The 72,089-nt window shown below is 44.5% G+C and overlaps 2 protein-coding genes and 3 pseudogenes across 6 annotated transcripts; 4 read left to right on the forward strand and 1 right to left on the reverse strand.

Moving 5' to 3' along the window:
* The first annotated feature begins 3,025 nt into the window (after window positions 1-3,025).
* On the forward strand, window positions 3,026-4,296 carry LOC147982645 (cysteine-rich receptor-like protein kinase 29; annotated as a pseudogene).
* A 15,198-nt stretch (window positions 4,297-19,494) lies between these two features.
* On the forward strand, window positions 19,495-22,692 carry LOC125546423 (putative AC transposase). Its single transcript, XM_048710686.2, has 4 exons — window positions 19,495-19,864; window positions 20,133-22,236; window positions 22,321-22,386; window positions 22,469-22,692. Exon 2 carries the CDS (start codon window positions 20,140-20,142, stop codon window positions 21,055-21,057), a length of 918 nt encoding a protein of 305 aa, XP_048566643.2. The 5' UTR covers window positions 19,495-19,864; window positions 20,133-20,139; the 3' UTR covers window positions 21,058-22,236; window positions 22,321-22,386; window positions 22,469-22,692.
* Window positions 22,693-29,662: 6,970 nt separating this feature from the next.
* LOC125546422 (putative disease resistance protein RGA4) lies at window positions 29,663-39,687 on the forward strand. Of its 5 annotated transcripts, none has more exons than XM_048710682.2 (8): window positions 29,663-35,222; window positions 35,314-35,424; window positions 35,596-35,726; window positions 35,841-35,973; window positions 36,055-36,248; window positions 36,419-37,908; window positions 38,017-38,190; window positions 38,396-39,687. In XM_048710682.2, the coding sequence occupies exon 1, from the start codon at window positions 30,121-30,123 to the stop codon at window positions 35,164-35,166; it is 5,046 nt and encodes a 1,681-aa protein (XP_048566639.2). In that variant the 5' UTR covers window positions 29,663-30,120; the 3' UTR covers window positions 35,167-35,222; window positions 35,314-35,424; window positions 35,596-35,726; window positions 35,841-35,973; window positions 36,055-36,248; window positions 36,419-37,908; window positions 38,017-38,190; window positions 38,396-39,687. The 5 variants fall into 5 exon arrangements, with proteins under 5 accessions (XP_048566639.2, XP_048566641.2, XP_048566637.2 ...); XM_048710684.2 differs by having other exon boundaries at window positions 36,419-36,470; window positions 37,730-38,190; XM_048710680.2 differs by having other exon boundaries at window positions 36,419-38,190.
* Window positions 39,688-47,558: 7,871 nt separating this feature from the next.
* Window positions 47,559-54,976, reverse strand: LOC147982646 (uncharacterized; annotated as a pseudogene).
* Window positions 54,977-58,041: 3,065 nt separating this feature from the next.
* Window positions 58,042-58,180, forward strand: LOC125549700 (small nucleolar RNA Z247; annotated as a pseudogene).
* The last annotated feature ends 13,909 nt before the right edge of the window (window positions 58,181-72,089 follow it).

Consider the following 72,089-nt stretch of genomic DNA (forward strand, 5'->3'; position numbering starts at 1 on the left):
AGATCACCTTGGTCATTGGGCCTATAAACCATCATCCATTTGGCTAGCATGTACTTTGTCTTTTCACTAGCTCCTTGCCAAAAGAATCCAAATTTGAAATAGTTCAGCCTTTGCAAAACCCTTTAGGGAATTAGGAAAAAGAAAGCACACAGAGAACTATATTTGTGAGGTAAAGTCGATCCAGACCAGCCGTACTCCAACATAGAGTAACTTGCCTCGCCAACTGCTCAATCATTTCTCTAAGCGCTCCTCTACATGTTATCCGTCTGCATTAGTGAGACGCCGATAATGTACCGAAATTCTCAAATATTTAATCAAAATTAGCCTTGCACACAACCAAACAGTCCAGCGTAATCAGCACGCCGCCTCACTGGCTTCTCCAAACCTGAATTCCCAAATATTGAATCAGAAACATCAGTTTTGTTTTGATTGCTTAATGTTCTCAGTTGTGGCTTGACACTTCGTTTCCGATTGGCTACTGTTGACCACGCCCCAAAGAGGCCAAATGCGTTGTCAGTGTCACATGCGCGTCCACCATAATGCACAATACTCATCAGTGGGTAGTAGTCGTTTAGTGTAGCATCGCTAAGACGCCACAAACTAATCCTCCCCTAACTGGTTGTCGACGCAATGTCTAGGTATTCATTTACAAGGAAAATTTATTCAGATGCAACGTACATGGACCACTAGTTATAGAGACGTCAATTCCTGTATCTATGTGTTCATAATATCATCCTTTTTCAGCAGTTAGGACAATTCGAAATGACAAAATTATCTTAGGCAACATATCTTGGATAAATGGAGCTTTATTAAACATTTCAGGATATACTCTACGGCATGTCAGAGGAACAGAGTAATGCCAGCTACTACCTTCGTCTGGTTTCCTGAATTGTTTGTCGTAGAAATTGATAAAAATAGATGTTTTAAAATTAAAAATACGTCCAGATACATCCAAGGGCGGAGCCAGGATTTAGACATGAGAGGGGCGAGAAAGATAACAATCGTTTGAGAGACACAACACAAGAATATAGTCCTTAAAATAGAATTGATATAATTGTGTTGCAACATATGTCTGATAATATATTAAAAGCTACATTTCTACCAGTTGCATATCAACAGGATTGGGGTTGGAATTATCATATATCTACAACCGGTTGTTTCTCAGGTGGATTTGTATTTTCGGTAACTTTTTAGTTAGAAGCAATGGCCTTAAAAAACAAATATGTTAGGCTGGAGAAAAAATGAATATGTTTTTGTTGTATCATTTCTCTTCATCCTTCAGTGACTGAGACATAATGTTTGAAACGTTAAACGAGGAGTAAATTTAGAATCATAGATTGTAATTTTACCGCCACTGTCTTCAACGGAATTGTATTAATTCACAAAAGATTATTATTTACTAGTGACGTACCTAGATTCTTTGTAAAAATAAGTAGCAACAACACCACCCAAGTCAACCTGAATGGATGGGATCCGTTCGGGACTTGGTGTGAGAGAGAAAGAAACATTGGGGAAGAGATGGATTTGACAAGAGGGTACCCCCTTTCCCAGTACGACAATGTTCGGTTAAACCTCTCTTGAGAGGTTTGAAGGGAATTGAGGAGGGGGATTTAATCCTCCACAATTCACTTTAATCCCTATCAAACCTCTTGGAACCAAACAGGTCAGGCCCTGTTCGTTTAATCCCCTTGCCACAGGGATTGGAGGGGATTGGGGGTTTGAGGTGGATTTTGACTTGCAAGGGATTTAATCCCCTCCAATCCCTTTCAAACCTCTCCAAACCCTGTCTAACGGAACAAGACCTCAAATTAAAGGATTTTAGCCACCACCTACTTACATCGTAATTGATCTGTTGCCATACTTTATTTTGCACTTTGATTTTTTACCCTCTGTCTGGTGGGTCCCATGTAAAATGACTGGAATATCCCTGCCCTATAGATTGATGATCCTGCACGCAATCTCACCGGCAACAACGCCAGGAGACGGTGGTCGGTGGCGGCCCCAGCAGGCCGGCACCCGCCATCCCCGGCCAAGCCCCGCTCTGCCCCTCCCTCCCTTGATCTACTCCATGGCCACCGGCCGGCCCACAACCACGAGTCATGACCACGCACGTGCTGGGCGGACACCAGAACGCGCACCGGCAGACCTCCATTGCCTCGTCGCCGACAAGGTAATGATGGAGAGAGCCGTTGTTGCCGCCGTATGCACGTTGCTGCTCCTCTGCTTCTTCTCCATGGGCCGAAGCGCCGCTCCCCTCTCAACTCCAGCGAGCACAAGCAGCAGCACGCGGCGCTGGCTAGCATGCATGTACGCGCTGTACGTACACAAGCTAGCCAAGGTAAGCTAACAGGCTGCTTGATGGATTCTTTGGAAGACAAGCACGTACACAGCTTAATTGATTCCGGCGAGTTACACGACACGCCGGCAACACACGCGGAAACATATCGAATCCATGGACACATACACGCGGGAGCGGACAGACCAGAGGAGAGTGGCGCCCCACATCACCGGCGGCATCTGGTACTCCGGCAGCGCAGCCGCGGACAGACTGGAGCATAGCGCCGCAAGGAGGGAGGGGAGGCGACGGCGACAGGGCAGGAGGGGCGGCGGCGGTGAACGAGTTCATCCCCCCGTCCGATTCTCTGATTTCAATGGGTGAATCGGCTGGATGTACCGGTCAAACTAGTACGAAGGGTATTTTGGTCCACTGTTTTACGTATATATTATGTCAATCTTTTGCAACCATTGTTTTTGTGTGAACAAGCGGTAAAAGATCAAAGTGCAAAATAAAAGTGGCAGTAGATCATTTACAATGTAAGGAGTGGCAAATTATCAAAGTATAAAGTAAAGTGGTAAAATTAATATGTAGGGTTGTTTGATCCGTAGTTGTTTGGTACGCAACTCCTAGTTTGGATCCATGCTTAGTCTCTCATGGTTCATGATGTGATGAATTGCATTACGTTTACTACGTAAGTATGTCGAATTAAGCACACTCTGTACTCTACTTAGGATGGACGAGGCAATCATGGAACGCGACGTATTGGAGCCTATATTTGACGGAAGCATCAAACCAACAGATCTCAACTTATCATCACCGGAAATTTCTCACAAGAGCAATTAGTTGGTACGGGCGGATTTGGAAAAGTTTACAAGGTAAACTTCACTTTTTAGGGATTTATTTTGTGTAAACAACCCAAATATCTAGCGTGCTTGATCGAACTTTTTATTTGTTTGGATATAAGCACAAAATAAAACTACTACTACTGGAAAAAAAAAAGTTCCATTGGTAGATGCAGAATTTTTTCAATATTACCGCTGTGTCTATGTTGCCAAAACAAATTGTTGCATTGCATCTTCAGATAATTTCTAATGTCATCCAAGTTTAAACAGGGTGTCCTTCGAAATGGACAAGTTGCTGTGAAGAGGATAAAGAACAACCATACAATAGATGAGAATGTATTTCGTCGCGAGGTTAACAGCTTACTGAATGTCAGCCATAAGAATATAGTTCGGTTTCTTGGCTTCTGTTCTCACACAGAACATAAAGTATTCGAAAATGAAGGATCGAGAGATTACATTTACGCCGAGAATAGAGAAAGAATAATCTGTTTTGAGTACATCAACAACGGAAGTCTTGAAAAATATATTACAGGTACACTCTATATATGAAACTTTTCTCTCTCTTTTAAACTTCTACTCTTCAATAACAGGGCCACAGATTATAAGGGACTGACAAACAATTATACTATCATTTTTTATGTCTAACAGTGCACAAATAAATGTTGAAAGACCTCATGCTCTTCTTCCTTTTTGTTCTGCATATGAATTAAGAGGGCTTCAATGGGACACTCGCTATTTCATAATAAAGGGAATATGCGACGGTCTGCAGTATCTTCATGTGGAAAAACAAATTATTCATATGGATCTGAAGCCGGCAAACATACTAATAGATCATAATATGGTAGCCAAAATAACTGATTTTGGCTTATCAAGAATGGAGGAAAATGCACAAACCAAAAGTACAACCCGTGTTTCATCACCGTAAGCAATTTCCAAAACAACAAAGCTTCTTTTACCTTCGTTACAATTCATTTTCTATGTTCTATAATTAATACATTCTCATGCAGAGGATACACCGCTCCAGAATACATAGACAAAGGCAAAATGTCAGTCAAGCATGATGTGTATAGCTTGGGAATCATAATAATCGAACTGGTGACAGGACATAGGAGTACTCCCGATAGTAATAATGTAAGAGTTTTTCATATTGTAGGTGGCCTGTTTTTACAGATTTAGCAAAATTATTTCTGTTGCATACTGTTAGAAGGTTTGGTATGCCTATGGCTCGATGCAAAGATTAAACATACTCTTTCGATTAAGAAGGCTAATACAGTCGCATGTTTATGGATATTTAGCTTCATGACAATCCACAAAATTCCGCACGTGACACAACAAGCACCAGTTTTGTGCTGCTAATTTTTCTTCCTCATGCTTCCTGTAAAGTGGGTATTCCCAGAGCTTAGACAAGGTACCCCCAGTCTGAAACCTTGTAACTTTATTCATCTTGTGACATGTCTAATCTGTGCCCAATTACAGATCCAATGTCGACTAACTTGGTCAACAACCGAATATACTCTTTCAAGTGTTTAAAATCCATTAATTTAATCAAAGGGGAAATAAGCTAAGTAGTGATTAAGCACCCCATAAGTGTTTTAGCGGAATAGGAATTTGCATCTCTAATGCGCTTCTGCTTAATTTGCATTACACGCATCGGATGGATATTGAATTTTTCATGGTGCCACGGTTTAAAAGAGATCTAAAAACATGATGTGTACATACCTGTTGGCATAATGATGTCTTGATTCCAGAACCGTGCCGACATGGTTTGTCTACCCTATGCTTATACAAATCATGGGAACTGGATATTTTGTCACTATATCAGCTTCCCGCACCGGCCGCAGGTTCGCCCGATGCGGCTCCTGTCCGCCAGATCCAGCGGCCTGGTTTTCGGCGTCGCCGGAGCTGGAGGGCCCCTGCTCGCCGTTGACCTCAGCTGCCCCCTCCACCGGCAGCAGCTGACGGGTGGCCCCTTCTTCTAGTTTAACAGACAAGTTAACGGTGACAAGTTTTTTTGCCACATCAGCACTTACAGTGGGTCCCATCCGTCAGAAATGATGTCAACATGTGTTTAGTGACAGATCAATGTCTTTTGAAAACTGTCACCCCAATGGTGTTGGTTTTTTGAAAAAAAAAATCCGAATGGTGGTGGTTTTGTGAATTAGGGTCCCCAATTGTGATGGTTTTTTGCAATTTACTCAAAGAAGGCCTATAAGTTTTCTAAAAAAATCAAATAATGTAAAGTTTGACCAAGTTTTCAGAAGAAGAAAAAACCATCAACAACTATATCACACTAAAATATATGTCATGATGTATTGTACATATTAATGTTTTCTTTCTAAAATCAAAGTACTTTGTGTGGACATGCATTGTATCTGAATGTGTCAAAGACAGCGAACTTAGTGATTCCATGGCTGAACAAGAGGGCAAAGAGCTGCCGATTGTTATTGACAAGGTTAGTTAACTATTTTTCTTGAGGAGAAATTCATGATTATTTACTGGGTTTTATATAAAAACCGAGAAAGTCCACCTTTGCTTTTCCCATGTTTTTTTATTTTGAAATGAATAATCCATCATTCGTAAAAAAAATTGGTAAATTGTCCATCATTCGTCAAAAAAATTGGTGAAACATGATTAATTTTAGTTCAAATGAAAACTGAGAGCAAAAAAAGGAGAAGCAATATGGAAACAACTCTACATATCCATCCCTAATACGTCAACCACTCCCACCCCTAAGAGGATACTACTCTTGCAATCAACGCTTTGCAACCAGCTCCCAAAGGTATTTGCAACACAACACAGGTGGATAAAGGCACATCGTTTACTGACCATACAGAACACGCAAACTTTTACTAGAAAAACTAAATGTTCAATATTCTTGTCATGATGACAAAACCGACACTTTGTACTATTTTTTGCATAAAGATAACTAAGTTAGTGCTTTAATTTTATTACAAACATAGGTGCTTCTCGGATGTTACATCCTACCAGGTGCTGCGGATTTCATTGAATAAACGGCATATGGTTGCCAACATGCTATTTTCACTATAATTTCACTTTGAACTTGTAGAATTGCAACATTACGTAAATTCTTATAATTACTTCATGCATGTTTCTAATTAGCTATATAGAAAATCCTAAATTTCAAAAGGCAATGTTTTTCTTGTTGATACCATCATCAAACTAACAACACTTGTATCTTTCTTTAGCTCTAGTGATCTACTTCAAAGCCCATAAAAAAAACTAGCCTGCATGGCATCACAGTCTGTTTTCTAACTCAGACTAATGTGTTCTTTTTAATAGCTATTGCATGATTTAGAACTATATTTTGAGTACACATGGCCTAATATTGCAATAGTAACTTTTCAATATAGTACTGACATAGATTTAGTTTTGTGGATTTTGAGTACACATGGCCTAACATTGCGCGCACACACCATTGAAAAGAAAACATCATCAAGGTAGCACGTTGCCATCATTTTTTCTCAAGCAAACAACTTCGACTCCACCACAAACAACCATCGAGAAAGCCCACACGGAAAGGTCACGCGAAGTCATGAAGATCAAAGCCAAGCAATCGGCCACACGCAATGGAGGCAATGCAGCAATGAATGGTACTATTCATACGTTGTTGTGTTGATAGTATCATTCATTGTGAAGATAGTAAGATTTACGTTGTTGTGTTGTGACCCACTTGTGATTTCTGATTAAACTTTAATTTCATACTACTAACATGAAGGAAATATGCCCTAGAGGCAATAATAAAGTTATTATTTATTTCCTTATAATCATGATAAATGTTTATTATTCATGCTAGAATTGTATTAACCGGAAACATAATACACGTGTGAATACATAGACAAACAAAGTGTCACTAGTATGCCTCTACTTGACTAGCTCGTTAATCAAAGATGGTTATGTTTCCTAACCATGAACAATTAGTTGTTATTTGATTAACGAGATCACATCATTAAGAGAATGATCTGATTGACATGACCCATTCCATTAGCTTAGCACCCGATCGTTTAGTATGTTGCTATTGCTTTCTTCATGACTTATACATGTTCCTATGACTATGAGATTATGCAACTCCCGTTTGCCGGAGGAACACTTTGTGTGCTACCAAACGTCACAACGTAACTGGGTGATTATAAAGGAGCTCTACAGGTGTCTCCAAAGGTAAATGTTGGGTTGGCGTATTTCGAGATTAGGATTTGTCACTCCGATTGTCGGAGAGGTATCTCTGGGCCCTCTCGGTAATGCACATCACTTAAAGCCTTGCAAGCATTGCAACTAATAAGTTAGTTGCGGGATGATGTATTACAGAACGAGTAAAGAGACTTACCGGCAACGAGATTGAACTAGGTATTGGAATACCGACGATCGAATCTCGGGCAAGTAACATGCCGATGACAAAGGGAACGACGTATGTTGTTATGCGGTCTGACCGATAAAGATCTTCGTAGAATATGTAGGAGCCAATATGGGCATCCAGGTCCCGCTATTGGTTATTGACCAGAGACGTGTCTCGGTCATGTCTACATTGTTCTCGAACCCGTAGGGTCCGCACGCTTAAGGTTACGATGACAGTTGTATTATGAGTTTATGCATTTTGATGTACCGAAGGTTGTTCGGAGTCCCGGATGTGATCACGGACATGACGAGGAGTCTCGAAATGGTCGAGACATAAAGATTGATATATTGGAAGCCTATGTTTGGATATCGGAAGTGTTCCGGGTGAAATCGGGATTTTACCGGAGTACCGGGAGGTTACCGGAACCCCCCGGGAGCTATATGGGCCATGATGGGCCTTAGTGGAAAAGAGAAGAGGCAGCCCCTCATGGGCCGCGCGCCCCTCCCCTCCCTTGGTCCGAATAGGACAAGGAGAGGGGACCGGCCCCTCTCTCTCTTTTCCCCCTCCGCGAATCCTATTCCAACTAGGATTGGGGGGGATCCTACTCCCAGAGGGAGTAGGACTCTCCTGGCGCGCCCTCCTTGGCCGGCCAGCCTCCCCCCTTTAGTCCTTTATATACGGAGACAGGGGCACCCCAGAGACACACAAGTTGATCCACGTGATCTATTCCTTAGCCGTGTGCGGCGCCCCCTGCCACCATAGTTCTCGATAATATTGTAGCGGTGCTTAGGCGAAGCCCTGCAGTAGTAGTGCATCAAGATCATCACCACGCCGTCGTGCTGACGGAACTCTTCCCCGACACTTTGCTGGATCGGAGTCCGGAGATCGTCATCGAGCTGAACGTGTGCTAAAACTCGGAGGTGCCGTAGTTTCGGTGCTTGATCGGTCGAGCCGTGAAGATGTACGACTACATCAACCAAACGCTTCCGTTGTCGATCTACTAGGTATGTAGATCACTCCCCCCCCCCCCCCCCCCCCCCCGCTCGTTGCTATGCGTCACATGATCTTGCGTGTGCGTAGGAAATTTTTTAAAATTACTACGTTACCCAACATAACGTCTCTCTCTCCCCCCTCCCTCCCTTAAATAAGGGGGAGGCCTAAGTAGTAAATGATCACGGAATCCATCTCTCTGTGATGATTGATGCGCCACAAACCCACTTGTGCAACTTTATTTATTCTGCATGGAAGTCGTGTTTGTTTCTCATTGCATGGAGAAATGAATTGACGAAGATTTTTTTCTCATTGCATGGAAGTCGTGTTTGTTTTGCAAATAAACTCACTACATTGCATGGAAGTTGGATCCCGCTGAGCTCTACATGCCCCACTTGCCAAACAAGGAAATGAAGTTCATAGTAAACGTAGTCAACACTACAGATTTCTACGTTGCTTTCAATGTATATATCATCCGCAGGAATGCAGCGCGGGACAAAAGACCTGCAGTTGGAGCATCGAAAGGAATCCTGGCACCACGATCCACTAAAAGACAAATACTACATTGGATAATTGATGAGACGGAGGAGGCCGTAGAAGATTTCTTTGTGTGGAGCCGTGTTGTGACTGAGGGTGTCGATAGCAGAGACATCACTGGTTACATGGTTGAGGAAGAGAGTAAGAAACTGCTCTTTATTGTTAATAATAAGGTGAGTTCCTAATTACGCGGTCAATTTAAATCAGTAAAAGCGATGATTTACGTTGTTGTTGTGTTGTTTCTTGGCATGGCAGGAAAGCCCGGCATGTAGGTCAAAGGAGCTGATCCAGTTTGAGCCGCCAGAGCTGAGCCTCCCCTTGATGATGATGCCAAACAAGCCGTTGCTGTTTTCAGTTAATATAGTCAACAGTACAGACTACTATGTTGGTTTTGATAGACAAAACCTGCAAACAAATGTGGCCTGGTACTTCATAAAACCTGCGGGTGGAATTATGCCACCACGGTCCACTCAGAGAATCGTTGTAACAAGGGTACCGAAGAAAAAGGAGGAGCTGCTTAGTGAGTGCCAAGACGATAGGTTCCTTCTATGGAGCTGCTTAGTGAGTGAAGGTGCCAAAGCGAGCGACCTGTTAAATTCGTGAACTTTTTATTAAATTCATAAACTTTGTTTTCAAATTCATGATTTTTTTTTCATATCCAGGAACTCTTTTCAACTTTTACAAAAGTTTTATAAAATCCTGTAATTTTTTCAAATTCATAAACATCCTTTTTCAAATTGATAAAAAAAATTCAAATTGGTGAATGCTTGGCCGGCCCAACAGGCACCTAACGGAAGCGATGTTGTCGCCCTATTGGGCAAGACCTAGGCGTATTTTTTTTCTATCATAATTTTTCGTTTTGTCCTGTCCCATTAATTTTTTTCCTTTTTGAAATTTATTATTCATTTTAAACTTGTTTTAAAATTTGAAATATTTTTGCAACACCAAAACAGATTATTGTTTTCTAATATCTTTTTATAAATTCTAAAAGTGTTCCCATTTTTCAAATTTTCTCATAAATTTAATAAATGTTTGTGTTTTGAAAATGTTGATAAGTTTTAAAAAAAAGTATGTGGTTCGCAATTTGTGTATAACAGAAATATTTGGGAACTTATTAATAATTTTGGAAAAAGTGTTCATGTTTACAAATTTTTCATACACAATTTGAATTTCCAAAATTGTCGACAAATTTGAAGAAATAATTCAGATATAGGAAAATGTTCATGTTGATTGATAATGACAGAAATGGCAAATACAAAAGCCTTACCCTAGCAGCCTATCTGTGCCAGCACCTTTGAACATGATGTGTTTCTTGACATGCATGAAATAATACCAAATTTTGACAGCATGTCGGCATGCTCATACAAGGCCTCCATGCTCATGTCCACCGTCGCTTTCGCCCTCTCTCCTAGAGGGTGTCGCCGCTGAAGGGGACACCGCGTTGCATGTGGTGGCCACCAATGGAGATGGCGCCATATACGTGCGATGTAGAATTTATTTCCTAAATTCAAAATTCTCAAAAACAGTTTAGAATTTAAAAAAATCAAATTATAGAAAATGTTCAAAATTCAAAATTTTGCTGCTATTTTAAAAAAAAGAAACATGAAAATAGTTTCCCATTTTTTTGGAAAATTTATTGTTTTAAAAAATTGTTCGAGATTTCTAAAAGGCAAATGACAATTTAAAAAATGCTCCAAATTCGAAAATATTCTTGTTTCAAAAGATACACATTTTTGAAAAATGTTATGAATTTTCAACGTATGTTTCCGTTCTAAAAAATGTTCACAAATTCAAATAATGTTCATGTTTTTATAAAAAATGTTGGTTTTTTTCAAAAAAGTGTTTGTGAAATTTAAAAAATGTTCCTGTTTAAGAAAAAATTCACATTTTTCTAAAATTGTACATAATTTTCAAAAAATTGTCCAGGATTTAAAAAATGTTCATGTTTCGTACAATATTTAGAAACTTCATACCTTTAAATCTCCTCAATTGAAAGGAAAAGTAGATTGAATAATTCGTGGACCTTCTCTAGTGTACGATGACGTAACAAAACTCTTAAATACCCTCGATCAATGAATGGAAAAAAATAGTGGATTGATTACTTCACACCCGGCGAAACCGAGAAGTAAAATGTTCCTTTTTCACGTGCACACAGGTTTTTTCTTGCACATATAATTCTCATTAACTTTAAATGCATACTAATTTTTCTCCCGTTACAACGCATATGGGCATATGTGCTAGTAAAGAAATAAACTGAAGGAACAAAAATTGTGTGCATTGGGGCATCGACTCCTTTGGCAGCGGCGGCCATGGGCACGTACATGGGCATTGCCAGCCAGGGTTTCAATCGCATGGCTTGTCCGAGGTCGCCGATTTGGACTAGGATCCTTCGGCTAGGCTCCCGCAAAACTTCCACCATGAACTTGGACTGATCGGCGGGTGTGGCATGGTTTGCGGCCAAATCCACTATGTGCGAGGGTCCGGCCATGGGTCATGCGCAATTGGCCAGACTGCACAGTGATGCTTAGGATTGGCGTGGTGGCAGTCAGTGGTGAGGCTCTCCGTCGTCGGTGTTGGTCCATGATGACCACTCCGTCATGCGGCGACAACCTCGCCATAGATTGCCTTGGCCACCGAAAGATCTTTGCGAGGGTTACTCTCTCTAGATCCGGTGGTTGCCTTCGACGGGGAGATGCATTCTATTGACGATGACTTGACACAGAGTGTATAGCTGTGCAGCAGCGGTGGTCGGTTTCTAGTCCAGAGCATGCCGCTGCTAGGAACGCAGGAAAGTGGTGGCGATAACACACGATTGACTCCGATGGTGGTGCTCCTCGAGTACCCAGTCTCAAGCTATGGGGGTGAAAACCTAGGTCTGAGCCGAGTTGGTTGTACCTTGCAATGCGATGTTTTTGTGTCATTACCTTGTTGAAGGAATTGCTCGAATATGTGCGAGCTAGTTCTTCATGGTGAAAACCTAGACTCTGGCTTCTAGTGGTCAGATCTGTTGAAGAATCCCGTTGTCCTTGTGATGTCTTCAGATGGTTGATGCGGATTTGATTGCTTCAGTTTTTATTTTATTTTTCCATGCTTAGGCATAGCTTTGGCTTATATGACTGTGCTATCTGCCGACAGGTTTTGTGTGTGTGTGTGCACGCGCGTGTGTGTAGGTATTGATGTTGGGTGTGTGCATCCTGACAATGCATAGGGCGGATGTGCTCCTTTTAGTTGTATCTGCTTCATGCTTCATTTTAAGTAATAAAGTCCACCCTTTGTTGAAAAGAAGAAAATATGCGGGGCACATCCTAACCAAACGATATATGGGAATTTTCTAGATAAATTTTCACGGCGACATGGCTAATGTAACTATTTACAGTACATACTAAGATTGTATCGACCAATATTTTGGGTATCCACGACGTGCTAGTTCTTTTAATCTTGGCATAAGGGCTCTTCTGAAAACATCTGTTTGGACATAGAAGTAGTAAATGTTCAGTAATACTTATCTAAAATTTTCTATGTTACATACAAATATAATTCTTCAGTCTGCAGTTAGATTTAAGATTAAAAGCTGAATCATTTTTGTGATATCATCCTTGGTGTGTGGCAAATGAACTGTGCTAAATATCAAGTCCTAGTTTAAATCGTCATACCATCTTCCTGTGGCGTGGCTAATTATCCATAATAAGTTTCATAATGGTTTGATTATATATTTTTGCTAGAATTAAGGAGGCAAAAAAAGAAAAATAATAAGTGGTGATTACTTTTGGTGTTCGGCAGCCATGACAGAAATGCTACTGGAATGGAACATTGGCCTTACAGCACAAAAGGACCGGAATGGGAGCACCCCCCTTCACTTTGCAACATCAATTCTACATGCAAGAGGTGTATACTTCTGGATCTTCCGTCATTGGTATACATGGTTTCATGGTTTTTGGCATTCAAGCATGCCATTCTATCCTGTGCTGCAAGTCATCTTCCATCCTTGGTTCCCATGGAATCATAGTACTTGGCATTCAGGCATGCCGTTTGATCCAGTGCTGCAAGCTAACCCAACTCCAATGTATCAGTCAGATGGTCAGGGACTATTCCCTATACACATTGTTGCTTCCATAGGTGTGAACAAAGCCATTGTCAAATTTGTAGACAAGTGCCCCAACATTGCTGGTGTGCGCAATATGAAGGGAAGAACTTTCCTTCATGTCGCTGTTGAAAAGAAGAAATGGAACATAGTCGCACTTGCTTGCCAAACTCAGTCGTTATCATGGATTTTGAACATGCAAGACAATGAAGGAAACACTGCGCTACACCTAAGTGTAATGCTTGGGCATCAGGACATCTTCTGTTTGCTCCTGGAGAATCCGGAAGTGCGGTTAAATCTAACAAATAAAAAGGGGGAAACTCCTCTAGATTTATCGCAGAGTAAGATTCGCGCTGGATGTTTTTGTGCATGGGTAATGTACTTTCTTTCCTTTCATTTCAGGCTTAATTTGCTCCCACAAAGGCAAATGTAGTAGCAATAGTTCATATGGCTGACATGAATTTCTTATTTGCTCTTGCAGAACCCCAGATTTGTGATGAATGCTGCTTTAATATATTGTCGCGCTAAACATGGCAATTCTGACGTGACATGCTGATTGGACCCGTTGACTAGTCAAAACTGGTCACTCCAGGTCAAAACCGGTCAACAGGGAGGGGAGGGTTGAATCCTGACCGGTTTTGAGACTTGGGGTTTGTAATTTAGACGGTATTAAAGTTCAAGGTTGTAAAATAGACTAGGGCAAGAGTTCAGGGTTGAAATATGCACTTCTCTCTTAAAAAAAGTACCCATGGCTCACTATCAGGCACCTGAACTTTATGGATTTTTTTTCAAAACTATGTTATTTTTTGTAGCAATTTCGGAAACTATAGGACGTAATGCAAAAAAACCAAAACTAGTAGCCCGTCGGCCATTCTTTGGTCGAAGTACTACTTTTCGGCCACAGTTAGGCCGAAGTAGTACTTTTCGGCCATCCCCTGGCCGAAAAGGCACTTTTTGGTCAACTCTAAGCCGAAATAGACTTTTTGGTCTAGTCTAGGCCGAAAAGTCACTTTTTGGTCAACCCTAGGCCGAAGTTGCATGGCTCATGCTGAAATGTATTTTGTCACCACCCGTTTCCCGCCCACCCCTTCCCGCCATATGTTTCCGCCACCCGTTTCTCGCCAACCCCTCCCCGCCAATCCCTTCCCGCCTTATTTTCCCGCCAATCTGTTCCCGCCTTATTTTCCCGCCAATCCCTTCCCGCCTTATTTTCCCGCCAATCCCTTCCTGCCTTATTTGCCCGCCAATCCCTTCCCGCCAACCCTTTCCCGCCATACCGCAGTTATTCTTTCCCGCCATTTTCTCCTCTGTATCTATAAAACTCGCTTCAGGCGGAGGTGGATAAGCATTCTAGTGTAGTGTAGTCGAGATGTCCCATTATCCATTCGATCGTAGTTTTCACCCTGAGATGAGCAGCACTCTGCTGAGTCTAGCTACCGATTTCAGGATGGACAATAGGATAGTACCATGGGACGAACTCACCGGTAGTGACACCATAATGAATGAGTTGGCTCACCAATTATGTAGGTCTGGGTGGCCTGAAAGGACCTATGAGGAGGTACGTCAAGAACTTCTTAGGTTGCATGAAAGGTGGAAGAAGGTGGTGGAGCCGAAGAGTGAAACTTTCAGAAGGACTGCAGAAAAGCATCCATCTTTATGGACTGAGGAGAGCGAGGACAACGATGATATCTTCATGCCGCCGCTTCCGGGTTCTGCATCATCGAAGGGCAAGAGTTCTGCATCGTCCAAAGGAAAGAGTTCTGCATCCGCGAAGGGCAAGAGTTCTGTATCGACCAAGGGCAAGAGTTCTGCATCGACGAAGGGCAAGAGGAGCGCATCGTCGAAGGGCAAGAGGGCTGCATCAACGGAGGATGACGATGATGACTTCATGTAGTATGTAAGATGTATTCCAGTTGTACCGTTTTATTCAGATGTATTTGCATTATTAGTTTGTATTGTATTATTGTAGGGCATTATGTTCTATCTGAATTTCATTTTGTAGTATGTACGATGTATTGCACAAGTTCAGCCGCACTGTTTAATTCAGATGTACTTGTATCTTAATTATCGGTTGTAGTCTATTTGGAAATGTAACTGAAATAAGAATGCGAATTAATAGTAATATGTCTCTCGCATACATAAAACAATATATGTCTTCTGATCACATAGAAGCAAGTGCGATAGTAACACATACATGAAGCATGTCTCATACATAAATACTGACACACAGCTGCGAATAGTCTGAAACTAACATAGATAATGAGTCATACATAGATAGATAAGCATATCACTGCGGGGGACGACGACGAGTCTGGGTCTTCCTCGGGCGAGGACCGGAAGGCGATAAGCGCTGAGGCGGTGGACGAGGCTCGCGATAACCACGACCATAGTTAACCTCGTCTGTCACGGTCTGTGTCTCCTGCGTCGGTGGTGGTGGTGGAGTGTGAAACACTGTCTGCGAGAAGCCATAAATGTTTGTAGCTTGGTCATCATCCTCGCGGTCGCCCTCAAAGTACGAAGCACCACCACTAAGGATCGGTGACTGCTCTGAATGCATGAACGGTTGCGAATGGTTGCCGCCTGCGGTAAAGTAAAATTGATACAAATGCATGAACGAAGCACCACCAGTAAGCATCAGTGACTGCTGAGAATGCAAGAACGATTACTACATTGTTCAAAAGAATGTAGTGAGTAGTGTTACCTAGATTCATCTGCTGATGCCAGTAAGCGCTCCCTAGCTGTGAAGGAGGTGGCTCATGCCAGGAAGAGCTCCCTGGCTGTGAAGGAGGTGGCTCATGCCAGGAAGATCTCCCTGGCTGTGAAGGATGAGGTTCTGCACGGTGCACAGAGGGTCGTGGTTCTGAACGGTGCACAGAGGGTCGTGGTTCTGAATGCTGTACAGAGGGACGTGGCGGACGATGTGCTGGAGGAGGAAGTGCAACATCCGAAGTCCGTCTACACGTAACAGCTGCGTAAATCCCGCGTAGCTTGTCATCAAGACGCCTCAACCATGAGACGCCCTCTCGCGGTGGGATAGTTTCTCCCCTCTGAAAGCGCCGCATTAAAGCGGAAACCTCCTCTCGCGCCTGTAGTGTCAAGTCACCCTGTACACAAAGAGTGAACCAATTATATCCTTGTTGTATGATAGACACCACGAATAGACAACCAAGCGAATATGTCCAGATTAACAAAAGACTTAACATATGAGAACCAAGGCATTTACTGCGTGGTGTCACTCCTACCCCAAAGACTAACTGGCTGATACACGATTCATGGGTTGATAGGTAACGGCTTCATCTAGCCATGCAAGCCGGACGTGACGGACTGCTTCCAGTGGCTGTGCTGCTGCCCCTGCTCCCTCGCCCAGGAGGTCAGAACCGCCGACGCCTACGACATTGTGCAGCACAGGATGGTGTCTCGCCGCGACAGCCGCCGACCCGGAGACGGCGACGACCAAGAAGAAGAAGATCCCAGCAGCAGCAGCAGCAGCTCCCGGGTCCAGATGCAGCAGCCACTGAGGTTTGCAGGTGTTTTCGCTTCAAATAGTGGGGTGACCAACACCAATTCAGATACGACTACGAGTACAATACCCCCTGCTGTGCCTGTTGGCATACAGAAACAGTAAGTAAGAATAAGATGGATGCATGGCTAGATGAGTAGGCTTAACTGTGGCTACATCTTTTTCACAGCAATCAAATCCATTGTAAGTACATAGCAGAGCATACAAGGCAAGTACAATATGTTCTTATTAATTAGAATATATAATATACCCCGTCAGATAGTACTCTGTTGACATTTTTTCTGACATGCTTAGGATAAGTGGGATAAGTACAATATGTTATTATGACATGCTTAGGATAAGTGGGAGGAATTAACTTGGAATGTAATCTCTGGATAATTGTTATGTGATTTTTGGGGAAAGTCGCTATATTAGAGGAAGACTCCTAAGAAGGCTTGAATCTTTCATCATTGTGAACTATGGGTGGAAGAAATGCAGGAAGAAATAAGCTCAATGAGGAATTATATAATTTGGGAACTTATTATCATACCAAACAACCGCAAGCCCATTGTTTGTAAGTGTTTTTATTTATTTGTGAGGAAATTTGTCTCATTGGAATATTATAATGTCACTCTTGCTATTCGGTTCTTTGCACAAAGGAAAATATACTTTGTGGAAACTCTCTCTCCTGGAATACAGGAAGAGGAACTAAAGACATGGTTTGCTAATTGAGTATATTAATGTATTGTCTTATAACAAGCTTCGCATCAATGGAATAGTAGGTCATATGGTTTTCTAAATGAAGCAAGGTGGTCATCTACGAACGTAAGTGTAAAATATTTTGCATTATTATTGTATATGTTAACAATTTTTTTTGCAATGATAAAGTCACATTGATAGAAGTGAAAGCTTGGTCATGTTTTAACTTTCATATGAAAGGAACGTTTGAAGCTCTTCCTATGTTTTAGGAGTGGAACTACATAGGTGTTTTAAAACGATTCCTATGGAAAATTGCAAACTTATTAAAGTACCTGGAACCAAACTCAGTGAGGAATTATGTTTGAACTCCTGAGAACAAAAGGGATAATAATGGTGTTTCAATTTATTGTATCTTTGTTATAAAATCATACCTTAGCTTTCAGAATTTATGATGCATTCAAGCAGTGGAAGGAAAGACGAGCAGCTAAGGGAATCTCACACATCATATAAGATTGTGGAAGTGCATCACATCCTATCACTTGTTCTGAAATTTATATTGAAGGTAAACACATTGAGGAAGTTATTACTGTATCTACGAGATGAGAAATAAGTCCAGGTACGCATATTCAATTACTATTTTTAGTACTAATATGGTGCAGGTTCACTGACCGAAGTCAGGAATTTCTTTCAACACATGGTTAATTATGGAACTTCATTTACTGATTGGATTTGATATTTATGTGGTTTTGAAAATTTATTCAACATGGTTATCTTATACTTGACTCGATATGGAATTAATTATATTATTATATATGTGATGGAAAATAATTGATGCGGAATTTCACTTGAGGAAACAAAATACTCAAGGTGCCTATAAAGGTGAAATTACACTCGAGGAAATAATACTCGAGGCACCGAGGACAGCTATGCTGGAATTATTAGGTAGAAACTAAAGGTCACTAGTGATCTTAGGTGTCACAACAAGAAAACATATTGAAGGGAAGTATCACCGTGTATTTTTGTGCGTTTTCAACATAGTGTAAATATGATTGTTGGTCCCTTGACTAAGCCTCTTAGTCAGGTGGTATTTGGCAAGCATGTTAAGTCTATGGGTTTACGAATATTTGAATGATCGTTTTGGACATGTGGGAGATGTTGAAATTATGTGTCCTGCAGCTATATTCAAATTACTTGGAATTGTCAATATTCGGAATACCTCATTATGGAATTATACATGTATTTACGCATGGAATTACTTTACATGATTATCATGGAATTATCACTTGTTGGAATGTACTTAAGTATTATATGCTTAAGGATGCTGGTCAACTATTAGTGGAATACGGTAATACTATTTATATCGTAAAGATTACCTGGGTACACTGATGATTGGAAGGAGCTAGATCGTATAGTTAGATTACAGCCCTAACGTTGATCTGCGTAATTACATGAATTTACACTCTATTATGGCGCGTTGCTCACAAGCGCGTGCTCCGGGGACATAACGGGTAGAATCCGTTAACAGACAAATATGATCGTGGTTGGTAATTTGATCTGGACTCAATCCCAAAAACTAGTTGTAACGACTAGGAATCTTATCTGTATAAGAGATGGACTCTTTGGAAAGACAGTATAAGAAGGTCCCTACCCCCTAGCCTCATATATGCGAATTGTGAGCGGCACCACGGATAAGCGCAGAGGAATAGGGGGTAGACCACAAACCCTAAATTTCTAACAAACACAAGATCAGGCTCCTATGTTTTCATTGAATGTATGGCTTTTCCACTAGATATGTACTCCCGAGCTCAATCACAGTCCCTTAGAATGCTCATGTCTCCCATCTATACCTGGCCATGGGAAACCCGGCCCGAACGGCCCGACCCGACCCGGCCCGAAATTCTCGGGTCGGGCCAGGCCCGACTGGTACCCTGGGCCGGGCCTGGGCCTTAATATGCAGCCCGAACAGCAAGTCGGGCCGGGCTCGGGCCTCAATATGTAGCCCGAAATTAGGCCCGGCCCGGCCCGAGCAGCTCCCAATCTGAACTCACCCAGCCTGGCCGCAGTAGAGCCCAAGAGCGGCCCAGCCGCCCAGCGCCTCAGCCCCCCGACTCTGCATCTCGCCCCCTCCCCACTCCTCGCTTAACCTAACTGCCAAATCCCACACCCCGTCCCCATCTCTCCTCGTGCGCGACATGGCGGCGCCAACGGAACCCTAGCCGCCCGCATCAAACGACGCCCGGCCCCCTTCGTCCTCGACCGTGGCCGGCCCCCTTCATCCTCGACCGCGGCCGCCGCGCTTCGTCCTCGACCTTGGCCGCCACACTTCGTCCTCGACCGCGGCCGCGGCCGCCGCGCTGCATCCTCGACCGAGGCCGCCCTGGTCCGTCCTCAACTACGGCCGGCGCACGTCGTCCTGGACCGTGGCCGCGCTGCACTGTCCTCAACTGCGGCCACGCTACTCCGTCCTCAACTGCAGCCACCCTGCTTCGTCCTCGACTGCCGCATCAACAACCGCCGACCGCAGCAAATATCTTCCTCCCCATCGGCTGCAACCAGCAAGCCTGCAACTCCAAGCCCCCACCCCAAGGTATATGTTTTGCTGTTGATAAAGTTGTGCTCTTTTTGTTTTAGGGTTAGCTGAATGTTAAAGCATAGCTTAATGTTGTAGACGTACTGCTTGTGCAGAATGGTCAGGATCAAATCCATGCAAAATTTATGCTGTTTATATGGTGCAGAACTGCAGATGAACATTTGTGCTGTTTATATGGTGTTGTACTGTTGTACTGCTATGTACATGCTGTAGTTTGATCATGACGAATAACGTGTTCTGTTGTACTGCTGTGTACATGCTACAGTTTGATCATGATGAATTCAGGAGGACTAGAAGGACCGGAGGGTGATGAACCAGAGTACCATCCCGAAGAATTAGAAGGGCAGGACGATGGGATGCAATTGTTTATTGTACCTGCGGATCCTCCTCGCACTCGGCAGAAACGTGTAAGGGGAAAGCAGCCAGCCGCTCAAGGAAGTGGAGCCGCAATAGAACATGCACATCCTACTACCGGAGGGGGGCAGCCGCAGTCGCAGCCGCAGCCGCAACTGCAGCCGCAACCTACTATTTCCAAACTGAAGTCAAATGTATGGCTTGACTTCACCAAGATCTCGAAAGATGGTGATAAAATGACGATAGCTAGATGTAACCATTGCGAGAAAGAACTGTCGGCTAGATCGACAAATGGTACATCTCATCTCCTTAGACACACTGAAAAGAAGCATAAGGTTGAACAAGCGACAATGAATAATTTTTTCTTGAAATCTGAAACAAATGATGATGGAATAGCTGCATTAAAAAATGGTAGATTTGATGCTCAAGTTGCTAGAAATTCGGTCTCTATTTATCTTGTATCCGGTGCTCATCCATTTACAACAGTTGAAGAAGATGGATTTAGAACAATGATGTCTGCTTGTTGTCCACAATTCAAGTCTATTGGTCGGCACACAATAAAAAGAGAGATAATGGCAATGTTTCTTAGCCAGAAAAAGGAATTGATGGACATATTTCTTGCTGCCCCTGGTAGAGTTAGTTTCACATCTGACAATTGGAAATCTGAAGTCACCAAGCATAGCTATATTTGCATTACTTGTCATTACATAGATGCTGATTGGAAACTAAACAAAAGGATTGTATGGTTCAAAAAAATAGATCCACCATATGATGGAGCATCTATTGCCGATGAGGTCCACCTAGCTTTCGTGAATGGAGGGTCGATAAGAAAGTGATGTGCATCACTCTGGATAATGCAGCCTATAATGATAGGATGATAGCTTGCTTGCGTACCCACTTGGCAAAAGGTGCTTTACCTTTGTCCGGTAAATTCTTCCAAATTCGTTGTTGTGCACACATACTAAACTTGGTAGTTCAAGCCGGTTTGGCATTGATTGATAAGTGTGTTGACAAACTTAGAGATGGTATAATGTACCTAAAGGCTTCAAGCAATAGGCTGCATAAGTTTTATAGTACTGCTACAACTATTTTCAACCTGGAAGAAACAAAAAGGTTGAAACCTGATATGCCCATCCGTTGGAATTCAACCTACACTATGCTTGGGTGCTGTTTGTACTTTAGAGATGTGCTGCATTGGTATTCTGAGAGGGACAGCATATTCAAGGTCAACTTTTAGCTATCCAAAGAAGAGTGGGCCAAGGTATCTCATATGTATCAGTTCTTGAAGGGTTTTTTCGAGGTAACTACAACTTTCTCAGGAACAAAGTATCCAACAGCCAACTTGTACTTCATGAATGTCTATCTTGTTCATTCTGCTATTATAGAGGCTAGTGCTGGAGTAAATAGTTACATGGCTCCAATGTTAGCAGTTATGAGGGAGAAATTCATGAAATATTGGTCTGACTATAGCATATTTCTGTCTTGTGCTGCCGTTCTTGATCCCTGCATTAAGTTCAAGTTTTTAGGATATGCCTACTCCAAGCTATATGATGGTGATGATGCCCTTCAACGCATTAATCTTGTTAAAACTACAATGACTTCTTTATTTAATGAGTATGGTAGTGGTGTACATGTCAATGAAAACATAGCAACTAGTGCATCATCAAGCACGTGTGGACTTGGTGCCTTTTCTGACTATGATCAGTACGTGGAAAGCACGAGCTCACATGAAGAGAGATCTGAATTGGAATTGTATTTGGCTGAACCTGCGAAGAGGTTGAATGAAAATGTCAATATCTTGGATTTCTGGAGTAAGTCTGCAGCTAGGTATCCGCAACTAGCAAGAATGGCACGTGATATCCTTGCAGTTCCTGTGTCAAGTGTTGCTTCAGAATCCGCTTTCAGCTTGAGTAAGAAGGTTATAACCCCGAACCGAAACTCACTTAAACCAAAGACGGTTGAGGCCCTAATGTGTTTGCAAGATTGGTATCGTTGCAAACTGCAGAAAAAAGAAGGTATGTGTTGTAATCTTGTTTGTTTCACATTCTTATTTGTATGTTTTACTTCCAAATGATAATTAACCCAATCTATTGTTGTAGATAATAAGAGAAAGGCAGAAGTGGTTGCGCTAGATAATGATGAAGATTCATCTTCGGATGAAGAATGTAACATCTATATTCTTTGTTCATGTCAATTGTCAAGTTGTGTTTATACTAACGCTAACTTTCTCTTCATTCCATCCTCTAGAGTTGTTGCTAGAGCAATGAGAAGAGAAGAAGGTTCAGAGAAGGCATGGCGAGATGGCAGCCAACAAACTACTAGTCTTATTTTGGTTATGGACTGTAATATTATTCATGCACTTGTGTTTGTTGTAACTGGAACGTTTAGATGTCGAAAGACTTGAAACTGAAACATTTATATGTGGTTCTGCTATTCTTTTGCTCAAACACTATGCTGCTGTGCTGTCAAAACTTGTAATGTAATGCTGCTGTTTTGCTGTTGTTGAAACTGAAACATTTATATGGGGTTCTGTTATTGTTTTGTTATAAAACTATGCTGCTGTGCTGTAAAAATAGTGATGTAATGCTGTTGTTTTGCTGTTGTTGAAACTGGAACACTTGGATGTTGTTCTGTTATTGTTTTGTTGTAAACTATGATGTTGTGCTGTCAAAAATAGTGTTGATTTGCTGCTGTTTACTACTGCAAATTGCTGATAAGTGATAGGTGTATGTTTTGTTGTCCAAATATTAGTATCTTGTTCTGTATAGCTTAGTTTTCTTCTGTTTTTTGCTGTACTGACTTGTTTTTGTTGGATTATGTCAGGCCGTTGGGCCGGGCTCGGGCCTGGAAAACGTATCAATTCGTTGGGCTGGGCTGGGCTCGGGCCTGTCCCGTAGACGCCGGGTTTTTGTTGGCCCGGCCTGAAGCCCGGCCCGGCCCGAGATTTGGCCAGGTATACTCCCATCTCTCTCATTTGCACGCAAACCGCCAAGCTCTCCTCGTCCCCAAGCCATCGACGCTGCTTTTTGGGTTTAGAACCGATGCCTTTCATTTTAAAATATACAAGGTGTGTATTATTTTTCCAAAAATAAAACAAAGTTATGTTTGACCATGTATATAGTAAATCTTATCAACACCTACAATATAAAATAAATTAAATATGAAAATATATGTTAAGATGAATCTAATGACGCTGACTTGGTATTGTAGTTATTTATATTTCCTATCTAAACTTGATCAAATATAGGAAATTTGATTTTGAAAAATTGATACAACATATATTTTGGAACGAAGAGAGTATAATAAAACACGTCGATCCAGCGAACCAACCTATAGTTGGATGGTTTGGAGGACAGTGATATCCTCTATGCACCAGGGTTCAAGTCCTGGTACGAGGCACCTATAGTAACTTTGTAAAATCTTAAAATGATATGTCGACTCAGTCTATCGGAGGTGCTCATAGGGGTAGGGTGTGCGTGTATGCCTTCATAGCGGCCTAATCATGGAGGCGGGAGAGCCGGACGACTGCGGACGGCGCAGGGTGATGACCGCCATGGGTTTGGTGACCCTGTCCATGTTGGCCTTGCACATCTAGCTGATGAGTTAGGACGCGTCCGAAACCTACCCTCCCAAACCGCACAACATGTGGAGCGGGTCTTGGCCGCCGGGATGGTACGGTGCGTGCCTTGCCGTCGGCTGTTGCCTCTTGGTCCTCGACATGTAAGTAGTTAGGACAGATGGTTCCTCATGCATGTAGCTACTCTACTGGAGTAATTCATGGCACTAGTTAGGAATAACTTGCAGCGTATGCGTATTCTACGTACTTAATCTGTCCATCTGTCCGTGTATGTATGTATGTATGTATGTATGTATGTATGTACATACGTTTTGTTGTTGATTCCTACAACTATCAACTTAATCAATAACCGGCCCTTTGCTGAATCAAGCAGAATGAAGATGGATTTGGCCCCCCAAAACTCAACGACCGACCTTTCTTTGATCAATAACCCTTTGCTTAAAATGATCAATTAGTGCCGACACCAACCAACCATCAGAAAGAGAAAGAGAGAGAGAATAAAGCAAATTAAAGCATCTAGCATAACGTTTACCATACGTGCATGCTACGGAACTTGCAAACTTCAACACAAGCACTTCTCAAATTTGTATGAGTAGTGCTTGTGTTGAAGTTTGCAAGTCCCGTAGCATGTACGTATGGTAAACGTTATGTAACAAATTTGAAACATGAGGTGTTATTTGATTGTCCTCCTTATGAGTGGCGGTTAGGGACGAGCGATGGTCTTTTCCCACCAATCTATCCCCCTAGGAGCATGCGCATAATGCTTTGGTTTTTGATGACTTGTAGATTTTTGCAATAAGTATATGAGTTCTTTATGACTAATGTTGAGTCCATGGATTATACGCACTCTCACCCTTCCATCATTGCCAGCCTCTTCGGTACCGTGCATTGCCCTTTCTCACATTGAGAGTTGGTGCAAATTTCGCCGGTGCATCCAAACCCCGTGATGTGATACGCTCTTTCACACATAAACCTCCTTATATCTTCCTCAAAACAGCCACCATACCTACTTATCATGGCATTTCCATAGCCATTCTGAGATATATTGCCATGTAACTTTCCACCATACCGTTCATCATGACACATTCATCATTGTCATATTGCTAGCATGATCAAGTAGTTGACATAGTATTCGTGGCAAAGCCACCGTTCATAATTCTTTCATACATGTCAATCTTGATTCATTGCATATCCCGGTACACCGCCGGAGGCATTCATATAGGGTCATGCTTTGTTCTAGTATCGAGTTGTAATCATTGAGTTGTAAATAAATAGAAGTGTGATGATCATCATTCTAGAGCATTGTCCCAAGTGAGGAATAAAAAAAAGAGAAAGGCCATAAAAAAAGAGAAGGCCCAAAAAAAGAGAGAAAAAGAGAGAAGGGACGATGTTACTATCCTTTGCTACACTTGTGCTTTAAAGTAGCACCATAATCTTCATGATAGAGAGTCTCTTGTTTTGTCATTTTCATATACTAGTGGGAATTTTTCATTATAGAACTTGGCTTGTGTATTCCAACGATGGGCTTCCTCAAATGCCCTAGGTCTTCGTGAGAAAGCAAGTTGGATGCACACCCACTTAGTTTCTTTGTTGAGCTTTCATACATTTATAGCTCTAGTGCATCCGTTGCATGGCAATCCCTACTCCTTGCATTAACATCAATCGATGGGCATCTCCATAGCCCATTGATTATCCTCGTTGATGTGAGACTTTCTCCCTTTTTGTCTTCTCCACATAACCCCCATCATCATATTCTATTCCACCTATAGTGCTATATCCATGGCTCACGCTCATGTATTGCGTGGAGGTTTATGAGTTTGAGATTATTAAAGTATGAAACAGTTGCTTGACTTGTCATCGGGGTTGTGCATGATGAGAGCATTCTTGTGTGACAAAAATGGAGCATGACTAAACGATATGATTTTGTAGGGATGAGCTTTCTTTGGCCATGTTATTTTGAGAAGACATAATTGCTTAATTAGTATGCTTGAAGTATTATCATTTTTATGTCAATATGAACTTTTGTCTTGAATATTTCGGATCTGAATATTCATACCACAATTGAGAAGATTTACATTGAAATTATGCCAAGTAGCACTCCGCATCAAAAATTCTCTTTTTATCATTTACCTACTCGAGGACGAGCAGGAATTAAGCTTGGGAATGCTTGATACGTCTCCAACGTATCTATAATTTTTGATTACTCCATGCTATATTATCTACTGTTTTGGACTATATTGGGCTTTATTTTCCACTTTTATATTATTTTTGGGACTAACCTATTAACCAGAGGCCCAGCCCAGAATTGCTGTTTTTTTGCCTATTTCAGTGTTTCGGAGAAACATAATATCAAACGGAGTCCAAACGGAATGAAACCTTCGGAAACGTGATTTTCTCATCAGATAAGACCCAGGAGACTTGGACCCTCCGCCAAGAAAGCCACGAGGTGGTCACGAGGGTGGAGGGCGCCCCCCTAGGGCGCGCCCCCCTGCCTCGTGGGCCCCTCGAAGCTCCACCGACGTACTTCTTCCTCCTATATATACCTACGTACCTCCAAACGATCAGAAACGGAGCCAAAAACCTAATTCCACCGCCGCAACTTTCTGTATCCACGAGATCCCATCTTGGGTCCTGTTCCGGAGCTCCGCCGGAGAGGGCCGTCATCACGGAGGGCTTCTACATCATCCTAGCCTCTCCGATGAAGTGTGAGTAGTTTACCTCAGACCTTCGGGTCCATAGTTAGTAGCTAGATGGCTTCTTCTCTCTTTTTGGATCTCAATACAAAGTTCCCCCCCTCTCTTGTGGAGATCTATTCGATATAATCTTCTTTTTGTGGTGTGTTTGTTGAGACCGATGAATTGTGGGTTTATGATCAAGTCTATCTATGAATAATATTTGAATCTTCTCTGAATTCTTTTATGTATGATTGGTTATCTTTGCAAGTCTCTTTGAATTATCGGTTTGGTTTGGCCTACTAGATTGGTTTTTCTTACAATGGGAGAAGTGCTTAGCTTTGGGTTCAATCTTGCGGTGTCCTTTCCCAGTGACAGAAGGGGCAGCAAGGCACGTATTGTATTGTTGCCATCGAGGATAACAAGATGGGTTTTTTTTTATCATATTGCATGAAACTATCCCTCTACATCATGTCATCTTGCTTAAAGTGTTACTTTGTTTTTAACTTAATACTCTAGATGCATGCTGGATAGCGGTCGATGAGTGGAGTAATAGTAGTAGATGCAGGCAGGAGTCGGTCTACTTGTCTCGGACGTGATGCCTATATACATGATCATACCTAGATATTCTCATAACTATGCTCAATTCTGTCAATTGCTCAACAGTAATTTGTTCACCCACCGTAGAATACTTATGCTCTTGAGAGAAGCCACTAGTGAAACCTATGGCCCCCGGGTCTATTCTCATCATATCAATCTCCATCACTTTATTATTGCTTTGCTTTTTTACTTTGCCTTTTACTTTTCACTTTGCATCTCTATACCAAAAATACCAAAAATATTATCTATCATCTCTATCAGATCTCACTCTCGTAAGTGACCGTGAAGGGATTGACAACCCCTAATCGCATTGGTTGCGAGGAGCTATTGTTTTGTGTAGGTACGAGGGACTCGCGCGTAGCCTCCTACTGGATTGATACCTTGGTTCTCAAAAACTGAGGGAAATACTTATGCTACTTTGCTGCATCATCCTCTCCTCTTCGGGGAAATCCAACGCAGTGCTCAAGAGGTAGCAACCCGTTGCACCATATCCTTGCCAAGGCGACTTCTCAAGGTCATCTTCAACCGCTCAGAGGTCGCCCCATCTGTGCATCCCTTTATGCCGATGATGCTGCCATTTTCATTGCTCCAATAAAAAATGACATTCAGTTCCTGGCTTCAACTCTTGCATCCTTTGGTGATGTTACCGGATTGGTCACTAATTGTGCCAAAAGTGTAGTAGCGCCCATTCGCTGCGGTAACATTGACCTTGACGACGTCCTACAAGCCTTCCCAGCGGTTTGCTCCACCTTCCCTATGAGATATTTGGGGCTTCCTCTTTTGGTTTCAAGGCTTAAGAGGATTCACTTTCAATTCTTAGAGGATAAAGTTGCTGGGAAGCTACCACCTTGGGCTGCCAAACATGTGGCCACGCCGGGCCGTGTCGTCTTGGTCAAGGCAGTGCTTACTGCCATTGCTATATATCATATTACGCCCCTAAAATTGCCGGTGGAAGTGAGGAAGAAGATTGACAGCTTGTGGCGTGCCTATCTTTGGGCGGGTTGTGATAAGGTGACCGGTGGAAAATGCAAGGTCAATTGGGAACTCGTCTGTAAGCCCAAGAACTTCGGTGGTTTGGGCATCATCAACCTTGAGAAGTTTGCTACTGTCCTTCGACTGCGATGGCTTTGGTATGAGTGGGCTGACCCCCCCCCCCCCCCCCAAGACTTGGGCTGGGACGGGAACACCGTGCAATGATGATGATAGAGACCTTTTTGCGGCAGCCACCACGGTTAGTGTTGGAGATGGATGTAAGGCGAAGTTATGGGAATCATCTTGGCTTGAAGGCATGAGACCCAACGATATTGCTCCAAAGATTTTTGACCTCTCAAAAAATAAATCTACCTCGGTCCAAAAAGCTCTCCTCAACAGTTATTGGGTTAGTCAGATTGATACCCAACATGGGCTCACCATGGAGCATATTCAGGAGTTTGCCTTGATTTGGGAGAAGCTATCCTCTGTTACTCTCGACAATGATGTGCATGATACTATCCTTTGGAAGTTCATATCTCATGGAGAATACTCGGCGTCGACTGCCTATATGGCACAGTTTGCAGGACACACGACAAGCATCATGCCTGCTGCTGTTTGGAAGGGTTGGGCCCCTCCGAAATGCAATTTTTTTTCTTGGTTGATAATTCAAAACAGAGTTTGGACGGCCGACCGATTGCACCGTCATGGATGGCCGAACTGCAACCTCTGCCCGCTTTGCAAGCAAGTCCAGTAAACCACGGCACACCTTCTCTTCCAATGCAGGTTCTCCCAGCGTGTCTGGATCGAGGTTGCAACATGGCTTGGTATACATGGTGATATGGTGAGGAGCTGGCGAAATGAGGCTTCGGTTCGAGAATGGTGGATTAAAAATGTGACTGAGCGTCGAGATCAGAGAAAGGCTTTCGCTTCCTTGTTCATGCTTATGTCTTGGGAGATTTGGAAAGAGGGTAATGCAAGGGCTTTTCGTAACACCGCCGCTACGATGATGATGCTCGTCGCTAAGATAGAAGAGGAGACCCATCTTCAGACTATCGCCGGTGCCACCCACTTGAGTATTGTAATACCGCGAGAGTAGATATTTGTATCCCGCTTTGCGGTCACTTGTCTTAAATCTTCTTCCTTAATCAATGAAAATGGCAAAAAAATTGCCTTGTTTCATAAAAAAAAAAGATGAACGCGAGTATGCTGATCTTCATCGCCTGCCTCCTCACGGCGGCATCGTTCCCGTTCCTGCTGCCCAGTGCCAGCCGAGAGGAACGAAATCAGGGCCATTATAAACAGAGAGGAACGAAAGTTGTCTTGTTGTCCTGGTCGTGAAGTTGGCCCTTGGTTAGCACAAGGGATCCAATCCAATCCAATACAACAGGGAGAGCTTGCAGGAGGTTATGCCGCTGGCAGCTCCGTGTCATGTTCAACTGCCTCCTTTTTGGTATTCTAGCTTTGTGCATCCGGCTGGTTGTTATGCAGCATGGCCGTTCAGTCATGCGGCTAGCACCGGGCTAATTTATGTTGTTGCATATAATCGCTTGCCAAACAGGTCACTGTATTTTGAATACTCCAAAATACACTGGTATGTCAAAACTGCGGTATCGTGTATATACAGGCTAAAATACTGTGATTTTTACAATACTTGGCTACCAAACATAGCCTTAGTGCCGACACCAACCAACCATCAGAAAGAGAAAGAGAGAGAATAAAGCAAATGAAAGCATCTAGGGGAAACTTATCACCTCATTCACACGGCTTTGATTTGATGCTTTGCTGGGATCGGAGGGAGGGATGCTTTGTCGAGAGAGCGAGGGACGATGCTTTGCTGTCGGTGATCATTTTAAGCAAGCCCTCCCGTCCAGACTATATATATACGTCCTGAGCAACGCCTGCATACAACCGCCAACGCCTCCAACCACTTCTTGCACTTGATTGCAGCCATCTTCCAAAAAAGCAAAAAAAAAAAAGTAGAGAGTATATGTATACCTAGCCATGGCGTAGTTACCAGCAGCTAGTTAACGATATTCTGAAAAAAAAAGACAAAAAAAAAGTAGTTAGCCATAGCTGTAATGGAGGGCGGCGCCATCAGCTGGGCGCAATGGGTGGTGGGGAAGGCGCTGAGCCCGCTATCCGACGGCCTGGTCGAGGCTTGGGCGGCCACCAAGGACCTCCACCCCAACATCAAGGCCATCAAGATGGAGCTGCTCAATGCACAGGCCATACTCCACACTGCCGGCACAAGGGAGATCCACAACCCCGCTCTGTCGGAGTTGCTTCAGATGTTGCGGGGCTTGGGGTACCTCGCAGACGATGTCCTGGACGAGCTCGACTACTTCCGCATCCAGGACGAGCTTGACGGCACCTCTGAGACCATCCATGACCTCGGGTGTGTCCGCAACCTCGTCCGAGACGCTCGCCATGTGGCCTCTGCTGCCGCCAGGCAGCTCTCGTGCGCCTCTGTTCGTGATTCCACCGACCGAGTCGAGGGGGTGTCCTGCAAGTGCGTGCGCCGGCTGGCCTCCCATGCCCGTACCACCGCCCAAGCTGCCGGTGCCGCCGCCAAGCAGCTCTGGTGCGCTTCATGCTTGACGAATTCTCATGGGTCTGCTGAGGAGTCCTGTAAGTGTGCGCGCCGCCTCGCCTCCCGTGCTCGTACCACCACCCATGCCTTCGGTAAACAATTCCTCTGCTCTTCTTTTCTACCTGTTCGTGAAGATGAAGATAGTAAGCACGCCCCTAGAGAACCAAAGTTGAAATTTGATAGGGTGGACGTCTCTACAAGAATGAAATATATCGCGGACGAGCTAAAGCCCATGTGTGCTAAGGTCTCCACCATTCTTGGTCTAGAGTTATTGAGCTCTAGCCATGACATTGGTAATGTTGCCTCTACAAGTAGACCCATAACCACTTCACAATCTTTAGAGCCTAGATTGCATGGGAGGGAACGTCAGCAGAACGATATTGTCCGGGAAATTATAATGGGTGGAGATCTCACCATTATTCCTATAGTTGGTCCAGGAGGCATAGGAAAGACAACTCTCACTCAGTACATATACAACAGCAAAGAAGTGCAAGATCATTTCAAAATAAGAGTTTGGGTGTGTGTATCTACCGACTTTAGTGTGTATAGGTTGACACAAGAGATTGTGCACTCCATCCCTAAAGCAGAAGGCGAACAAAATGATAGAGAAAGTAATGAGTTACAAAACTTGGACCAACTTCAGAAATTAATTGAAAAAAGGCTGAAAAATAAAAGATTTTTAGTAGTTTTGGATGATATATGGAAATATGGTAATGAAGATGAGTGGAAAAGATTCTTAGTTCCCTTTGAAAAACAGAAAGGAAACGGTGATACAGTTCTAGTCACAACCAGATTCCTTGAAGTAGCTAAAATGGTTAAGACAGGAGATAAATTGTTTGAACTAGAAGGTTTGAAACCGGAAGAATATTGGAGCCTTTTCCTAGCATCTGTGGTTGATAAAATTGATCATGATTTGGACTTAATTAAAATCGGGAAAAAGATTGTAGAAAAATTGAAGGGCTCTCCCCTTGCGGCAAAAACAGTGGGTAGATTGTTGAGAAAAAATCTAACTGTAGAACATTGGACAAGAGTTCTTGAAAGTAAAGAATGGGAATCACAGACCAGTGATCATGATATCATGCCCGCACTAAAGCTTAGCTATGACTACCTCCCTTTTAACCTGCAGCAATGCTTTTCCTCTTGTGCATTATTTCCGGAAGATTACAAGTTTGACTGCGAGGAGCTAATTCACTTCTGGATAGGACTTGACATTCTACGCCCAGATAAAAGAATCAAAAGAACTGAAGAGATAGGGCTTAACAATTTGAATGACTTAGTTAATTATGGATTTTTCAAAAAAGAAATAGGTGATTCCGGTACACACTATGTTATGCATGATCTGCTACATGATTTAGCATTGAAGGTTTCCTCACAAGAATGTCTACATATAGCTTTTTCTATTCCAAGAGGTGTAGAAATTGCACCATCTGTCTACCATTTGTCCATTAGTATGAGTGATTCTGCCGATAGTAAGGATGGATTTGTGGAAGAAAAATTTAGGAGAGTTTTGGATAAATTAAGGAACATATTGAATTTTAAGAACCTGCGCACTTTGATGTTGTTTGGAAACTATGATGCAATGTTTGTTCGTATATTCGGTGCTTTATTCAAAGATACAAAATCGTTGCGTGTTGTATATTTGTCAACAATGTGCTACCCTGTGGAGTCTCTATTGCACAACATCTCAAAACTTGTCCATCTTCGCTACCTACGGGTTGCATCAACGTATAGTATTCAAAAACATTTACCAAGGAGTATATCAAGATTTTATCATTTAAGGGTACTAGATATAAGTGGCTGGAATGGTCCTCATAGTTCGCTCGGAGATATTGCAAACCTTGTAAAATTGCGTCATTTTCTTCTCCCACCTTATGCTTGTGATGATGAATATAGTGAATTTCATTCGAATATTTGTAATGTGGGAAGACTGCATAACTTACAAGAACTACGGAGTTTTGAAGTTAGAAGAGAAAGTAGTGGTTTTGAACTAAGGGAGCTGGGGAAACTAGAAGAGCTAGGAGGATCACTTGCCATCCATAGTCTTGAGAAAGCATTAGCAAATGAGGCACATGACGCAAAACTATCATACAAAAACCGCTTGCACAAATTAACACTCAGTTGGAAGAAAGGCCGACCTAATGTGAGTCCTGACTTAGAAGATCAAGTACTGGAAAGTCTACGGCCACATAGCAATCTTCATGATCTATGCATTGATGGGCATGGGGGCCCTACTTGCCCTACATGGCTGGGTACAAATCTGTCCACCAAAGGTCTGGAGGCTCTCCGCCTAAAGCACACAGATTGGGAATTCCTTCCACCCCTTGGAGAACTATATCTGATTCGTAAGTCTGGAGAAGAGTATTTAGGTTGCATCAGAGGCACATGCTTTCGTAACTTGAAAAGGGTAGAACTCATTGGGTTGCCAAGATTTAGTAGATGGGCAGCAAATGATGTTTGCCCTTGGTACTTTTCACTTATAGAAGTACTCGTTGTGAAGGATTGCCCTGAACTAACCGAGTTACCATTTTCATCTTATACCAGCTGCTGCCCGCTGGAAAGTGATTCGAATGTGACCTGGTTTCCTAGGTTAAACACAATTGATATTGAGTATTGCCCAAAACTGTTGTCGCTGCCTCCTATTCCTTATAGTCACACTTTGTGCTCTGTTATAGTACTGGGACTTGTAGGAAGAGGTCTGGAGGGATTAGTGTACTCAAACAAATCAAACAGTTTGATCATAGAAGGAAGTGATGCTCTGCATGTCCTAGATGATACAATCTTGGCGTTCCATAATTTAACCCAACTACAAGAACTACATATCAAAAATAGCCCATCTCTGGCTGAAACACACCTTCAAATGCTAACCTCATTGAAGGTCCTCATTGTCGAGGATTGCCCTGAACTAACTGAATTAACAATTTTATCTAATACTAGTCGCTACCCCTCAGAAAGAGATTTGAATGTGACCTGGTTTCCTAGGCTAAACACGATTGAAATTGCGGGTTGCCCAAAACTGTTGTCGCTGCCTCCTATTCCTTATAGTCACACTTTGTGCTTTGTTACACTATCGGGACTTGTAGGAAGAGGTCTGGTGGAGCTAGATTACTCACACGAATCAAGCCGTTTGAGCATAGAAGGAAGTGATGCTCTGCATAGCCTAGATGAGACAGTCTTGGCGTTCCATAATTTAACCCAACTACAAAGCTTGACTATTAAAAATTGCCCACCTCTGGCGGAGAAACACCTTCAAATGCTAACCTCGTTGAAGACCCTCGACATAGATGGTTCAAGCATTACGTTCCAGGGAGTTGGGGAGGCCATTATTTGGCAGCTTCCAGTTAACAGGTTAGAGATAAATGGTAGTTGGAGTGGTAGCTGGAAGGAAGTGACACATCTACTGACTCATCTCCCCGAGCTCTCTCACTTGTCTATATGTGGAAGGGGACGTGAGAAGATATTGACAGGGTTGGGCCTGGACGTGCAGCAACAAACAGCAGCATCTTCAGCTGCTAAATTGCAGCAGCAGGATACATATAGAACAGCAGATCCACAAGAAGAAGGAGAAGATGACGACGATGGGCTGCTGCTCTTACCGGCCCATCTCTCCTACTCTCTCCAGGAGTTGGGCATCAAAGATTGTCCAGAGCTTGTCCTTAGGAGCCACGGGACAGGTCTGCAATTCATGGGCTCCCTCAACACAATGAAAATAGCAGGTTGCCCCAACTTCCTGTGTGCCTACAAGGCCTTGTCGGATCTCTGCCCTTTCCCGTCCACCCTGCAATCCCTCAGCCTTGGAGGTGGTATGGAGGGCATGGAGACGCTGGCTCCCCTCTCCAACCTCACCTCTCTCGAGACATTAAGCATTCGGGATTTGGGGGATGATTTTAGGTGCGACGGCTTGCTGCCTCTCCTTACCCAAGGTCAGCTCACCGCATTAAGTGTCAGCGACAGCCCCAAATTCTTTGCTGGCATTCAGGCGGTCTCCAAACTGCAGGAACTCGTGACGGACGACATCGCAGCAGTCTTAACCGCGCCCATCTGCCGCCTCCTCTCTTCCTCCCTCACCAAATTATCCTTTCATGATAAAGAGGTGGATCGCTTGAGCAAGGAGCAAGAGGAGGCTCTTTCTCTCCTCACCTCCCTCCAGGAGCTCAAATTTGGGTGGTGCATCAAGCTGCGGTGCCTCCCAGCCATGAAGTCGCTGCACAAGCTCACCAACCTCAAGAGATTGGAGATCTGGGCCTGTCCAGCCATGAGGTCGCTGCCAAAGAATGGCCTCCCCACCTCGCTGCAAGAATTAGAGGTCTACAGTTGCACCAACCTCCGGTGTCTCCTAGCAGGGCTGCAAAAGCTCACCAACCTCAGGATACTGAAGATCTGGTACTGTCTAGCCATGAGGTCGCTGCCAAAGAATGGCCTCCCCACCTCGCTGCAAGAGTTAGATGTCCGCGATTGCAAAAATGAGGAGCTAACACAGCAATGCAGACGGTTAATCGGGGGCATCCCATTAATCAGACTAGACTACTTTTCCTGATCCAAGGTAATTAACAACCACTTCCTTGCTTTTCCTGATCCAAGACCACACACACAGTAAGCTACTACTTTCTTTCGCTTGGTTTAATTACCTCGTCGTTACCTTTTAATCTTAACAGTATGTACATTCCATCTACTGCACGTACAGGGCTTCTTGGGATTCCAATGTACATTCTTCTAGCTCCCCTTGTAGGACTATCTCCATCCATGCACACGACATGTGTGGTATCTTCTCCCTCTACATAAATCTATATATCTGGTAAGTACGTACGTACGTACCCCCACAAAAGAAATGTTTGAGGAAATCATGGAATTACAGAGTTTCTTTGCTCACCTCCTGGATGAATTCTGTCATGTATTCACCATTTATTTCAGAATCACATCTCATTTTTCATTTATATTTTCAAATCTTACTAATTTAACTTTGCAGAAAATGCCATGCAGTACGTCCTGGGTATGATACTTATTCCAACAGATGTGAATTAATGCTAGTCTTTTGCCACCTTACCGCTGAAGCCATCAATAGGCAGGAGTGATGGATCAGTCAGGAACTTTGAGATGGTAAATGACCTGCTATAGACTTGGGAACCTCGGAATTCCTGCCAAAGAAATATATGTTGAAATCATTTTCTACTTTGTTCATTGATCCTAAGTCCTAACATAATATATTCTCAGGTTTTGTTCCTGGTTATCTAGCACTTCATAAATTCAAAATTGTATTATTCACTGCACGTGAAGCAATGAAAGTTATATATGGACTAGTCTTCAACGGATTTCAAGTTAGTCAACTGTCTCGATGATGCACAAGGTAAGCTTTCTGCAAAGCTTGTCTCATGGTTTTACTTTGTATGCTTTCCGTCAATAATATTGGCCTTTGGCTTATTTGCAGTCAAGGAAGCTATATGAATCTGCCATTTGTCTTGAACCTGAAATTCTCAGAGCTGCATTGTCACTGGGTGATTTGCATGTTGGTGGACGCCACAAACAAGACGCCTTCCCGTTTGGTGCTTGTATAACCTAGATAGTTGACAAAGAATCAATAGAAACGCTTCCATTTCCAAACTAACAAAAATTTCCGCTAAGGTAATCGTTCGTTCCTATCTTGTTGATTTTAAACCAAACGGCACAAGGATAAAGTGTAAAAAAATTATACTAATTCCTGGAGTCAGGTCTGGGTGTCATGTACAAAATGCAAATTACTAGATCATCGGAGGCCCTCATACTAAAACTTAAATTATGTTGTACCAACGCAGGTTAGGAAATAGCTGAAGACCAGAATGCGGACATGAAGTTAATGAAAGAATGGTAAACGGTTTTCTCGCTTTATTCAAATGCTAGTTTACCTTGGATCGTGCATATAATTTATTTGGTCACATTCTAGCCCTCACATAATCCCAAGATTGACTCATCAAAATCCCAAGAGTTGAGTGCAATAAGTTGGTGTCACTCTGATTGGTTTAGATTATTATTTTGTCCCACCAGAGCCATACATAATAAAAACTAAACCACCGTTTGTGCAATCTGAATATTTGGTGAGCTTTGTTAACTATGTATCCGTCTAGTCAGAAGCTCTTGAAAGCCAGTCATTCTCCTTCTTTCCTTCGATTGCTACTCCATTCGACACTTTTCAGTGCAATCTTGCATACTTGATTGGTGTATCCATTCACCATGTATTAGCCATGTAGAGTTTGCATACTGCTCTTTCATATTTAGGGTGCTCAGCGGGCATTGATTTACTCCCCACAATCCTTTGTAAACAGAAGCATCCATCTAGTCGGCAAGTCTTAAGAAAATACTTATTAAAAAGAGGGGAAAAGAGTGTTGGCAATCTAGAGCCAAAAGAGAAAAAAGAGAAAGGAAAAAGAAAAAAGAGTGCTGGCAATCAAAATTTAAGAGGCTCTGATTTTTTGGTGGGAGGAGTCAATTAACGCAAACTTCATATCATTGTGCAATCATCAGCTGCTGTCCATGAGGTATCCATATCCGATAATGACGACATCACTATTTCTAGGGACCACCTTCTGCCTCTCTGATCATTCTTTTTCCTTTTGACATATTGTTTTCCCCATGTGACTGGAACGACAAGGCTTCATTGTACTAGTTTCGGATACTTAATTAACTTTGCAATAACTGAATTTCAGGTTTGCTTAGTCCATTACCCAACCAAACTACACATACATAAGCCTCCACACATGCATATATATTTTAGTGGTAGGGAGATCTTGGCAAACGGCCAGTGAGGAGCCATATAGGTACGTGTGATTGAGAGAGATTCTAGATCATGAAGAGTAACTCCACACTAAAAGCTTACTACTCTTGGGACAAGTTTTAGCACTCATGCTTGTTGAAGGAGATCAAAACTGGACAGCAACCTAAGTGACTTATTGTTGAACAACTTAACAAAAAAAACTTAAATGCCTGACGGCTGTGAGGGCATTAGGATGCGACCATGTAAATTTGTGCATTATCTGTTGTAAGCTTGCAGGTTTATGAAGGTTGAGAACAACTAAGGACCCTTCTCCATACGATCTTCATTGTATCAATCACATCTTATGTCGGAACAGAGGACGCTATACAACCAAGTTTCCAGAAGAATCCTGAGACTCATATTGATGAGAATTCCTCTTCCACAACTCGTCAACAGAAGATTAAACCTAGGGATCTTGTGTCGATTGGAGATCCGTCAAACCATTTGTAATGGAAGAGAGGATTAATACTATTCACCTTCTGTACAAAGATTGCTGTGAGTCTTCATCTTTTCACTGGTGGTCTGCATAGAAGGAGAAGATTATGTGTCTGCATGTGTTCTCACTGACGCTGGAGGCATGTCCGGGCATAACATTCATTCCAGGAGAAGTATGGAGCAAGTGTCTATTGTTGAATGTGCAGACCTTGTGTCAATCGGTGTAGCAGGGGCAATCGTAGAACTGAGGACGGTGACTAAGGAGGACATGCACCGTCAAAAACTATGGAGGACATGGAGTAGCCTCAGAGGAGAGGCTTGTGAAAAAGGAAAATTGATATGGTAATTATTCTGAACGAAAACTTTTAATGTGTCTTTCCAGATTGCTTTACTCGTATTTACATGCACTCTTATGAATTTTTTTTCCATTAAAACTTGCCACAGGGCGACAGGTTGATTATAACTGAATGAATACCCTGTTTACAAAAATCTGTCATCCTGTACTTGTTGCTCGCTAACCAGTGTTTTACAAAAAATATTGTTGCAGGGCGACATGTTCTTCTAACGGGAACAAATGGTAGCAGAATCCATAATAACTAAGATAAGAGAATGTTAAGTGGGATTTAGTTTGATTGAAACAAACCTTGGCCGTCTGACGCCGTCGGTTTTTTATACAACTGAGCTAGCGAGGCGCGGGCGGGGGAGGGATGACTGCTGCGGCGGGAGGCGCAGGAGGATCTCCGACTCCGAGAGCAGGTCGTCGTCGGCCAAGCAGGAGCGCCGGCGGCGGCGGAGTGGGGAGCCGAGTGCAGTGCAGGCCGTAAAGTGAAGAGGTCGGGAGCCCAAAACTGGGCTGGACTTAAAAGCCCAAAACTACGCTTACTGTCGTTTCCCCTAGTGGGCTCATGAAAATGCATTGTGTTTCTGCCTTTGGTTTTTATATGTTTTTTTCTTGGTTTTGTTCATTTTTTTCTTTCTCTTTTGTTTATTTTTTATTTTTCCTTTGTTTATATTTTCCTTTTCTTCTTTTAAAATTTTAAAATTCATGAAGTTTATATGAAAATCATCCAGGAATAATTTTTAAAGTCACTGTGTTTACAAAACTCATGATTTTTTAAATCTAAGATTTTAATTTACATGCATTTTTTAGTTGGGAACACTTTTAAATTCACTAATGTTTTCCAAATACATGAATTTTGCAAATTCATGGATATTGTTCAAATTGACGAAATTTCATTATTGAAATTTATGATTTTAACATTTTTAATGTACATATTTTTATATCTGGAAAAACCAGATTTGGTTTTCTTCTCTAAATGATGAGGTGCTGCCGAGCATTTTTTACTCTTTTTTTTTTGAAAAATACGAGCGTGCTTTACTGACCAGAGACAGAGATGAGCAAAACAAAACAACGAGCGAAAGAAATAACAAAGGAGGTACTGGGTATGTGCTTTGTGATGAGGTCGTTAATTTCTCCATTGAAAGTGACGCGCTGTCAAGCCAGATTATTGGAGGCGTATGCAATCAGTGACGTTGTCAAGCTGGCCACTAACTTGGGATGGCGTCAGATCTCATTGAAAGTGACGCGCTGGACATTCTTAGTCTTTGGAAGTCCCAAGAATTTGAAATAGCTGATAGTGCATGACCTATGCAAGAAGTTGAGGAGCTGCGCGGGAATTTTACTGGCTTCAACATATGTTTTGTTAGACGAGAAGCCAATCTGGCTGCTCATCTCTATGCTCAACAGGCTAATGAGGTTCGTCAGAGGTGCCTTTGGATCAACTATGTTCCAAACTTCCTCCATGATTGTATTACCCGTGAATAATGTATTACCCTTGAGTAATCAATAAAGCTTATGAATTGCAAAAAAACAAACATCACCTATGGCCTGTTCCGACGTGGCTTGATCACGGCCGGCCCTATTTCTCACCTTCAGCGAGTCCACTTTCCGACTCGCTGAAGGGGCGAGCAAGATGGCCGTCCCACACGCGCGACATTCTACAACCTCTTTTTCCTTTGTGTTGTTCTTTTCTGTTTTAAGGTTTTGTTTTTTGCTTTATTTTTGTACTTTTGTTTATACTTTATATATATATATATATATATATATATATATATTACAAAAAACACTCTATAAAACACATCTGAAAAATGTTGAACAAGTATTTGAAAATATAAATCAAGCATTTGGAAAAATGTTGAATGTGTATAGAAAAATTGTTGATCATGTACTCAAAAAATGATGAATTTTTTTGATATGTATATAAAAATTTTAGTCAAGCATTTTGAAAAACCATCTTGAACGAGTATTTGAAAAATGTTAATATAGCATTTGGGAAAAACTAAATGCGTATATAAAAAGTGTTGACCATTTATTAAAAAAATGCAATTTTATCATAATGTATATAATATGTTAATCAAGAATTTGAAAGATGCTGAACAAGTATTTGAAAAATGTTAATAAAGCAATTGGGGAAAATTAAATGTGTGTAAAAAAAGGTGGACATTTATTTAAAAAATTATGCAATTTTGTTATCATGTATATAAATATGTGAATCAAGCATTTGAAAAAAATGTTGAACAAGTATTTGAAAAATATTAATCAAGCAATTGGAAAATGGTACATGTGTATACAATTTTTTTGCGATGGAAATAGGGTGTTTTATTCCAAACTCACAGAATTACAATCCTTAGCAACAAGTTCAGAAACAAAAGGAGGGGATTGGTTAAGCCAGCACGCAGTGCTATCCCCAGATCTACCAGAATTTGCTAAGCAATGTGCAACTTTGTTTTGATCACGAGAAACTTTAACACGAACAAACACCCTATTCTCCAGTAAACCTTTGATTTCTGCCAAAAGATGACCATATGCTGATCTGTCTAGTGAATCATTAGACAGTGCTGATAAAGCTGCCAAACAATCAGATTGTAGCTGAACTGGTCGATTCGACCGTTGAATTGCGAGACTTACTTCTTCCATAATCGCATGTAACTCCGCTTCCAGTGCCTCATTACAGTGATAAATGCGTCGGTAAGCCGCAAAAATAACACCACCCTTGTCATCACGTAAAACCATACCTGATCCTGCAGCTCCGTCTTCCGCACAATAAGAACCAACAACAGAGAGAGCTACCCAGCCCGGCGGAGGAGACGGCCAAGGAAGGCATGGCGATGATGCCCGAGTTTTCTCAATCACTGGTTTCATCAACATTGGAGCTTTACCTTTGATCACCTCTTCTACACCCCATACAGCCTAATTGTAGCAGAGAGTTAAGATAGCTGCATAGATAATCATAAGACACCTCCGTCGGTGGAATAGATTTGGCATGCATGACTTCATTACGTAAATGCCAAACCCTCCAGAGCACCATAATGATCATGTCCCGGACATTGCTCTGCTGGCCAGCAAGCAAGTGAAGAAACCATTCATCACCCATACATGCAATATCATACCTGTTCAGCAATGGCCAAAGGTCCTTCATTGCGTCCCATAAGCTTGCCGCGTTGGGACAGACTAGTAAAGCATGAAATGACGATTCATCTTCTCGCCCACACATTCCGCATGTTGCCCTTGTACCAATATGACGTCGATTCCTCTCTAAGTTAGTTGCTAGTATACCAGTAATTACCTTCCATGCAAAAACTTTCATCTTAGGAGGAACCAAGGCACGCCATACAATATTCCACATACCACGTTCACCACCAGGACATGTGCTGCTTGCTCCTTGCGAGAAACGGTCCATGTGCTCACCCATAGCTAAATGATATGCGCTCCTAACAGTGAAAGATCCCGACTTCTCAAAAGGCCAAGCAATAAAATCTTCCCGCTGTCTTGGTGACGTACGAATTTTCAAAATAGCTTCAACATCAACATGACAGAAAAATTGTTCCAATAAATTTACCTTCCACGCACCATTAGTATCCAGAAAATCAGCAACTTTATTTAGACGACAATTTCTTTTAGGGGAAATAGGCGTAAAAGGCATACCCCTAGGAATCCATGGATCTCGCCAAGTTCGAATAAGATTACCATTGCCGACTCGCGAGATCATACCTTTTTTCACCAAGTTCAATCCATGTTCGATACCCTTCCAAACTGCTGATGAGTTACTCGGAAAAAATGTATCCAGTAGATTCCCATTTGGATAATATTTAGCCCATAGTAGTCTTGCACAAAGCGATTCAGGTGCAACAAGGAGTCACCAGGCTTGTTTAGCAAGCAAAGCTTGATTAAACGCCCTTATATCCCTGAACCCCATCCCTCCTTTGGATTTAGGTAGAACCAATTTATCCCATGCCATCCAAGCCATCTTTTTCTTACCATTTTGCACGCCCCACCAATAATGTCTCATCAACTTGGACAAATCATCACAAACTGAGAAAGGAAGTTTGAAAACACTCATTACATAGGTGGGGATGGCCTGGGCCACAGATTTGATCAAAACTTCTTTACTCGCCGAAATGAGTATCTTTCACTCCAATCCACAAGTCTCTTGCTCATACGTGATTGTAAGAATTCGAACCTCCCTTTATGCATTCGCCCGTCTGGTATAGAATTTGTTTTGACCATGTATTAAAAAGTGATGAAAGAATTTGATCATGTATATAAAAAAATTAATCAAGAATTTAAAAAATGTTGAACAAGTGTTTTTAATCATGTATATAAGTCAACATTTTTAATAAAAAAGAGAAAGTAGTACTAGTTTGACGAGCAACGCAATCTATATATACTAGCAATTCCGAAGACGACATCGACCTAGAGCCGGACGACTGCAGGTGGCCCAAGTCACGCATACTCATGTACTTCCTTCGTCCGAAAATACTTGTTATCAAAATGAATAAAAGGGAATGTATCTAGATGTATTATAGCTATGTACTACTACCGTACTACGTATACTATTAATTATTAATTGCATAAGTTAGCAGTAGTGACTTGCAGCGTATGCGTATTGTACGTTTTGTTGTTGATTCCTACAACCACCAACTTGATCAATAACCCTTTGCTCAAGCAAGTAGAATCAAGACTCCTGAAGTTTTTTTTTCTCCATGGACTAGTGAAACTTGACAGAGTAAGCAGACACACTAGTTCCGCTAGCAATAGCATAGAAGAAAGTCCGGTGGTACCTTGAAAACAGAGTAAGCAGTCATGATGTTTCTGCATCATCGCTCATCTCACCTTCAAATTTGCAAAATATGTCAGGAGTGGAGCCAGGATTCCAAGATGGTCACGGAAGAAAAAAATTATCAATAGCCTGCTCCTAAAATACTACTCCAGTTACTATTGTTGCCATATAAAATCCTGAAATCCCACGTTTGGCCATATAAAATTTGTGAAAAATTATCAATACACTAGGAGTAATTGAAATAGTAGTAACAGAATTCATAACTAAGGGAATGTCAAGTGGGATTGGGTTCGTTTGAATCAAACCTTGGCAGGAGCCGACATCAGGTGGTCGTCGTCCAACGACGCCGCCGCCATCTCGCGCTCCAGACTCAGTGCAGGCCGTAACGTGAAGTGGCCGGGAGCCCACAACTGGGCTGGACATGAAAGCCCACCATGTGCTCTAAGAAATCTTGAAAAAAAAAACCAATTTGGAACGTATCATCGTGCTGAACAAAACTATGTTTATTTTCGTTTTCCCCTACGGTTTTCTAGGGATCCAATCTCTCCACCGGTGATTGCGGTGAAGTCGACGTAAAACCTTCCCCGCGACCGGAAGTAATACCTTGATCTGTCATCGAAGCTCGCTCTGCATGGCGGATCGTCGTTGGCCGAAACCCAGGTGCTGGAGAGTTCAAGGGATACTAGGCCGGAAGACAGGCGAAAAGTCCATTGAATCTTATCATTTAAAGGAAGGATAAGTCGTAACAATGTTTTCGTAGGTGAACCTATGGAAGGATCATTGTCATGACCCTAACCAAAACAGACCGCAGACGTGTCATCCAATCCATCGGCCGACACCGTTCGTCGCTACGCAAGTGCCTCGAACACCTCCCCTCCTCAGAGTGGGAGTCAACACCGACGCGATGTCAAGCTTGAGGACGACCCGTGGGGTCTTGAGCTGGTGCCGCTGTCGAGCAGGACCAAAAGTAAGTTTTCATGAACGCTCCAGCCAACGAAAATGCACTTTAAAAAAATAGGGATGGGAGAAGCTCTCCCAGCGGCGCATGCCATCGCAGAAAACTCAAATATTGGGTTACCTGTACGGAGCGCACACCACTGGGACAAACAGGCTGGCCCATGAGAACGCACTGTGTTTTTCCTTTGGTTTTTCTCTGCTTTTTTTTTCTTTTTTTTGCTCGGTTTTCTTTTTTCTTTTTGTTTCTTTTGCCTTTTTTCTACTTATTTATACTTTTATTTTCTAGTTTTAAAATTTTAAAATTCAGGAAGTTTTTATGAAAATCATCCACGAACAATTTCTAAACTCATGAACCTTTTTAAAATCTAAGATATTTTTAAATCTGCACGCATTTTGTAAGTTTAGGAACACTTTAAATTCACGAACATTTTCCAAATTCATGAATATTGTCTAAATTGATGAATTTTATTTATTGAAATTCATAATTTTGACAGTTTTAATGTACAATTTTTTATATTTGGAAAACCCCATCTGGTTTTCTTCTTTGGATGATGAAGTGCTGCCGAGCGTTTTTTACTTTTTTGTGGGAAATATGGGGGTGTTTTACTTTTACTGACCAGAGAGAAAGATGAGCAAAACTAAACAACGAGCGGAAAAAATATCAAAGGATGTAGTGGGTATGTATGTCGTTCATGATGAGGTAGGGAATTTGATTCGTGCACAGTCGCAGTGGTACAAATATGCATCTTCAGCCATGTTGATGGAGGCGTATGCAACCAGACGCTGTCAAGTTTGGAAGTCCTAAGGATTTGAAATACCAGCTGATACTGCATGCCCTATGCAGGAAGTTAAGGAGCTGCTGTTTAAGTATTGAATTGAATGAAATCTTGTTGGGCTGTTGGCTTAATAGTCTGAATTACAGAATTGTTTTCATCATCTGAATCTTCAATCAAAGGCACTTGCTATTTTTCTTCCTCGTAATCCGCCTCTGTCTGTAGAACCCCCTTAGTCCCTCTCAGTGCCCTGTATTGTTCTTGCTTCTCTTTTTCCATTGGCAATTGTCTCCTCTGCTTCAGATCCAAGCTCTACAGTCTGCATATGCTCATGTTGCAACATATCTGTCTGTTCCAGGGTGTGGCATCTCAACAGACTCTACTTGGTGCATCTCATTGTGTCAACTCATCGTGACGATCAAGGTGAGTTATTTACCCAAAACCACCACATTTGGGGTTATGGTAACAACTTGGTACCACATTTGAACCAGGGCATGAAAAACCACCGAAAATGTGCCTAATCTGTAACGCGGAGCACTAATAGTCTGATAAGCTTGCGAAAATAGCGAAACTGAGTAGTTGGGTCTGCATGTCGGGCTGACGTGGCGACGACTAAAAGCTTTGACCAACTGCTGTGGCAAATGAGAGGTGGGCCCCACCTGTCAATGACCAGACGGTCTTCTTCTCCCCATATCTCTTTCTTTGAGGCATTCCATCGAACAGCTTTTGGGCGCCAATCGTTTTCCTCTCGCCGGAGAGAGTGAGCAGCGCTAGCTCGTCCGCCTCTCCATGGAGTGCCGGCGGGGTAGGCTTTCTCGCGCCGGGACAGAAGGAGGCCGGCGATGAAGACGACAGCGCGAGGTCGCCCGTGGCCAGAGTGAGCTCGCCGTTGACCAACATGACCACGAAGTACCCTGACGGCAGCTCCGGCAGGCGCGGCGCGAGGCGTGCATGCGAGAGGTACCATGAGAACGCAAAGGAGTGGCCGGCCGTGCTGGGTCATGGCACCCTGACCCTGACAGCGGCTCCGGTGGCCGGGCGGTGCAGCAGGGCCGGCACGAGCAGCTGCTGCCACCCGAGGCGGCCATCCACGGGATGCGGTGGTCGCGTCCTGGACCTGGGCGGGAGAGAGCAGAGAGGACGGGTTGGAGCTCCTAAGAGCATCTCCAACAGCAGCCGCCGATGCTGTTCCTCCCCATGGCCGGCTACTCTCCTCGAAGCAGGCGAAGAGCAGCACCGTCGCCGCGTGCCCAGGCCGGCCTGCTGGCCAACGACCAGCGCCCCGGCCTGCCACGCTGTTCCTTCCCATGGCCGGCTACTCCCCTAGAAGCAGGCGAAGAGCAGCGCCGCCGCCGGGTGTCCAGGCCGGTCCGCCGGCCAACAAGCAGCGCCCCGCCCCGCCGTGCTCCCAGGCCGACGGGCAGTACAGTATAGGCCGCGGACCGCGGCGAGTGTAGGCGCGGCTGCGGGAGAAGCTGTGGTCGGCTCGTCGTTCGTGACCGGCTGAATTTTTTCGCGTCCCCGTGTTTGCTCCTCCCTCGCGGGCAAGCTCCAGTTTTCGCCATGGACGACGACGAGCATTCCCGTGCCCACACGTACACCTCTCACTCCTGTCGCTCGGCCATAGCGCCTCCGCGCCCGCAGCTCGTACACCTCTCACAAGTACACCATCGCTGTCCGGATGATGAGAATGCGTGCGGATATCACCAGTGCTGGATAACCCATTCTATGAAATAAAGCTCTAGCTACAGCTTGGCCTCGCAGGGGGTCTATGTATCCACACAGACACAAAAAGAGAAGCCACCACACACACTGCAACTGAAGTCATATGGGCAAATGGGTCCAACCTGTGTTTTGATTTTCGGCCGCAAAAAGTGGATTTCGGCTGAATTTCGGCCATCTCGGCCTGAGGCGAAAAGTACATTTAGGCCGAAATTGCTCAAATTTGGCAAATTTTGGTCAAATTTAAGTCAAATTGTAGTCAAAATTTGATCAAATTTCAGCCGAAATTTTTGAAAATGGCCGAAATTCGGCCATCTCGGCCTAGGGCGAAAAAAGCTCAAACAGAAAATCAAAACACAGGGTCCAACACCACATAGGCCTAGCACAAAGGCTGTAGCCAAGCTCGTGACCGAACAAAACGCGAAGACCACAGCTACGTCAAAGTGTTTGCTGCGCAAAGGCACGTCGACGATAGCTGTCCCAGAGTACATGAGGTTGATAGTAGTTAAACCAGAGCACCCGAATGCCAGCGAGTTGGCCGCGATGAATGCATCAAAAACATACCTCCTAGAAAGATTGGGTGTGCCATTGTCACTGTAATCCCCTGGTGGAGTGAAATTTGCAGTAAACGCCACAGTTGCCATTAGCACTGACCCAATGCCCAATGTTTGAGTCGAAGCTGTCAGTTTGTCTGATTCTTTCTCTTCATCCTCTGCTTGAATGTACTGATCTTCAAAGTGATCCGATCGGCGATTGCCATGTTTAGCGCGACAATATATTAAATCAGCATTCATCACAAATCGGGGGTTCTGCAAGAGCAAATAAGAAATTCGTGTCAGCCATATGAACTATTGCTACTACATTTGCCTTTGTGGGAGCAAATTAAGCCTGAAATAAAAGGAAAGAAAGTACATTACCCATGCACAAAAACATCCAGCGCGAATCTTACTCTGCGATAAATCTAGAGGAGTTTCCCCCTTTCTATTTGTTAGATTTAACCGCACTTCCGGATTCTCCAGGAGCAAACAGAAGATGTCCTGATGCCCAAGCAATACACTTAGGTGTAGTGCAGTGTTTCCTTCATTGTCTTGCATGTTCAAAATCCATGATAACGATTGAGTTTGGCAAGCAAGTGCGACTATGTTCCATTTCTTCTTTTCAACAGCGACATGAAGGAAAGTTCTTCCCTTCATATTGCGCACACCAGCAATGTTGGGGCACTTGTCTACAAATTTGACAATGGCTTTGTTCACACCTATGGAAGCAGCAATGTGTATAGGGAATAGTCCCTGACCATCTGACTGATACATTGGAATTGGGTTAGCTTGCAGCACTGGATCAAACGGCATGCCTGAATGCCAAGTACTATGATTCCATGGGAACCAAGGATGGAAGATGACTTGCAGCACAGGATAGAATGGCATGCTTGAATGCCAAAAACCATGAAACCATGTATACCAATGACAGGAAGATCCAGAAGTGTACACCTCTTGCGTGTAGAATTGATGTTGCGAAGTGAAGGGGGGTGCTCCCATTTCGGTCCTTTTGCGCTGTAAGGCCAATGTTCCATTCCAGTAGCATTTCTGTCATGGCTGCCAAACACCAAAAGTTATCACCACTTACTTTTTCTTTTCTTTTTTTGCCTCCTTAATTCTAACAAAAATATAAAATCAAACCACTATCAAACTTATTATAGATATTTAGCCACGCCACAGGGAGATGGTATGAAGATATGTTTCAAGGTTTAAGCTAGGACTTGATATTTAGCACAGTGCATTTGCCACAAACCAAGGAAGATATCGCTAACATTATTCAGTTTCTAATCTTAAATCTAACTGCAAAATCAAGAATTATATTTGTATGTCACCTAGCAAATTTTAGATAAGTATTACTGAACATGTGCTACTTCTATGTCCAAACAGATGTTTTCAGAAAAGCCCTTATGCCAAGATTAAAAGAACTAGCACATCGCGTGGATACTCATAATATAGGTCGATACAATCTTTTTTATGTACTCTAAATAGTTACGTTAGCCATGTTGGCGTGAAAATTTTATCTAGAAAATTCCCATATATCGTTTGGTTAGGATGTGCCTCACATATTTTCTTCTTTTCGACAAAGGGTGGACTTTATTACTTAAAATGAAGCATGAAGCGGATACAACTAAAAGGAGCACACACGCCCTCTGCATTGTTAGGATACACACAACCAACACCAATACCAATAAACACACACACACACACACACAAAACCTGTCGGCAGATAGCAAAGTCATATAGGCCAAAGTTGTGCCTAAGCATGGAAAAATAAAAAACCCTGAAGTGATCAAATCTGCATCAACCATCTCATGACACCACAAGGATAATGAGATTCTTAAACAGATCCGACCACTAAAAGCCAGAGTCTAGGTTTTCACCCTGAAGAACTAGTCCGCACATATTCGAGCAATGCCTTCAACAAGGTAACGACACAAAAACATCGCATTGCCAGGTACAACAAACTCGGCTCAGACCTAGGTTTTCAAACCACAGCTTGAGACTGGGTACTCAAGGAGCACCACCATCGGAGTCAATCATGTGTTGTTGCCACCACTTTCCCAGCAGCCGCATGCTTTGGACTAGAAACCGACTGCTGCTGCACAACCATACCCTCTATGTCCAGTGATTGTCAATAGAATGCATCTATCCGTCAAAGGCGGCCAGTGGATCTAGAGAGAGTAACCCTTGCAAAGATCCTTCGGTCGCCAACGCAATCCGTGGCCAGGTCGACGCCGCAGGACGGAGTGGTCATCATGGACCAACACCTACAACGGAGATCCTCACCACTGGCTGCCCCCACGCCAATCCTGAGCACCAACATGCAGCTCTGGCCAATTGCGGATGACCCACGGCTGGACCCTCACACATACTGGATTTGGCCGCAAACCATGCCACACCCGCCGATCTGTCCAAGTTCAGAGTGGAAGTTTCGCGGGAGCCTAGCCGGAGGATCTTGGTCCAAATCGGCGACCAGGGACAAGCCATGGGATTGAAACCCTGGCTGGCAATGCCCATGGCCGCCGCTACCAAAGGAGTCGATTCCTCAATGCACATAATTTTTGTTTCTTCAATTATTTCTTTATTAACCCATTGACATGTGGGACTGGGTAGGCAGAGAGGGAACACAACCAGCTGATGAGGTGTCACTTGGACAGTTTGACGGGTCAACTAGACAAAATATGAAGCTCTACGGTGAGGCAGTGACTGTATAATCACCAATAGACGTATATAGTTATTGTATTCTTAAGTATAGTGGCTAAAGTGAGCTATCAACAAAAGTTCAATGACTACTAATGCATTTTATTCAATCCAGTATTGTAGTCTTCGTCCAATAGTGGAGTACTCCGCTTTTTTATTGTGGCAGGCTGGAGCCCTAAATTAATAGTGCTAGATGATACCTCACACGTTGTTGCCAGATCTTCTTTTACAATATATTTATTAGCATTTGGTTGTATGGGACATGAATATTTGTAGCAATAACATCAGAACTAATACCTTACAGTGCTGGACTGCAGCGCTATGTGAGCCAGGGCTGGGGCGAGAGTTAGGCCAGGGCAAGCTGGGCTGCAGCGCTCGGAAGCTGGGACTACTCTTTTCTTTTCCTTTTTTCTTTGCCTTTTCGTAATTACAGAAATTGAGAAGAACAAAGGCAAGGAAAGAAATGGCTAGGACTTCTAGAAAAAGGTGAAACTTGTTGAGAGTGCTTCTGGAATATTTGCAAACCTACGGAGGTGTTTCCAGCAATTTTGGATGAAGTTGAATTCAAATTCATTTGAATTTAGATAAATGGATTTGAACTAGAGGTATACTAAGTGTCCGAAAATCAAGAGATTTTGGTGGAGCTTGGGAAAAAGATGTAAGAATTTTGGGCAAGGTTTGGGGGCCAAACTTGAGGAAAGGCATGCGAATTGTGGAAAGCTTTTAAAGGGAAAGGAAAAACACTTAAATAAAATAAAAGGAAGGCTCAAAAGAATTTCTAAAAATGTTCACTATTATTTATTTGATGTTCGATGTCATGATGAAATTCTGATTCAAAAATAAAATAAAATAAATATTAAAAATAGTTAAGGAAAGAATCAGAGAAATTGGTCTCGGGCTGTTACAACACTCCCCCACTTATAATAGATCTCGTCCGGAGATCTAGAAAAGAAAGAGGAAGAGGTTTAGCTATATAGTTGCATCATTTTTTTGTGGGGTTATATAGTTGCATCATTGACAAAGTAGAGATACCAAAGAACCTTGGAGGTTGGAAGACATGAAAAAAAGGCCACATGGAACAAGAGAGAACTTGGACAACACTCTGGTTGAAAAGAAAAACAAGGGATCCAACATGAAGTTGACAAGATTGAAAGAACTTCAAAATAAAGGAAGAACACGATGCTCCCAAAACAATTGAATGGAAGGTAGATACTTGGAACCAATTGAATGGAGAAGAAAGCAGCACCTGCTACGACAAGGAACTTGAAAGGGCATCCTGACAAGGAAGGCATGAACGTAGTTGTTGACAACTTAACAACCAAAAGATATGGTTCTTATGGGCTTATGAAAAACATCCCAAAACTATGAGGTGAAAACATGTAGTAACGGAAATATGATACTTGAGAGCAACAAAGATAGGAAAAACTTCTTCGCTAAGAGGATTATCTTAAGATGTTTGATGTTTGTTTGTTGGACTAAATCACGTCCTCTAAGATATGGTTGTCAAGCGCACTGACGGCCATGGGTAGGTATACTACGAGTATGAGGTGATAGGAGCTGCCACACGCACAATCTCATCTATGCAGCATGTATATGGAGGTAGCTATTTTGTTTTCTCCTGTTTCAATGCATGGGCATGTTTCTTGAATGAGAGGTGTTTCCCCCTGGTTCGGTTCACCCCCCCCCCCCCACACACAAACAGTATATGGGCAGTATGGTCATTTCATGAAACTGTATACTACGAGGCATCGTACCCACTTTTATCAAACTAAAAAAGACAGTGCGGACATGAATCCAACTCAAGACCTCTTAGTCTAAACAGAACCACACTAACCAATTAGGACATCCTAATACGCTTGAGCCTGTTTAACTATTTTTGTTGTTTTCTTCTACTTCAGCTCGTGGCTGGGCCGGGCCATTGTTGAATCGTCCCTTATATCATCATTTCTTTTTTCTTTTTTTTTCCTTTTTCTTTTTTCATTTTGTTTCTTTTTTATGTTCCAAAAAATGCTCAAACTTATAAAATTTTGGAGAAAGTTCCAAAAAATGTTTTCTTTTTGAAATGTTGGTCATAAAATAAAAATATTCGCATCTTAAAAAAATTGTACAGATATGTCGTTTTTTCATTTAAATAGAAAAATGCTCACATCAATATAATTAAAAGTTGAACATCTATTAAACAAAAAAATGTTTGTTTATTTTTCATTTAAATATAAACATGCTCACATAAAAAATCAAAAGCTTTTTAAATTTTTGAACATCTGTTAAATGGATATATAAAAATAAAACATATCAATCAGCGACTGGTTTATTGTTCTTTTTTGTTTATTTTTCATTCTTATTGTTTTTTGTTTTTTATTTTGTTCCTTTTCTTTTTCAAAAAAAAAATGCTCAGATGAATATAATGGACCCAAATTTTTCAATACACTAGCACACTACCATGCAAAGAATCCATGATAAATTTATTGAGTTATGACATTTATGCATTTTTTAGGGGTTTGTCGGTGAAAAAAAAACCCTAAAACACTAGCCGAACGTGACGCAACGTGCGTTCGGTGTCCGAATTCTTTCCAATTTTGCACGGAGGGCTGCCCACATGCTGGGAATTTTGGTGTAATTTCATGCATGGCAAGAAGCACACCATGTTCAAAGGTGGTGTTTCGGGTAGGCCGGCAGGACAAGTCTGGATGTACTTTTTTTTACATCAATAAAATAGAACCAATTTTTTTCCACACACTAAGATCACCATGCAAAGCATCCATGATAAATTTTATTGAGTTCTGACTTTTTATGCATTTTCTAGGGTTTTCCTTGTGAAAAAACTCAAAACACTAGCCGAACATGACGTGATGTGCGTTCGGTGTACAAATTCCTTGAATTTTTGCATGGCAGCCTACCATGAGAATCTCCACATGCCGGCAAAATTTGCTGTCATTTCATGCATGGCAAGAAGCACACCATGTTCAAAGGTGGTGGTTCCGGTAGGACGGTAGGGCATGTCCGAAGCACTTTTTTCACTTTAATAAAATGGACCCAGTTTTTTCCCACACACTAGCATCCACATGCCAAGCATTCATTATATATTTCATTGAGTTCTGATATTTTATGCACTATATAGGGTTTCCTTGGTGAAAAACCCCCTCAAAACACTAGCCGAACGTGACGCAACGTGCATTCGCTGTTTGAATTCTTTAAAATTTTGCATGGAGGCCTACCATGAGCATGCCCGCATGCTGAAAACAATTTGGGGTCAATTCATTCATGTCAATAAACACCTCATGTTCGAAGGTGCTGGTTCTGGTAGGCCGGTAGGGTAAGGCTTTTGTTATTTGCAATTGCTGTCATTGTCAATCAACATGAAAATATCTTCTATCTGAAATATTTCTTGAAATTTGTCAACAATTTTGGAAACTCAAATTGTGTCTGAAAAGTTTATAAACATGATTTTTCCCCAATATTGTTAATAAGTTCCCAAAATTTATGTTGTACACAAATTGCAAACCCAATACCTTTTTCAGAATATTTTAACAATTTTAAAATACAAATATTTATTAAATTTATGAACAAAAATTCAAAAATTGGAACATTTTTCTAATTTGTAAAAACATTTGATAAAAATATTTTTTTGGTAGTCCAAAAATATTTCAAAATTTAAAACAGGTTCAAAATGAGTAATAAAGTTCCAAAATATAAAAATGATATTAAAGGAAAAAGAGAAAACCAAAAAAATGGAATAGAAAAAATATACGCCCAGGCCTTGTCCAATCGGGTGACAGCATCGCCTCCGTTGGCTGCCTGTTGAGCCGGCCCAAGCATTCGCCGATTTGAAAAAAGTTTATCAATTTTAAAAAAGAATATTTATGAATTTGGAAAAAATTATGGGATTTTATTAAACGTTTGTAAAAGTTCAAAAGAGTTCCTGGATATGGCAAAAGTTCATCAATTTGAAAATAAAGTTTTCGAATTTAAGAAAATGTTCACGAATTTAAACGGAAAAAGGTTCAGGTAGGGTGTTCAGGTTGGCCGGAAGGTTCCGTCTCAAAGTACCTTTTTTCGACATCGTTCAAATGGACCAATTGTTTTCTACGGCCTTGTATCACCATTCCAAGGCATCATGGCAAGTTTTTGTGATTTTGACAATTCTGTATTTTCAAATAATGTTGGTGCTTTCAGAATTTATTTGAAATTTAGAGAATAATCTTATATTCGAACTTTTTCTACACAACAAGAAAAAATGTTCACGGAAATTCAAAATAAATTGGTTTCATTTTTTGTTCTTATTTTATGATTTTTGCTAGAAAATTTCAAAATAAATGTTGATGGAAATGACCATCCTACCCTTTATTACGAAGGGGTACAGAGAGAAGGAAATGGCCATCCTACCCTTTATTAGAAGTGTAAAAAAAAATGAATGAAACAAAACGGTTCACAGAACACGCACGGGCATGTTTTCTAGTAGTTCTTCTAACTAGTGGAGGAAACACGACCAAAGAATTAATTTTGCAGGCATGGACTTCATAAGGAGCATAAATAAATGTAATGTGAGAGAAATACCCTAATGTATATGTTACCTTGGCTACGAAGAGCAGAAGCATGCAACGCATTTTGCCCATCCGGTCCAGAATACGAGAGATAGCCACCGCTCTTGTGATACAGTGTGTGTGCAATGTCGGGGCGATCATGCAAGACGGCGAGGTACAAGGGCGAAGTGCCGCCGTCCTTGGGAAAACAAGCCAATTCCGAGTCGGCCGCCATTAGCAGCTCAACGATGTGGTCGCTCCCGATGCGGACAGCCTCATGCAGGGCCGTCTGTTTGCACCCATTCTCCGTCCTCACAAGCTCCCTGAGCCGGTCTCCGGCACCGTCGTCATCGCCTTGAGCTAGGGCGACGAGGTGGGAGACCATGGAAGATCTCCGGGCCCTGGCGGCGCAGTGGAGGGGAGTGTCGCCGTGGCTGTTGACCTTGTAGAGGAGGTGGCTGGCCTTTCCGTGGACGAAGGTGGCGCTGCGCAGGTATCTGGCGACTGGCGCCATCTCCATTGGTGGCCACCACATGCAACGCGGTGTCCCCTTCAGCGGTGACGCCCTCTAGGAGCGAGGGCGAGAGTGACGCTGGATTGGAAGCATGCAGCGACGTCGCCATGCCAACGCCATCCTCGTCGTCGGTGCCCCCATGCTGGAGCAAGTCAAGGAATGCTGGAGTTGGCACCCCGTCTGCCCACACGGCCGGACCTTCGCCTTCCCCGTCCAGAAGAAGGCGCAGTGCTACCGGGGAACCAGAGAATGAGGCTGCAAGCAACAGTGGATCCATGGCCGTCATTGCCATTGGTGTTCTCCCAAGAGGGACTAGTGCATCTGCCATTCTGCATGCATGCTCAGCTGCCTAAGCCTGTAGCCTTGTAGTACGTACGATATATGTGCCTGCTGGCAAATATAGTTGGGAACTTTCATCATCACCCAAAGCAAATTATTCCCTGTCCCTGGTTCGTACTACATCTACACTTTGGATATCTTTCGTCCAATCGCTCGCGATAGGCGCCATGCAGGATGTGCAAATTATTCTGCTGGCAAATAGTAATTAGTTACTTTCATCATCACGCAAAAACAAAAGGTTAACTTCATCATCACGCAAAGCAAATTATTCCCTGCTCCGTACTACATTTGTGCAAGTGCCAAGATGCACTCTGGATGCTACTTTTTCTTTCGTTCCATGACAGCCATAGGTGCCGTACGTCACTACTAGAATCTGGTTTTGTGCTGAATTCCAGATCGAACTTCACTGAGTTCATTCTATCGGGAACTCGGCAAGCTTTTGTCTGCCTAGTTTCATTCAAAATTGGACTCGGCAGAGCTGTGACTTTGTCTGGTTCCAACGAAAAACGACTCGACGAACAAAAACAACTCGACAGAATCTGAAATTCGCAGAGTTCCAGACAGAAAAAACTCGATGAAGTATGACATGTGGGGCCTGCGGTAGAGCTGGCGAGGGAGCCATGCGACGGTGTTTCTTTGCTGAGTTTCGGCCCAACAGAGACTCGGTAAACATTTTATATTATATATTTTTTAAATACGAATGCCACGGCCCATGGGTCTTGCTTTGCCGAGTTCCCAACATAATGAACTCGTCAAAGGTAGCTAGTGGTTTAGTCCCACTCGCCGCGCTAGGTGAACGCCGTCCAGCTTAAATAGCCGTGTCGCCGGACTGCGGTAAGCTTCTCTGTTGTTGCATTAGGTCTATCAATTCTGGTTGTGTGAATGAGGTAGCTTGACACTAGATTGCATTCCATCAACTGATGATTGTTCATCGAGTGACAAATTCATCTCATAAACGTACATTGATAGCCCTACTAAATTGAAAAATATTTTTAAATTTTCATCATATTTAACATAAATTGTTACAATTTTCTGTTTTTCTCATTTCTCTTTGACGGCAGCTTGGCTTTTTTTTCTTGAATCATTTCATCAAGCTTCGTAGGTCTATACTGCCCGCCTGGGTTGCTTTTTTTTGCCGGGCCTTCCGCCTGGTAGTTTGAGCGGGGTTTGAGGCGCCCGGCTGTAGATGTTCTAAGAGGATGTGTGAAAACAAATGATTATTGTGAGTGTGAGAGAAAATAGAGAATAAACGATGAGACAATATAGAAGATAGCATTCTAATTTTGTATAGATATAGTATATATGTGTGTAAAGTTTATATAGAAAAAAAAAGAAAATGAAAGAAAAGCATGGAGGTCGAGCAACGAAGAATGGAGAGGACCAATTGGATGATAAGAATGAAAAAAGCTGAAGAAAAGCAGTAGGGTCAGTGCGGGACCTCAACTGCATGCAGCACGCATATCAACACTTTACTCACGGCCAGGATATCAGCTATGTACATACGAAACCCGGCGGAGAAAACCGTGTCCAGCCAGTCTGTTGATGATAAGAATGAAAAAACCTGAAGAAAATGATCGACTTCAGAGATACAATTCTTCTAGCTAAGGAGGTAGCACCTTTCGCAAGCCTTAGGCATCCCCCTCCTTAGGTTAAGGGTAATGACTTCAAATATGACCAGCTCCTATAGTGTGACGGGCGATGTGTACAAGGCCCGGGAACAGATTGACCGCCGTATGGCTGACCGGTATTACTAGCGATTCCTGCTTGTTAGATTGTATATCTATACGTGGACCCGTTGTACACATCTGTAATTGTATTGTACCCTTTGGTACTCCTATATAATGAGATAGCCACACCCCGTTTAAGGTGTCGAGCAGTTTCCCAAACTCTATGTCTTACATGGTATCAGATTAGGGTTTCGATGTCTTCCACTGCCCCTCACGCCGCCGCCGCCTCGGCCCCTGCCACCGCCGACTCCTCGGCCTCTGCCATCGCTGATGCCGCGTCGGCCCCAACGCTCGCTTCCTCGCGCCTTTCATGGCCTCCCGCCCGCTGGCTACGCCCTGGCGGCAGCCGCCCGCAGCCTCCCCGATCGGGTCGAGCGGGACGGGCGACCTGCCCCCGCCGATCCCATCTGGCGGGTTCTCCTCAGCCGTTGCCGCTGGGCCGCCGGGGTTCCGCGGCCCTGCACCTCCGTATGGTGCCCCTACCTCACCACTCGGCGCCGCGCCTCCGTCGTCGCTGCTCTATGAAGCCCCTTGGTTCGGCGCCCCTGCCTCAACCCTCGGCACCGCGCCTCCATCCTCGTCCGCCTGGCCGCTGCCCTATGGCACGTCGCCGGCGTCTGGCTGCACTGGGGCGTCACATCCCCAGCCCTACGGTGTGCAGCCGCCTGCGCTGCTTCACGGGGCTGCGCCATCTGTGCCCCCCGGAGCTCTGGCTGGCTCGGGTGTTGGCTCCGCCCCTGCAGGCGCCTACTCCGCGTCTCCGTACGCTGGTGCGCAACTGGCGCTCGCCCCCAACCCGGAGACGGACCCGATGATGGGCTGCTACGCGCCACCAGCACAGCCTCATGCGGATCACATGACCGCACCGACGCCGTTTTACTTCTCACACCTCCTTCCGGTGAAGCTCATGCCGGATAATTATTTGTCCTGGCAGGCTCAGGTGCTACCCCTCCTTCGCAGCCACTACCTGGAGGGGTACGTCGACGGCTCCATCCCGTGCCCGCCGACGTATCATCCGGCGCACCATGTGTGGGTGGCTCAGGATCAGGCGATTCTCGCCGCTATCCAGTCATCGCTCACTCCGGGCGTGTTGTCGCTGGTCATCTTCGCCGCGACATCCCGAGATGCTTGGTCGACACTTCACAGCAGCTTCGCCTCGCAGTCTACGGCGCGTGCTCATGCCATACGCACCGAGTTGGGGGAGACTAAACTTGATGGTCTCTCTATCACCGAGTACTTTAACAAGATGTCGGATCTCGCGGACACATTGGCCTCAATTGGTCAGCCTCTTGGAGATGAGGAGTTTAGCACCCACGTGCTCAATGGTCTTGATGATGATTATGACAATCTCGTCGAGAATATTCATGGTCGTGAGGCGCCACTTCCGCCACGAGAGCTATATGCACATCTTCTTGGTCGTGAGCAGCGCATTAAAGCGCGTCGTGCCTCCCCGAGCTTCATCTCTGCCAACGCCGCGACCCGCGGTAAGCCGCAGAAGCCGTCACCATCGCCTGGCGGGAAACCGGCAGCCTCATCCTCGCAGGCCCGTGCTACCCCGCCCTCCATCACTGGAGGCACCCGTCCGGTGGCTTGCTGCCCATGCTGTGGTGCTCAGCAGGCCTGCCAGCTGTGTGGCCTTGAGCGTCACATTGCCTCCCGGTGCCATCGACGCTACAAGCAAGATTTCCTCGGCCTGGGTAATAATGGCAAGGGGAATGAAAAAACAGGCTGCCGCGGTGACGAGTCATGATCATGGGCGCACCCCGTTCTACTCCATCGATCCTACGTGGTATATGGACACGGGAGCCACGAACCACCTCACCAACGAGATGGCCAAGCTTTCCACCAAGGAACCATATCGCGGTCATGATCAGGTGCACACAGCCAATGGAGCAGGTATGCACATCTCCCATGTTGGTCAGGCCTCACTCCTCACACATAACTTTCGCAAACTGCATCTTTCTAATGTTCTTCGTGTTCCCACTGCTACACGTAGTTTGTTGTCTATTCCCCAACTTACTCGTGATAATAATGTCCTTGCTGAGTTTCACCCTTTTCGTTTCTTTATCAAGGATCGGGACACGAGGGCCGTTCTTCTTAGTGGTCGTCTTCGCCATGGCTTATATGCACTTGACGCGCCACCTACATCTCCTATGCACTCTTCTCCTTAGGCGTTCAGCGGTGTTCGTGTGTCGTCTACACATTGGCATGCACGCCTGGGTCACCCTGCTGCTCCTATAGTTCGTCATGTGCTACATCGTCATGAACTACCAGTTGTGTCCAATAAAACTGCTGAAACAATTTGTGATGCCTGTTAGCAGGGCAAGAGTCACCAACTTCCGTTTTCAGAGTCTAGTTGTGTTGTGAACCATCCTCTTGAGCTTGTGTTTTCTGATGTATGGGGTCATGCCCAAACATCCGTTAGTGGCCATAATTATTATGTCAGTTTCATTGATGCTTATAGCCGGTTTACTTGGCTTTATCTTATTAAGAGAAAATCTGATGTGTTCGATGTTTTCATTCAGTTTCAAGCACATGTTGAGCGTCTCCTTAAGCAAAAAATTATTCATGTCCAATCCGACTGGGGGGGGGGGTGAATATCACAACCTCAACACTTTTTTCAACAGGCTTGGGATCTCGCACCGTGTGTCTTGTCCTCATACACATCAGCAGAATGGCACCGCCGAACGTAAGCATCGTCATCTTGTAGAAACTGGTCTTACTTTGCTAGCTCATGCCTCCGTTCCGTTTCGGTTTTGGAGTGATGCCTTCTCCACCGCTTGTTTCTTGATAAACAGGCTACCCTCATGACTTCTGAATATGAAAACTCCTCTTGAACTCTTGCTCAACGAAATTCCAGATTACACTTTTCTCAAAGTGTTTGGGTGTGCATGTTGGCCCCATTTGCGTCCATACAACAAACGTAAGTTAGAGTTTCGGTCTAAAAAGTGTGTGTTTCTTGGGTGTAGTTCCCTTCACAAAGGATACAAATGCCTACACGTTCCCACCAATCACGTCTACATTTCTCGTGACGTCGTTTTTGATGAGAATGTTTTCCCTTTTCATGCACTTCCGAATAACTCTAAAACTCCTATGCCACCTGTCCACTCTTCCGTACCTGTGCCTGATCAATTTGTGGATGTTGCAAATGCACCTGTGTTGCTTCCTAATCATGCTGCAGGTATTGGACTTGGTGCTCGTCTTGAGCTACTTGATGAACAGGTGCCGGATGATGATGATCCGGAGCGGGATGTGGATATGCATGTCCCATGCAGATCGGGTGCAGCCGCCCTGCAGGTGCCGCCCTCGCCCTCACCCAACCCGCGGGCGCCGCCCTCACCCGCCTCGCCAGAACCGCCCTCGCCCGCCTCGCAGGCATCGCTCGCACCTGGCCTGGCTGGGTCATCTACAGCGACACCTGGCCCAGCCGCTGGGCCTTCTGCGCCGGCTGGGCTGGCTTCACCCAGTCCAACGCCGGATCTGGCTCGGCCGGCCACGCCTGGCCTGATGCCGCTGCTCTCTCTGGAGCCAGGCGGCCCTGACGCTGGCTCGGGCACTGGCTCGCCGGCTGAGGCCTCGTCTCTGCAGTCGCCTGTGCTGAGCCCGGCGACATCGCCACAACCGGCTGCCGCTGTTCTTCATCCTCGCACGCGCAGCCAGACAGGGGTTTTTCAGCCTAAGAAATGCACTGACGGGACTGTTGCGTGGCTTGCCGCTTGCATGGCTCATATTGCTGCAGATCCCACTGCTGAGCCTCGCCATTTTCAGGCTGCACTGGGTATACCTCATTGGCGTGCTGCGATGGAACAGGAGTTTCAGGCTTTGCTTCAGAATGACACTTGGCATCTTGTTCCCCCGACATCTGGTGTTAATATCATTGATTCCAAGTGGGTTTTTAAAGTCAAGAGACATGCTGATGGTTCTATTGAGCGCTACAAAGCACGGCTTGTGGCTAAGGGTTTCAAACAGAGGTATGGTCTTGACTATGAAGACACATTCAGTCCAGTTATCAAGCCTACTACCATTCGTTTGCTGCTGTCTCTGGCTGTTACCCGTGGATGGTTTCTTCGTCAGCTTGATGTGCAGAATGCTTTTCTACACGGCGTTCTGGAGGAAGAAGTTTATATGCGTCAGCCACCGGGGTTTGTGGATCCTGCACGTCCTCATCATCTTTGTCGTCTTGTTAAGGCGCTATATGGACTTAAACAGGCTCCCCGTGCGTGGCATGCACGTCTCGGCTCTGTTCTTCGGGCTCTTGGTTTTCTTCCCTCCACTGCTGACACGTCCTTGTTCCTTCTTTAGCGTCCTGAGGTTATGATGTATCTCCTGGTTTATGTTGATGATATCATCCTCATCAGTTCCTCTGCTGCTGCTGTGGATCGTCTTGTGGCTGCCTTGAGTGGGGATTTTGCTGTCAAGGACTTAGGTGCTCTGCATTTTTTCCTTGGTCTGGAGGTCTCACGATCTTCTGCTGGGTTGACTCTTACTCAGAAGAAGTATTCTCTGGATCTATTGCGTCGTGCTGGTATGCTGAAGTGTAAACATGCGATCACTTCGATGTCTGCTACTGATCGGTTGTCTGCCCTGGATGGAGATCTTCTTTCACCTGATGATGCTACTGAGTATCGTAGTCTTGTTGGTGGTCTGCAGTATCTTACTATCACCAGGCCAGATGTCTCTTATGCAGTCAACCGTGTCTGTCAGTATCTTCATGCGCCCAGGACGTCTCATTAGTCAGCTGTGAAACGCATTCTGCGTTATGTCTGTTTCACTACCTCTTATGGTTTACTTCTCCAACCTGCACCATCTTATGAGATCTCAGCCTTCTCAGATGCAGATTGGGCCGGGTGTCTTGATGACAGGCGATCCACGGGGGGATATGCAGTGTTTCTTGGTCCTAATTTGATCGCCTGGAATGCTCGTAAGCAGGCTACGGTTTCTCGTAGCAGCACTGAAGCTGAGTACAAAGCAGTTGCTGATGCGACTGCTGAGATCATATGGGTTCAGTCCTTGTTGAGAGAATTGAGAGTCCCTCCTGCTCGTTCTCCGGTGCTTTGGTGTGACAACATTGGTGCTACCTATCTCTCATCTAATCCAGTGTTTCATTCTCGGACGAAACACATTGAGGTAGACTATCACTTTATTCGAGAACGTGTTGCACAGAAGCTCCTCAGTATCAAGTTCATCTCATCAAAAGATCAACTTGCTGACATCTTCACGAAGCCTCTTCCACAACCACAGTTTGTAGGCTGTAGGCGCAATCTTAACTTACTTTGTACTTCAGGGCATAGTTAAGATTGAGGGAGGGTGTTAGATTGTATATCTATACGTGGACCCGTTGTACACATCTGTAATTGTATTGTACCCTTTGGTACTCCTATATAATGAGATAGCCACACCCCGTTTAGGGTGTCGAGCAGTTTCCCAAACTCTATGTCTTATACTGCTTCATGCAGCCAAGTTGAAGACTGCAACCCAAACTGAGGACTGGTTTTGGGAGATAAAGATGGTGAAGAGGGTGGACGAGTAGGAGAGAAGCAGCTGAAGCCACCATGCATCACCTCCACTAGATCGGAAGCGCACGTTGCCCGTCCATGCGTCATGACCCAATAAATCTTGTACATCCAGAGAAAATTACAACACTCGTGTATAAATCTTGTACATTCAAAGAAAATTACGACACTCTTTTAGGACTAATGAGTTTATTATAGATCACAAACAGTAGAGATATAAAAACATGGTAAGATGAGGATACTAAAGTCAATACGATAATTAATTTTGCAAGCACATGACAAAAATTGTTCCAAAAAGCCAGATCGGCAGTGCCAGAGAAGACAACTGGTTTGCATCAAGTTCAGTACAAAGCAAAAAGATTCAGGAATCATGCATCATCTACAACATAATATAATTAGAATAGGATATTTTTTTACCTATAGTCCATTTCATTATTTATAAGAGACACACAGAACAAATAGTCCCATATCTTCAGTTGTGTGACAAAATAAAAGAAGTTTCGTGTACATATCAGAATTAAGATTCTCCAAATTCCATCTCTAGGTCATGAAATATATTCTTTATCATATTTGAAGCACCACAATGGGCTGATAATCACTGTCAATGTAAGGTACACTAGTAGAAAAGGGCCTAATGTGAAGCACATTAGTCCCGGTTTGTAACTAAACCGGCACTAATGTGATCATTAGTGCGTTCGAAGGGCTATCATTAGTGCCAGTTCGTGTTGAACCTTTAGTACCGGTTCGTGCCATGAACCGGTACTAAAGGGGTGGTGGCAGGCTGGCATCAGGCTGGGACCCCACGAGCCCCTTTAGTGCCGGTTTATGACACAAACCGGCACTAAAGGTCTAACCTATAGTCCCGGTTTGTGTCACAAACCGGCACTAAAGGGGTCTTAACCTATAGTCCTGGTTGGAGACACAAACCGGCACTATAGGGCAATTTTCAAACTCTACCCCCCCTGTGTATCGCTATTTCAATTTTGAAAAAAAAAAGAAAATAATAAAAAGTTCAAAAATTAAAATCCTTCGAGATGTAGTTATGTTACTACATCTACTAGTTAGGAAAATTTTAAAACTTAAATTTGGACATGTTTTGCAAAAAGGTGTGATGAAAAAGTAAAACGACCATATCTTTTGCATACGATGTCGAAAAAAAAAGTATAATATATCAAAATATTCAGCACGAAAATCCACATCCGATTTTGTAATATCATATCAAAAAAATGTATAATATATCAAAATGTTCAGCACAAAATAAACAAGACTATCAAATTTCTGCTACAAAGAACGCAAAACTCCATCAGTAGTTACAAAACTGAAAAAATATAATTTCTCCTACATCTACATAACAGCAATGATGGATTTACTTTTTTTTGAGAAATAATCAAAATTTCAAATGTATAGAGAAATATTAGAGGTCCATGCTCACACCTTTTCTTTAACCTGAAAAATATGACGGTTAGCAGGGGCACATGAACCTGCACCGTAGTTGGCACAAACCATGAAGAAATCACAGTAAGTCGTGAAATAGAAGAACAATATAACTATTATTACGTCTCCATTAGAAGTTATTCGATGAACTGGTATCAACAATAATAGTGCAGGTCATAACCAAGAAATCAAGATCGGGCTCGAGTTCTGTATTAGGAACAAGATCAAGAAGAGAACTAAACATAATTTCAGAGAGGAAAGGGAAGAAAAGGAGCTTACTGGTAGTTGTACTTGTACTACCCCCTATCCAGCCAAAGCAGGTGGCACTGTGGACTCAGTCGTGGGAGTCCTCAATGGCAAGAAGGAACCCCCAGCCGGCCGTCTCGAGGTCGATGTTGAGTAACAGCAGGATTGGCATGGAGCCATTGACGTGCTCCACGCGCAGGCTCGGGACGAACACGTCGACACCTCCGCCACTAGTTAACGACGGGTTGGCGTGCCTGGGCGGAGGGAAGAGGCAGAGAGGACCTCCGGTGATACCTCCTCGTCAAAGGACGGGCCCACTTCCCATCTCCCGGCTGCTCGTCTAAGATGAAGACGCGGCGGACCCATGGCATGGTGTAGGGCGGCAGGGATGTTCGTCGCCTGGATCGGGGGAGATCGTGGGTGTCGTGGAGATTGCGAAATTTTCTCTTGTTTTTCGTGGGTAGTTCGGGACTGGGAGAGAGGTCTTGTTCTGGAGATGGAGATTGGGTCAGGCCGTGTGGTGCGTGAGGTTTTTGGTAGATTGTTTTTCGTGTCTGCTTTTTCGATGTGGATCTCGTACGTGGGCCGAGTTGGCGATTTTGGGCTGCTGCGGGCGTGTGGCCCTCGTGCGATGGTTTTCGTTTGAAGGGAGGAGGGGGTCGAAGGAGGTCGAACCATCACGACGTTCGATCCTCCTTTAATAGCAGTTACTTTTGATTGCTAACCTCAACTTTCAATCTATAATTTGTTTTGATGTGTGCCTTAATGGAGTTCAGGAAATATAAACTACAACTATAATGGAGTTCAGGAAATATTAGATTGTCACCTTCTATTGCTAGTTCACCCAAGAGACCAATATACCTCTCCTAATTATAACACCCCTAACCCTAATATGAACTTAATATGAACAAATTGTACTCAATACAATAACGAACTAATAGTAAGACCCCTAACCCTAGTCGAACATGGTTGTTGCCGCAGTTGTCCGTGTCTGTGGCGGCCATCGCGATGGGTGGTGACGGTGTCCTGGACTAGGGGGTACTCACCACATCGTCTCCCGATCTATTAGATTGGGCCGAGGCCCCCCATGGCCGTATATTCATGGGCCAGTTCGGACAGCTGCCGCATACAAGGAAGATTCCACAAAGACTTGGCGATCAAGACAAGGACTTCTCCCCACTGGCGTATTCGGCTAGGACTCTTGTTAACCTAGGCCTCTGGTGTCGTGGTTCTAACTCTGACAGTGATGTAGGGGGGTATGTATGGAGAGGCTAGATCTCAGCTATTGGGAAGTTGTAAACACACCAAGATGTACGAGTTCAGGCCCTTCGCGGAGGAAGTAACAGCCCTACGTCTCGGTGCCCGGAGGCAGTCGATTGGATTACTGGCGTGTGAATAACAGGGGTGCGAACCCTTCATACTGAGGAGGGGGGTGGCTTATATAGAGTTCGCCGGCCCCCTCCTGCCCTCAGTAATGCAGGGTTTAAGGTACATTCAAGGTTGGGCGTTACTGGTAACGCCCCTAATAAAGTGCTATAATGACCATAAAGACTACTTAACAGCTGACCGTTTGCCTGCGGAGTGACTATAGGTCTCCTGGCGGTCGAGTGGTTGGCTTCATGGTCGAGTGATAGCTTTCTGGTCGAGTGTCTTGAGTCTGTCGAGTGGGATACCTTCAAGTCGATTGAAAGGTGACTTCTCCTAGGGATGTCCTAGGGTAGGGCTCCTTGGACAAGTCCGTGCCCCTACCCTAGGTACATGTCTTCATCATTAGCCCCCGAATGGATCGAGGTTAGAGTGGGGAAAGAGTTGGAGGTCTTTCCGACTGGTTCTTTGGGCTACGTGAGCGCCTCGTTTTGGGTCAATCGTCACGGATGACGTTGCCAACCTTTTTCAGTCGCCTTGATCCATTCCAGGCCTTTCATCGAGTGAATTTCTTTGCTTGTGACATACTGAGTGCCGGCGCGATCGGGGTCTTCTGTTTTGACAAGTTGTTCTGTGGCCCGCGGATGTCGCAGGATTCGGATTTTGGGAAGCGCACGGGACGGGAGCGGCCGTAGTAATCGGAAGCGATAAAGCGGAAGCTCCTCGATCCCCGCGTCGCCTTTTTCGCCACGTACTGTGCGCGCGTCTACTGCGGGATTTGACTGGATAGCCTGGGCCTACCAGTCAGCCACTCGGAAGCGGTCCCTTATAAATCGCCAGCTCGGGGTTTCCAAGCAGTGCGCTCTCTTCTCCTCCTTTCTTCTTCCTCTCTCCCTTCGCAAGTCCTTCCGCCACCTCCGTTCTTGCCCCAGCGCAACAGGCCCGTGCGAGACTTCGCCGGCGACGATGACGAAGGGCAAGACCTCCGCTCTGGAGCGCGCGAAGAAGGCGGCGGCGGGGAAAGGGAAGAGGTCTGCTCGGGGCGGATCTTCCTCTAGGACCGCTCTGCCCAAAGGTTGGATCCAGGGCGACTGGATGCTGTCGGTGCTCCGGCAAGAGGATCTCGACGACATGGTCGAGGGGGGAGTCATTCCCCACCAAGCCGCGCATCTTCCGGGGGGAGAGATCGAACCTCAACCCCGCGACGGTGAGTGCGTGCTCCTAGCCACCCACATCGACCGAGGGTTTTCTCTGCCGCCCCATCCTTTTTTCCGGAGCTTCTTGAACTTCTTCGGAGCGCAGCTCCACCACTTTACTCCCAACTCCATTGTATATCTTGCCGCTTTCATTTCCATGTGTGAGGCTTTCTTGGGTTGCCGCCCCCATTGGGGACTTTTCAAGCACATCTTTACTTGCCGTTCTCAATCGGTCAAGAAGGCCAAGTCGAGTGACGAGAGGACGCAGGTGATCCAGTTTTGCGGGGGCTTGGCGATCCAGACGAGGGGGAAGAGCTGTTTTCCATCCATTACTTTCCCGGAGTCGGTCCGTGGTTGGCAGGCGACCTGGTTCTACTGTCAGGACCATGCGACCCCAGGACAGTCGACTGGTCTTCCTCCTTTCTCCCTCGACCGAGCTGAAAAACCCGCTTCTCTGAAAGTGACGCCGGAGGAAAGGGCCCAAGTCAAAGTGTTGGTCGGTCGAGTGGTCGAGCTTGTCCGTGAGGGTGTGACTGGGATGGACCTGCTGGAGGTCTTCCTCCAGAGGCGCATCCAACCGCTCCAGGCCCGTGACCACCCGATGTGGTTGTACTCTGGTCTCGATGACACCACTCGGATCCACCCGGAGGAGGTCACCGATGAGATGCTGGAGGGGTGGCTGTCGAGCATCACGGGGAACAAAGACAACCCCCGAGGAGCCAGGAGGGTAACTCCACTCGACAACTCGTATGAAGTGGACCAGGTATGTCTTTATGCTCCCGACTGAAATCTTGTTTTCTGCATTGGTCTTCTTTGAGTTGGTCGATTGACTTTCATCTTGTCTATTGCTTTCCAGGCGACCACCGAGATGTACTCGACGCCCAACGGGGCTCAGGAGCCAACTGAGGAAGGGGAGGCGAGCGGAGGTGAGAGTGGGGACGACCAAGGCGAGTGGGAGTCCGACGGTGAAGGAGAGGGAGACGACAACATCGACTCCAGCGAAGAGGAGGAGGAGGAGGTCGAACCCCCTCGCCCAGAGGGGCAGTCCAAGCACACACACGACCCAGCGCGGGAACGTGGCAAGGCGACTGCTTCTGTTGGGTAGTCGTCGAAACGCCCTCGGACATCTTCTCCTACGCCGACTGGGAAGGTTCCCAAGCGCCCACGCACGACGCTGTCCAAGCCGCCCAAGGCTCTGCCCAAGATGAAGATAGCTATCCCTACCATTTTCGGGTAATAATAAAACTTGTTTTCCTTTGTCGACCGTGGACGGATCCTTGGTCGATCCATTGAGCCAACCGACTGACTTTCGAGGCTTTCAGTGCTGCTACTTCTGAGGTCTCCGCCAAGGACGACGACCAAGAGATGGAGGATGCTGTTACCTCCAACCCTGGTACGATTACTGACGTTCTGCTTTGAGTCGACTGATCATTTATTGCAACTCTAGTCAATTGAACTTTTTCTTTGTAGCCCCTCCTCATGTTATCGACCTCCCGGATGACGACGACAACGGTCCGTTGAGAGTGAGGAGGCACAAGAGGGCGTCGGCTGACAAGACCCCCCAATCCGCTCCGGCGTCCAAGGCCGTGGCTCGGGATGGTGGTGACACAACTCGGGCTTCTGTGACCTTCGCCGTTCCTCTGGCGAGTGCGCGGCCCTCGTCGTCGACTACGGATCCGTCTTTGCTTTTTGCCGCATACCCCGTCCCTGAGGACCAAGCGGCTGCTGCAAAAGAGGCTATACGCCAGGCGGGGATCATGATGGAGCAAGTGAAGATGGCTCGGGAGGCCAGCCAAGCAGCCTATGACGCGAGTTCGGCTCTTCAGAGCAACGTCCAGGTCAGTCGACTCAACACTTGGTCTGTTATGATATGTTGTTTGAAGAGTCTCTTTTCCGAAGATCTTTTGCATCTGCATCTGTACACCCACTGGGTGTGTCTTCCAATTCTTGGTCGAGTGGGGGCACGCTAAGTGCACCCACTGGGTGTAGTCCCCGAGACTACGGTGGACTGCTGGCAGTCGACTGTAGTCTTTACATTGTGTTGCTGTAGCTGTATTTCTTCACTCGCTTTGGTCGGGCCAGGTCGAGTGGAACTGTATCCGGTCGACTGCGGGCAGTCGACTTTTTCTCTCTTTCTCTTTTTTTTGGTCGAACCAGTGGGGGCACGCTGAGTGCACCCACTGGGTGTAGTCCCCGAGACTACTGTCGAATGTTTTTGATTCGGCTGTGGTCTTAGAAACGTCATCATTGTCTCTTAGTTACTCGGAAGCAACTTATCTTGGACGTCTGTCGACTGATTTTTCTTTTTACAGAAATCTTGCGAACTTGTAGCTCGCTATACTGAGTTGGAGAATCAGCAGATCCAGCTCAACCTTAACTTGAAGCTTGCTCAGGAGAATTTGAAGAAGGCGCAAGAAGAAGCAAAAGGTATGGCTGGTGAGGTTCTCCATTCTTAATGGGTGGCTTTTCTTTCTTGTCCATTCTTGATGTTGGTTCCACTCGACGCGCCACAGATAAACTGGAGGAAGCTCTGAAGAAGAAGGATCAAGACCTTGCAGAGGCACAGAAGGAGGCCTCGAGCAAAACGAAGCTCGCAGAGGAGAAATTGGCTTCGGTCGGAGCTCTTGAACAGGAGAACTCCAGACTGAAAACTGCTCTCGAGACAGCTAATCGAGATGCCAGTCGACTGAAGAAGGAGAAGATGGCTCTGCACGACAAGGCGGGCGAGCTGGCGGGGAAGGCAAAAGATCTGGAGGCTTATCTCGGAGGACTCGCCAAGAAGCTGTTCGTCATGCTCGAAGGTAATTATTCCAACCCAGCTGTCTTGTAGTTGCCGAGCCCGCGTACGGACACTGTCTTATTCTTGAATCGTGTTTGTAGAATTCTGCCAGAGCTTCGAAGAGGAAACCAGTCGAGTGGAGCCAGGCTTGGATCCCGCCAATTCTCTCGTGAAGGACGAGGCTGCTATGAACGTGCTCCGACTGGAGTCTCGTGTTACCAGCGTCGTTGATTATCTTGCTCGGCTGAAGGCTGCGATGTCGCGGATCGACACATCACTCTGGCCCGGAACGACACTTCAGAACGACCTCAAGTCCCTGATGGTCCGACTGAATGAAGTCCCGGGTCGAGTGGCGGAATGGAAGAAATCTTCTGCTAGATGTGGTGCTGATGTCGCTCTGTCTCTGGTCCGCGTCCATTGCAAGGAGGCGCGAGAAGAAAAGCTGGCCGCCATCCAAGTTGCCAATCCCAGGAAGCACAACTTTCAGGACTTCATGGAGACTTCTATTGCTGCTGCCACTCGTATTACAGATGGGATCGACTTGGACGAGTTCGTCGCCCCTTCCAGTCCTCCTCCTGAGGAATGAAAAACTTCTATGCTTCACTTTAAATTTTCCTCGGAATGCCGACTGGATTTGTAACCGTTAAACTCCGCCGAGCCGAGGGCTTGAGTACTTTGATCTGAGGTCTGGGACCCTTTAGGCTTTATCTGATCTTGATTTCTCGTTGAATATCTTCATGGTTTGATTCGTCGAGTGGATCTTGATCTTCACTCGGAATAACCTTGTATTTGCGGCGCAGCTCCGAAGGGGAAGTTAGCAGTCGACTCGCGGATTGGGTTGAGTCTTGTACCTAGGCGAGCACTGGGCTGTAGCTAAGCCTCCGAGTGAGAGGTTTGCTCTCCACTCGGTAGGATTTTTAAACACTTAGGCGAGCGTTGGGCTGCAGCTAAGCCCCCGAGTGGGAGGTTTGCTCTCCACTCGGTAGGATTTTTAAACACTTAGGCGAGCACTGGGCTGCAGCTAAGCCTCCGAGTGGGAGGTTTGCTCTTCACTCGGTAGGATTTTTAAACACTTAGGCGAGCACTGGGCTGCAGCTAAGCCCCCGAGTGGGAGGTTTGCTCTCCACTCGGTAGGATTTTTTAAACACTTAGGCGAGCACTGGGCTGCAGCTAAGCCCCCGAGCGGGAGGTTTGCTCTCCACTCGGTAGGATTTTTAAACACTTAGGCGAGCGCTGGGCTGCAGCTAAGCCCCCAAGTGGGAGGATTGCTCTCCACTCGGTAGGATTTTTTCAAACTTAGGCGAGTGCCTGACTATAGCTAAGTCTCTAAGTGAGAGAACTTAGGCGAGTACTGGACTGCAGCTAAGCCCCCATGTGGGAGGATTGCTCTCCACTCGGTAGGATTTTTTCAAACTTAGGCGAGTGCCTGACTGCAGCTAAGTCTCTAAGTGAGAGAACTTAGGCGAGTACTGGACTGCAGCTAAGCCCCCGAGTGGGAGGATTGCTCTCCACTCGGTAGGATTTTTTCAAACTTAGGCGAGTGCCTGACTGCAGCTAAGTCTCTAAGTGAGAGAACTTAGGCGAGTACTGGACTGCAGCTAAGCCCCCGAGTGGGAGGATTGCTCTCCACTCGGTAGGATTTTTTCAAACTTAGGCGAGTGCCTGACTGCAGCTAAGTCTCAAAGTGAGAGAACTTAGGCGAGTACTGGACTGCAGCTAAGCCCCCGAGTGAGAGGATTGCTCTCCACTCGGTAGGATTTTTTCAAACTTAGGCGAAACGGATTCGCAGCTAAGTCACCCACTGGGGGATTTCGTAAGCAAACAGAAGTGACAGCAATTATTGGAACACTCTTGTCTTTGATAAAAATAAACTGCAGAAATTTTTCTTATTACATCTCGTCCAAGGGAGAACTCAAGTGTAAAAGGGGCGGAGTAGTTCCGCATTCCAAGCTCGTGGCTCGTCGATCTGGCGATCAACATTGTAGAGGTGATACGCTCCATTGTGGAGGACTTTGGTGACGATGAAGGGGCCTTCCCAAGTAGGAGCAAGCTTGTGTGGTTTCTGTTGATCCACTCGGAGGACCAAATCTCCTTCTTGGAAGGCTCGACTCTTCACATTTCGGGCGTGGAATCGACGCAAGTCTTGCTGATAAATGGTCGATCTGATCATGGCCATCTTCCTCTCTTCTTCTAGGAGGTCGACTGCGTCTTGCCGGGCCTGTTCTGCTTCATCTTCGGTGTAAAGCTCGACTCGGGGCGCGTTGTGAAGAAGATCACTTGGCAGAACTGCTTCGGCTCCATAAACCAGGAAGAATGGAGTTCTTCCAGTCGACCGGTTAGGGGTGGTCCTCAATCCCCACAGAACTGACGGAAGCTCGTCGACCCAAGCACCTGCCGCGTGCTTGAGATCACGCATCAGTCGAGGCTTTAGTCCTTTGAGAATCAGACCATTTGCTCTTTCAGCTTGTCCATTCGACTGGGGATGGGCGACCGATGCATAGTCGACTCGAGTGCCTTGAGAGGCGCAAAAAGCTCTGAACTTGTCCGAATCGAAGTTTGACCCATTGTCAGTGATGATGCTATGTGGGACTCCATATCTGAACGTTAGCCCTCTGACAAAACTGATAGCAGTGCAAGCATCAAGATTCTTGATGGGCTTAGCTTCAATCCATTTGGTAAACTTGTCGACTGCCACAAGCACATGAGTGAAACCACTTCTGCCTGTTCTCAGTGGACCAACCATGTCTAGTCCCCAAACAGCAAAGGGCTAGACGAGTGGAATGGTCTTCAGGGCTGATGC

Source organism: Triticum urartu, chromosome 3A (assembly GCF_056163025.1).
Source record: "Triticum urartu cultivar PI428250 chromosome 3A, HENAU_Tu73, whole genome shotgun sequence".
In the NCBI taxonomy this organism is placed as follows: domain Eukaryota; kingdom Viridiplantae; phylum Streptophyta; class Magnoliopsida; order Poales; family Poaceae; genus Triticum; species Triticum urartu.

What these genes read in the sequence shown, in the direction of transcription:
- LOC125546422 (XM_048710680.2), top strand. Translation starts at nt 30,121, where the DNA reads ATGGAGGGCGGCGCCATCAGCTGGGCGCAATGGGTGGTGGGGAAGGCG.
- LOC125546423 (XM_048710686.2), top strand. Translation starts at nt 20,140, where the DNA reads ATGATGAATTCAGGAGGACTAGAAGGACCGGAGGGTGATGAACCAGAG.